Raw genomic sequence first — 72,089 nt, 5'->3', positions numbered from 1 at the left:
AACCAACCCAACATGTTATTCACAAGTCCCTAACTAGACACTAACAAACATTCCACAATTTGTTACAGACCAAATCAAACATAATATATCAGGTATACTACTGCAGAGAGTCTAGAATTTTAAATTATTCAAAATATAAAAGTAGGAATTAATTGCAATAGGCCGGAAGGATAAGGAAGTTGGGCTATCAAATGAAAGACGACAGAGAACCTAACTGTCACCTGAAAAATTTAAAATTGAGATAGTCAGCCTCGAGAGTAAGTTAATCCTATAACAATTACAGTCTCCTCAATAAAATACTTATTAAATCAGAATAACATATCATATTAATTTAAAATACGTGTCATGCTATAATTCAGAAAAATACAATTGAAATACTTACGGGACGAGTGCCTCAGCCGAACCCTAATTCCAATACTAGTAGCCTTTCGGCTCTCTTATTCCAATAGGTCTGGTGCCTACAGAGCGAAGCTTAACTAGGGTCCTTAAATCTAGCTTGGACACTTGATTCTCAAATAAGTCGGTGCCGACAGAGCAACGCTCGACCAGGGACCTTCCTCCGGCAGTCAACTTTCTCACAACCTAGAGAGTTATACTCGACCAGGGCAAAACCTAACAATAAACTTTTACTACATGTCTCTAATTAATACCGGTGCGCATGCGGTGCTGATGCAACCCATCAGGTGGCATATGTTCTACTGTCGCCTAATCCCGATGTCATAGTCATAGCATCAATCATAATTATAAATAGTATAATCATAAACAAAAATAATTTATTCAATAACATATTAAAAATTAAAATTTAATAGTCTCGAGTATAGCAAATGTGAAAATCATATGTAATAATAAAAATAATATTAAAATAACAGTAAATATGATAGCAACAATAATGGTAATAATATTAATAATGGTATCGATAATAAATTTATTTATAATAATAATGCTTGTAATAATCTAAGGCAGTGTGCTATCGATGCAGTCTAGCACTAATGGCGAGTATCAAGGTCGTATTCCTTAGGAAAGTGAAAGCCTAGAGTTACTCATTTGTTCTTTGTTATATTAACCTAAAATTAGCGATAAATAATTTCTAAACTAACTAATAGCTGATAAGTCCTAAGGGAGATCTGAGTAATTGGTAAACAAAATAATCAAGACAAGAAGATAAACCCAAAGGGAATCTAAACTAGTTGGCAATCAAACAAAAGATAAAGGATCTGAGTCTAATTACGCCGCAGTGGTGATCAATTCTTAGAATTAGGTCTAGGTTGTCTAAAATTTGATGTGCTGCCCTTGTTAGCTACAATCTCTGGCGAGTATCAAAGACTAAGCGTATTCCTCGGAAAAGTGAAAGCCCATAGTTACTCCTTTGTTCTTTGTTATATTAACCTAAAATTAGCGATAAATAATTTCTAAACTAACTAATAGCTACAAGCTAAGTCCTAAAGGAGATGCAAGAGTGATTGATAAACGAAATAATCAAGACAAGAAGACAAACCCAAAGGGAATCTAAACTAGTTGGCAATCAAACAAAAGATAAAGGATCGGTGGGTCAAATTATGCTGCGGTGGATAATTCTAGCAGCGATCGCGTTCTCTCTCGATAGCAGATTCTAAACCTAATAACCTAAAGTTGGAATCTCTTCCTAACGATTGATTCTTAAATTAGCATTAAGCTTTAATCCGCCTCTATTAAGCTTTGTTAATTGTTAATCCGGCTAGTTAATTATCCTTATCTCTAGCGATTATTAACCGGTTCTTGCTATTCAAAATTCCAATTGCCAAATGGACTTCTCAATCACACAAAGCAATCTAACCACATAATTCCTGGCGTCTCATGAATAATGCATTATCTTATTAATATCTGAAAGAAGAATACCTGAAAACTAATCCAAACAATCCAACAATATAATACTAAACCAGCATTGTAAAGAAATCCCAGTGGATTTAATCCGCTCAGCTAATCATGTTCATTATCAAAATACACAAGAATTCAATTACAAAAATGAGTAAAGGTAGAAAACCCGATTACATCCTTGGATGAGGATAAACATTTCAATCCTTTCACCTTTGAATTGAATCGATTCTTGTTCCTCTTGCTCGATTTGAAAACCAATCAACGAAGAGCTGCGCCCAATCTTTGAGGAATCCGGTTGAAACACGGATCCAAGTCTCCTTTTCTCTTAGTTTATTTCAATTTCGAGGAAAACCCTTAGGGAAAGAAAAATTAGGGTTTGGGCGTTCTAACCCTAACCGCCTCCTTTCTTTCTCTCTTCGTTCTTTTAATTAATTCCTTATCTCCTCAACACGGCATGGTTGGACCGGGGTAGTGTTCTGTGTTCTGGCCGTATACTCTATGGTCGTGCTCACAAGAACTTCTTTTTTTGATGTGATGCACCCAACACACGCCCGTTTGTTCTTCGGGAAACACGACTGTTGGTTCCGTTGAGAACACCACGGTTGAAATCACACTACGGCCATCACTTCCTCATGCTCGCATTAGCTCGCTTTCAGTGACGTCCAATTATGCTCCAATTCTTCACTTTTTCATTCTTTGACTTCTTTTGGACGTAATGCACATAAACATACGCATAGGGTGAGTGTTGGTACCAATTCACATCCAAATATCCATAAAAACGATCTTAAAAACCCCATTTAGATGTGTGTATTTTACGCACATCAAATAATAATGGTAATAATATTAATAATGGTATCGATAATAAATTTATTTATAATAATAATGCTTGTAATAATAATAATAATAATTATTAATCAATTAACAATGCATTTACTTTAGACATGACACAAAAGCAGTTGATTATATGACTTTAACTCACAGTTCTACTGCACTCTATAGTTTGCTCTTATGCCTGGGGTGGAGTTGGCTGGACGGACAGATTATCTATTCACGAAAATACTCATTTAATAAGATATTCTCAATTTTTTCCTAGACCTAGACTCCTAGATTAGACTACCTAAGAAAATTCAGACTCAGAAATTCTACCGAAAATTCAGCAGAACCTCCTCTAAAATATGAACGCTTATCCCCCATATAACGGGTTCACAACCTGCTAGAAACACTTCAAATATTCTGCACTAATTAACGGGAATCGGGCTACCAAAACTACATCATTTTTTCCGACTCTGTAACACCCCACATAGCATAATTAACTTACAGACGGTCCGACATAATATTTATTTTGACAATCAATCCACACAAAATTTTTTTATATTTAAACTAATCCAACACAACCACAAAACAAAATAATAATTAATCATACCAATTAATTTATAATATTTATATCTAAGTCATAATTAATTAATTCTAATTAAATTATATTATCTATAATTGATAATTAATAGCGACAATATTTTTTAAAATTATAAAATAATTTTTAAGGTCTAAACAAAATTATAACGAGCTGAAAATCTAAAATTTTGCACGTCTGGAAAATACTAGGGTCCAGCAGTCGCATAGCGCCGGAATTGAACCACAGGCGCCCAGAAGTTTGAGTCATGCGGTCAAAAATGCAAAAGCTTTGGTTGGAAACTAGCCGGAAGCCACCAGATCGAGGTCGGATAGGTGTCGCCTATGAGGCTTACCAAGGTCACGGTAGAATGGAAAATGGCGTGGTGGCTTAGCTCGGGGTTTTCGATGGTGAGGAGCTTGTTTCCGGCATCGGCTTTGCGAGGAGAAGAAGGTAGGCTCGGTGGCCCTCTTCCCATTGACACCAGAGTGAACCGGGGAAGGGGAAGAAGGACAATGATTCACCAAAGGGAAGTGGGAAGAATGACTACTGGCGACGCAAGAATCGAAGTAAGCAAGGTGAAAGTGGGAGGGAAGGAAAGAGGAAGGAAGAAAAAGAAGAAGAGGGGGGGAAGAAAAAGAAATTTTTTATCTATTTATTTATTTATTTATTAATATTTATTTATTATTATTATTAGGATATTACAATCGAAAATGTGCTAAGTGGATTCAGCATGAAAGATTGCTCGCCAGTGGATACACTTGTAGCTAAAGGAGATAAGTTCAGTCTCAATTAATGCCCTAAAAATGACTTTGAAATAAAGGAGATGTATTCCCTATACCTCGGCAATTGGAACTCTGATGTATGCTCAAGTTTGTCTTCGTCCCGATATAACATTTATAGTGGGACTATTGGGCAGATACCTAAGTAATCCATGAATAGATCATTAAAAAATAGCTAAACGGGTTATGCGATATTTACAGAGCACAAAAGACTTCCTGCTAACATATAAAAGATTGGACATATTGAAGATCATTGGGTGTTCTAATTCTGATTTTGCTAGGTGACAAGATAATAAACAATCCACTTCGGGCTATGTTTTTATGTTGACTGGAGGAGCTATATCTTGAAAAAGTGTCAAATAGACACTCATAGCTTCTTCAACCATGGCCACAGATTTCATAGCTTGTTTTGAGGCATCTAATCATAGGATATAGCTACAAAACTTTATCATAGGGCTGCGTGTAGTTAATGGCATTGAATGATTATTCAGGTTATTATGCAATAATAAATCTGCAATTTTATATTTCAATAATAATAGAAGCTCTATAAAGTCAAAATATATTGGCATCAAATTTCTGTCTGTTAAAGAGAGAGTTCAGAGTGGTCAAATTTATATAGAACATATAGAGACAAACTTTATGATAATAGATACGTTGACTAAGGGTTTGCCATCTAAGGCCTTTCATGAGCACATCACTTATATTGGTGTAGGCATATTTAGTAATACCCTAATTTAGTAGGAATTTTATTTTTGGATGTTCTATCGATTGATATATATTTACATGGTTATATTTATGCATAATGAAGTTTATGATTCATCTCATTTTTATATCTCTAAATTTGATTGTGATTATAGATTGATCTCTCTAAAGAATAAAGTAGAACTAGTTGGAAATAGGCATATTTTGAGATCAAATTACATGTAATTTTCATGCCATTCATCCATACTTTTATCTATGTCATTGAATATATTAATATGGTGAACATAAAAGGTTTAGTCATGCCTATATACGATAAAAGCCACCATGATCTCATATTGATATAGAAAATGGACCAAATTGTACCTAAGGAGAAGTCTAAAGAAATAGCAAGACAATGTTCACATAAGGAATTTCATTTGATAGAATTGTTTCAGGTTTCATATGTAGCCCAAATGGGATATTGTTAGGTTTTTAATCTCTATTATGTGGGCTTACATATTTAATAACAATTAAATTAATAGCTATTTTATTAGTGGGCTTATTTAAAGTAATTCATTTATATAAAGTCTATAAACTTCTAGATTTTAGTATGGGTTAAATGGGTGGAGACCGTTTTTTAACCTATGTAGGCTTAATAGAATCTTATTAAGTAACTATATAAAGACTCCTAGGTTATGATTCCCAATACGCCAAATCATACAATAATTTTTATTTTCTACTCATTAAAGAGAAAAGGCAAGAAACCTTAAAGAATTCAGGGATTTAATTGAGAAAAATCATACCTATTGATTCAAGGACTCGTTTATCATTCATTCCGTAAAAGATTTGATTGCTATAATAAAGACATATATTTATGGCTAAACTTAATAATTATGGCATGATAGTTTTGGTTATTAGGATTTGATGATCAGTATGGATTTTGATATCTATGATTTGTATGTGTTTTTATGAATTACTCATTGATCATCGTCATAAATAATAAAATCTAATAGATATTTAGAAGATACTATTTACTAGTATACTATTAAGATCATTGAAGTATATTTTTGTTTAGTTTTCTTAAAGCATGATATTTAAAGTATGTTGTTCTTTTTTTTTTCTTTTAGTTTTGTTCTTTTGTATAGAGTATACTAATGATATTTTAAGGGTAAAATTCAAAAAAACAACCTTGTGGTTTGACGCCTTTACCCTTAAGGGACAAATGTATTTTTCGTATCAAAGGGGTAATATGTATTTTATTTTTTACATTTTTTAAGTACATTCAATGTTGTTCTCATTTTTTAGATTGTATATATTAATAGTATATTTAATTAATAAATTATTTTGTTCATAAAAATTATAAATATTTTTAAATCAAATTTAAGAAATAATTTTTTCAAATAAAATTTTAATATATTTATGAATTCTTTGATGCATTTGTTAGATGCCACATTATTTATAAAATCATAATTTAGTAATAGTTCATATTAAATATATGCAAAATTATATAAAAAATAATAAAAATATAAATGTATATCTAAAAATGCTAGAATAAACAGATATTTTTGATCTAATCTGAAAATGTAACACCTGACACAGTCTACTTGGCTGAGAATGTAGGGTAAGTATACGAATGCATTTCACCATTCACTAAGCTGATCAAAGCATAGTTCAGATTATGTCCATTGAAACACTAATTCATAATTAACTTTTAACCACCTAATACCATTAATTCACTGTAGGCGGCGTAAATAAGTCATAATAATTAATATGCCATTACAAAATGATAAGTTTTGAAATTTCTATTGCGGGGAATTTAGAATTTAAAAATCAAACATACCAATAAAATCAGTTACTAAGATGAATTAAACTAAACCCGACTTGAAGCTAGGTTATCACAGAGCTCAGGATTTTTTGAGGCTAAAAGTTAAAATCCAAATATACAAGAATAAAACATTTATTTAACTAAAATAAAATATTAAGTCATGCAAAAGTACATGTCATGCCATGCTTCTATAAAATAAATTTTATACTTATACGGAATGGGCAGTGTCTCTAGAACCTAACTCCCAACTTATAACAACCTTTCGACTCTCTCACTCCAACAAGACTGGTGCCCAGAGAGCAGAACTCGACTAGGGTCCTTAAACCAAGTCTAATCACTTAATTTTCCATAAAGCCGGCGCCTAGAGAGCAACACTCGACTAGGAACCTTTATTTCGGCAAACACACTCTACACAGTCTAGAAAGTTGAAGTCGACTAGGGCAAGTTCCAAATTATCCTTTTACTACCTGTCTCAAATTCATACCCGGTGCAAAGGCCAAAGTGGGCGGTGTGGTGCGCAACCCATCAGTGGCATGTTCGTCTCATCCCGAGTCAATAACATGCAATCACTGATGATAACAATATGTAGAAATGATATATATATATATATATATATATATATATATATATATATATATGAATAGTAATTAAATAAATAATTTAAATCTTAAATCATTTAATCAGAACTGCTATATAAAATTTTAGCATGACACATGTATAGCAGATATATGACTTTAACTCCGCAGCTCTGACTCCTGCTCGCGCTCGCCTGCTAAGCCTCGTGGAGCGAGTTAACCGATGGATTATCTATTCACGGGAACAGTTCAATCAACAAAAGTAAAACATTTAACAAATAACCCTAGGCCTAAACTCCTAGAACTTACTGTCTAAAAATTTCGACTCGGATAATTTCTACCGAAAATTCGGCAGAACCTCCCTTAAATACGGACTTTTACCCCCTATATAACGAGTCTAGGACCTGCCCAAAACACTTTTAATTTTCAAAAATTAATTAACGGGAGTCGGGCCACCAAAACTACATCACTTTTCCCACCTACACGACGTATCACAATTGTTCGAACGGTGTGCTCACACTATTATTTTGATAGTCAATCCATACATTATTTTTCTAGTGTTCAACACAATAATTAATCAAATAATTTTTTATCAAAAAACTCTAAAATCAAGCAGAGAATGCGAACGCTGATCAATCGGCCGACTACATCTCGGTAGTGGGAGTCCGATCGACGATCTGAGCGCACCTACGGACTCGAGACAACACGCAAATGATGATTCCAGCATCTGATCCTTTGATCCGATCCCCAATCATTCGGAGAAAATTACAAACAGTATCGACCGTCGATTTTCAAATGGAGTCCGATCGCTGCAAAACTAGTGTCATTGGAAAGCTTGAGCTGAGAGGAGTTCATCCATGAACTCCGATCGGCCATATACCTCACCGGAACTCGCCAAAAAAAGCCCAAAATCCCGGCTGCCTACATAAAATTTTCTTCGTCGGATAAGCTTTCCTCCAGGCACCAAAGCTGCTGCTGCTGCCCCCAAATGGAAAGCCCACTTTCCGACTAGTCGATCGCCACCACAAGTAGCTGCTGGCACCGCCGGACACGCCATGAACGGCGCCGAACAGCTACTACCTCTTCTCCCTCTTTCTTTTCTTCTTTTTTTTCTTCGCTCACTGACGTCGGACTCGCCGGCAGTCGGCTCTTCCATCAGCCATCGCCACCGGGCCTCGAGCGGCCTTTTTCTCCACCTGCCACGCACGGCAGCTCCTCCCTCTCCCTTTCTTCTTTCCTGATCGCCTTTCCTCCCTTTTTTTCTTTCTTTTTCTTTATCGCCAAAAGGTCCCTCAACTTTTGCTTAAAAATCATTTAGTCCCTCATTCTTTTTAATTACTAACAACTTTTCCCTATAAAATTTATGTTTAACCCTCTAACTTTTTTATGGCATTTCAATTAAGCTCCTAACTACTTAATTTGGGCTAAATTACAATTATTAAAAATAGAGAGTTACTTATTTAGCCTTCCTTTTAAGGGTGAAATTACTAAAATGCCCTTGCCAATATATTTATTATAAATATACCAACCATGAAGATTCTCATTTAAACCCCATATAAAAGCAATTATACTTTTAGCCTTTATTTCATAACTAATTGTCAAATTAATCCTAATACTTAATTAACTTAAATAATCAATTTATTAACTATTTTTTAATTTAAACCAACACCATTTGCTAATTAAAATTTGTCATTTCCCAATAAATTCTTTTATAAAAATATTATCTACTATTTCTTTCATAACTTTCAAATATAATATTTGATTCATATATTCATATTGGGAGAAAATTAAGTGTGGCATATATATATATAATTTATTCCCTAAGAAATTCACTTAATTAATTTTTTAAGAGTCAAACTAATTTAATATAGAAAATAAATCTTTTTATTTTTATCTAGCATTGAAATTCTATTTTAAATCATCCCAATTTCATTACTCAAAATAAAACTAAATTAAATTAAATAGAAACTCATTATTAGTTATTACTAATATTATTATTATTATTATTATTAAAAGGAAATTTCGGGTATTATAAAAAATATCTTCATTCCTCAAGTGAAAAAAATCAAACCATAGGATAGTTTTTTGAACTTTACCCATATTTTAATGATATACTTTATTTTTGGATAAAGCTCAAGAAATCACCATGCGGTTTGATACTTTTACACTTGAGGAATAAAAATATTTTTTTCTTATATCAAATGAGTAACATGCCTTTTAATAATATTCAATACTTTTTATTTTTTTTAGATTATAAATATTAATAGAAACATAATTTTTTATAAAATAAGTATTTTTAAGTAATTTTGCATTCCATTAGATATTTTGTGATCATAACAAATTGTTAAACTATATATTTTATTATTTTAATTAAATTTAAATTTTTTTTAAAAAAAATAAAATTTTAATATATTTATGAATACTATATTGCTTATAAAATCATAATTTAGTAGTGGTTCACATTAAATACATGCAAAACTATATAAAAAATTTAATAAACATAAATGTGTATCTAAAAAAATGCTAAAAAATAAAACACATGATACTCACTTGATATATAAAATTTCTTTGTCCCTCAAGTAAAAAGCATCAAACCACAGGATAATTTTTTGAACTTTATCCTTATTCTTTTGTTTATATTTTTTATATCTTCTTGTTATTATAATTTTAAGTTGTTAGAAGATAAGGTTTTGTTACTTTTATGTGGGATTTGTAGTTTATTGATTTTATGGTTGGTTTCTTTAGTTTTGTCTAAATTTGTTATTGCCTATGAAAAAGATACTTTTGATAATACTCAAATGATATGATAAATCAATATACTGTTAAAGCAATTGAAATTTATTTTGTTTTCATTTTTCTAGAGCAGGATATCTAAATTCTACTGTTTAGATACCGAAAAAAATACGATATATTAGGATAGTATTAAAGTGATTGAAGTTTTTTTATTGCTTTTGTTTTTTTGTATAACATTATACTTAAAGTATACTGTTTATTTTTTATTTTAGTTTTCTTCTTTTGTATATAATATACTAATGATAATCTTGTTGTTTTCTTTTTTCTGTATTTTGTTTATACATTTTCCTTTGTTTGTGTGAAATATACTAATAAGATATTAATGATATAGTTTTTTTTGTTGATTTGTTATAGAAGTGGAATTTCAAAACTAAACCAAAATACCATTTTCATGCGAAAGTGAGAGTTTTCTTTTGAACATCTTTTTAGATATGAAGCCTTTTAAGTTTTAGCCTCAACTTATTCATTATTTGTTGTCGATAGAGATTGAATATGATAGAAATTATGAGTTTGGGGTTTCCATCAATAGAATTAGGTTGAGAAATTTTCTTTCAGAATTTGCTATTGTGAGTGGTTTGAATGTGTAAGTGAGGTTAAAAAGTTGGGGTTTGATGGTTCTTCTAATAGATTGTTTGCAAAAGATGGAAGAATAGTGATGTTGTGTAGTAAAGATTTCAGTTTTATATTTTATTGAAGTATTTTTGTTAGCTGCACCAAATGTCAAAGTTGTTGAAATTTATCATATTAATATTATTAATAGCGTGATATTTTCAATAATTAGTCTTGGGGAATAGAAGCTTTTCATCTTTTAGTTGGAAGAATATTTCTATAAAGGAGAAAGGTGATGGTTTCTATGATGGGATATATGGCTGTCCAAATTTTTTCCAAATGTGGTTTTATAAGTGCTGTAAATATTCTTCTGGAAATCTTGTTGTTGATGATGATGGCATTAAAGTGCCACCTGTGCTAAAATGGAAGGTTTATACATTTTCAACTTACAACTACCTTCAACAATCCTTTTTTCATGTATCTCCTAGGACAATTATTTTTTTCTTTTAGTAAAATATTGATTTTGTTTTTATACTTTTTATTCTTTTGTTGTTTTATATTATTTATTTATTGTTATTTTGTATGTTCTATAATCGTGTTTAAAAACATTGTTGTTTCGAATGAGGAGAAAAAAAAATTAAACTTGAAAGGTCTTTTCAATAAAGGAAAGAATAATTTTGATGAGGCCACTCATGAGTTTAATGCTCCTGATTCTTCTTCATTTGTTGGACTTTCTACCTCAACATACTCTTTCATAGCTAAAGTATTTAGACAGTTGGAGATTCTGTTATCTCATCAAGATAAATTGGGTAAAATTTTTTATTATCACCGAATTACTATGGAAGCAAAGATTTCAGAAATTTGCAACTCGTTATATGATATTAAGTTGAAGTTGCAAGATAGTTGTTATGGAGCTGGTTCTTTAAGCTTTAGTGGTACTTATTTTCAAGTAAATCAATTGTTTAATTAGATATTCTAAATATATTTCTTGTATATCTTTTTTATATTTGTATTTTTTTGAGCTATTTATATATTAAAAGTATATTTATAATATACCTTTTATTTATATTTTTAAATTTATTATATGTGAATTCTATATTTAGTTAGTGAAACTATTTTAAAAATATATCTATAGTATACTTAGTTTAATTATGTTTGGATTTTTTTATACTCTAATTTCAATATATACTTTTAGTATTCTAATAATTTTTGTCTTAATATTTTAGACTGGTGATAGACTGTTTGGAGATAAGAATGTAGGTGATTCAATTGATGTTGATGATGATGGAAAGAATGCAATGTAGAAAGATAATGAGAATACTATTGTACTATTTTTTTTAATAATTTTAGATTTTAATGTTGTTATGTTTTGTTATTGTTCTAATAAGAATTTTTTTTTATATTTTGGTCATAAAGTTTATGAAGTCAGAAATGTTGGAAGTGTTGGTGATGTAACGAAGTTAGATGATGAAAAAGTGGATGAGGTATGGGTAAATTATATCCTGGATTTGGGCGTACTATGCATTATATACTTAGTATCCAAAACATGGCCATTTCATTTAAATGAGGAAGCTGAATTTTAAAATACTACGAGAGAGTTTTAATTCAAATATAATGATCTACCTGTATTAACGATTTAAAACATAATCACGAGTTACTTTCAGTTGTTTGTTTGATTGCCTTCTTCATTTTAAATTCTTTATCATTTAGAGCTTCAAATTAGATTTTACAAGTTGTTGTTCTTCATTCTTTTCTTTCTTTTCTATTCTGATACATAAATTATGCGTTTTTACAGATTTTGAAAAACTTATTTTTGACAAGTTGAAATTTTTCCTTCTTTCACCATTCTTCAGACCTTCAAATTATATTCTAGAAGCTTTAAGATTATAGGTTGATTAACTATAATATTCATTATTATATTAATTAAAAGTATGATAATAATTTTATCGCTGGAAAATAATAGGTTCATTATATAGAACATTGAGATTCATTATGTAGAATATTGACGTTCATTATGTGTAAACTATAGGTTTATCATTTTATTCATAATTTTAGTAATAAATTTATTTTTGAAATTGAATATATTCATTTTATAGCATATTGAGATTCACTATATATGAACTATAAGTTCATCATATTATTCATAATTTTAATAATAGTTTTATTTTTGAAATGGAATAGGTTTATTTTGTTGCACATTGAGATTCACTATATATGAACTACAAGTTCATTTTATTGTTCATAATTTTGATAATAAATTTATTTTTGAAATAGAATAGGTTCATTTTGTAGTAAAATAAATTTTATATCATTAATAGATAAGTATAAAAGTTTTAAGTAATGAACATGACATATGTGCATAAAAATAATCAGTATTCATAGATTATAATGAACATGTTCACTATTTACAAATAACATGTTCATTAAAATATAACTTGAGGTTCATCAAATATATAACACAGTCTTATAGTTCATAGATTCAATATTCATAGGTTATAATCAATAAGTTCATCATTACTAGCAACAAGTTCATCAACGTATCACTTGAGGTTCATCAAATATAACATATTGACCCCAAGATTTCACGTGTACTTTTGATGATGTAAAATATTATTACTAGTAACAAATCTTGTTTAGTATTGTTGCTCTTAGTAGGTAATCTTTAATTATCATTGATGCATATAAATAAAGATGAAGGCAAAAGTGTGAAGTTGGATTCAAGAGTCAAGGACTTGAATACTTGAGTTAATATGAACATCAAGATAAAATCATGAAGTAATAAAGATGGGAAGAGTGACAGAACATATAAACGCAATGCAAAGAGTATGTGGAGTTAAGAAACTCATGTGAACAAGTATGATCTCCATGGAATAAAATCGATTGCTGAAGTTTGAAGAATAGACTATACTACTTAGAAGAGTTTATGAGGAAAATGATGGATAAATTGATCATGTTAGTCATGTTTCTAATCCTTAAAATAAAAAGTACGATAATAGTTTCAACAAGAAACACACCAAGAAGATAATTAATTGAATTCTTAATATTATCCTATAAAGATTCAAGAGAGAATAAATACATAATGAAAGCGTACCTGTTGAATCCATAGAGTTCTTGATTAGTGGATGATGATCTTGACTAAATTATTGAGAGATGAATTTGATGGGTTGTGTTCTTCTAATTGTAGAATTTCTTTAAATTTTCATAAGTGTCTTTTCTGATGAGGATGAATGAAAATTTATAGATTTTCTATAATTGGGGACCATTATCCTTTATAAAGTTATAACTATTGATCATAACTCTTTGTAAAGTTATGACTTTTGATCATAACTAAACCGATCAATGGTCACTAATATCAATATAACTAAATAACATAGATCAATCAAGAAATTTGTAGCATGAAAATCATATGAAAGTGATCTATACATGTCGATTTTCTATTGGTCCTACTTATTTTAGTGAGATCACACAATAATTTGATCGTACAGACTATAAGCAATTGGATACCAAACTTTATTTCTAATCAGAAAAAAATATCCAAATACAAAATTATACATGCACTAAATCAAACATAGAACATATGATACTACATGAAAAACTCCTACTATATAGGAGTTGCATGGTTCCCGAGAGAAACGTTTTACAACACGGCCTATGTCAAAACCGTGTTGATTATAAGGCATTCAAGGACACGACCGTGGGAATGGGCGGTCGACACATGCGCATGCCGAAACGCGTGCGATGGACAAATATATAAAGCGCGAATAACACGGCTCACAGATAGAGTATCCACGAGTTTAAACAATCGGGTATTCTCTACGAATTTTTAATCGTTGTGCAATTTTTCTCGCGTTTTGCCATCAACCAAGTAAGTTTTCTTCTTTATTTTCTAATTTCTTTTCGTTTTAATTTTTAATTTTTAATTTTCATTATTATTATTATTATTATATTTTTTTTAATTTAGTTTTCTGACATTGTACCTGACATTGCTTAGTTATTTTATATTATTCTGCTTAATTCTTTTTAATTTTTTTCTGCTTATTTATTTAATATTATTTTTATTTTATTTTTAATTTTTAATTTTTGTTGCTGTTTGAGGTATAGTTTAGTTATTTAATTCTCATTATGTAATTTTTTCTTTTCTTTGGATCTGCCTTACACTGCTAAATTGTGGAAATTAGTGACTATTGTTTATTAATGTGCTGGAACACTATTGGCCATTACTTCCTTGCAAGAATTTGAGGTTTGAGGCATTTTCGAATGCCTCAAATTTTCTGTTTAGAAATTTTCAGCCGTCGTACTGTCAAAATTTCGGCTATATTTTTATGTTGTTTGAATTATTTAGCTGCTATGTATGCATTATTTTCTATGTCACATCGATCATAATATCTTTCAAGCACAATGTCGAGAACACGACCGACGAGCCCTCCAAGCGCCATCAATCGCAGGCCATGCGGATGCCTCTTCAGTTGGCGGCGGGGTCCAGCACCACCGCGCGCTTGCTAGCCACGGCACCCAGCCGACTAGACCACCTTAGCACTACCGACCCTCGCGCACTTGTCGGTGCTAGATCCACAGGCCACGAGCTAAGCCCTCGGGAAGGCCTAGGACTAGATGGTGTATTGACTACTTGTCAGCGGTCGAGAGCTCTTTGAGACCTTACCATATGCTCGCTTCTTCGACATCATCGAGCCAGCCCACGGTGTAGCTCACTTATAGATAGAGTTAGTTCTGGCACCTTCTTTCTACAATAGTAGATCAGAGTTAGCATCAACCGGATGCTATTTCTTTTTCGCAATTGCCGGAGGCTTGAGCGATGCCTGACCTGGGATTCACCAGGGCTATGGACTCGCACTCGGTGGGAGAATACTAGAGAGGCCTACCAGATATCTTATATACCACCGTCCTTATAGGAGGACGGGACAAGATTGTGACCGGGGATAGAACATTACTATCAAGCCAAGGCATCATCCAGTGATTCCGAGAACGCCCAGATTCTGCTGCATACACTTTTGTGTCTCACTACCATTACAGTGCGGAGTGCACGGGAGAGCTTAGTACGACGTGGCTGCGATGTCTTCATCCTTTAGGCACTACACCAACGCAAAAAGCTAAATATGGGCTACCTCCTAGCCAGTTAGATCAGGACCTTCGTGAGGGAGTCAAGGAAGATACATTTTTGTTTTGGCCCCTATATCACATGGTTGGCTAGGAGGTTGGATGTTTTGGATGGTTGTTTGAGTGAGCTGACTCAGATAGGAGATATGTTACCAGTGGGAGTCCGCCAGATGATTAACATGCAGATGGTGACAGCTTCTCAGGGGCCCCACGGCATCGAGTACATATTAGTCAGCTAGATAGGGAGGCCAGAGCTAGAGCACCATAGGATCCTTGTGTGCACATACTAGAGCTACGACCTCGAGATGTACCTGACCCGGCATGTGCTTTCACCCCCTCTCTTGGTGCTTCATCCTCCCGCGCTGCTTTGACTTCGATGCTCGGAGATAGGTGCTCTTGCGATCGCTTAGGCGAGGCTTTTAGACCTTGGCTAACCACTAAGTGCGAGCGATTTGGAAGGAGACCATAGCACAGCTCTAGGGTTTTAACAACTTAGCATTAGCTCTTGGAGGCCTTGAGGCATGACTTACAATCGGATCGGATGGCGGCTCGACCTCCGTGTGGGGATGATGAAGTGCAGCGATTCTTTAATGACCTAAGTGATATTGAGTTGGACCTCAGCGATTATTTGCGACCCAGCCTCCACCAGTTCCAGCTGCCACTTAGGACCCTCCACCATCTACAAGCACAGCTCCTACCAAGGATGTGTCGATGTCACCCCCGGCCTCCACTCGGGACCCGCTCCTTATGACCTTGAGCAGGGCCCGATATTCACTCTACCAGCATCGGTGGATGATCAGGGTAGTCTTCCTTAGATTTTATTTCATTTTCTATTTTTCTTTAATTTATTTTTCAAACATGTTATGTACTTAGATATTATTGATTTTACTTTCCTTATGTGTACTCCCCATGCGAGATACCCACTTTATTTTACACTGAGGACAGTGTGTTCTTCAAGTGTGGAGTGGGTAAAAGCATATATGTCTCCTTTTCTTTTATTGTGATTTTCTTAGTAGTTTGTGTCTAAATTGCTATCACTGATTATGTATATTGTTAGGATGTTAGGATACTATGTCTTTATGCACTTAAGTATACTATTTTTGAGCTGATTGACAATTTGATTTATAGAATTTCAGTTAATTTTATTTGTTATTCATTGTCCTTGGAAAACAATTAATGGTGTTTAATTTTATTTGTTGTTCATTGTTCAACTTTGCCTGGTTAAACCGGTGTTACTTAATTATTTCTCGAGTTGTTGAATTTTAACTTAGAAGGTTGACTATATCATATGCATGTGTTTCTTAAGTGATGATTCAATTAAGGATGTTGAAAACCAATTGTAACTAATGCCACACTTCAAATGTGAGATTTTGAGCCAGTTGAACATTCATTATACATATGCTGTTTATATTTCTTGTTTAAGTGTGCATTGTACTTGGTTTTGCCTCTAGAACTTGATCTGTAATGCTTGTTGAGGTTACATGAATTTGTGAATACCATGAGATGATTGGGGCAACTTAGGATTCACCATACTGGGACAAAAGCCTACCCTTTGTGTTTCTATTATTAACCATGGTTGAGCCTTTATCCTTTTCTTTATTTTACACCATTTCACACTTTACATCTTAGCCTCTTCATTTTATCTTTTCTTTACCTTTATGCTGGAGTTTTTGTTATTTGCTCTCTCTTATTTGGAATTAAAATGCCATTTGCTATGTTGATGACTTCACTAAATCCTTTTGATATTTTAGATGCTCCCTTCAATCCAAACTGTATTTTTGCTCTTCTCGTTATTCAGTTGTATGTAGCAGTTCTCTTATAAGTTGCTAGACCAGTTTTCGTTTAAAAAAAAAAACAACAACAAATTCTTTATTTCTTATTCTCTTTATTGGATTGATAGTATTTTCGAGCATTATTCTACAAATTGAGAATTTAGTGAATATGTTTTGTATTTTTGGGCATTTAATCCTTTGAGCATACATTGTTATTTATTGCAAGAATTTCCAGCATTTTTACACTTCTTTCCTAAATCTCCATACCTTTACCTTAGCCCCATTACAACCCTGGTAAAGACCCTTTGATTTTAGTATTCATTTGTTCATAGTAGTGGAGATAAGATTTATGAGCAAGCTTATAGTAAGCTGGTTTTGTGCATTTGCTTTGAGGGATTTGTTTCTCACCTTATACACACTTTGAGTGACTTGAGTGATCCTTGTGAGGAATTAGTTTTTGATGTTTGTTATTGAGTTGTTTAAGTTATTCATGCATCGATATTGTCTCCATTCTCTGTTAATAATTTACAACTTGACTTATGATTGAGTTTCTTTTGATATATGTTGAAGGCTATTTATTATGACATAGAAGGCATGAACTTTGAGGATTTGCTGACTGTGGTTTTGTGAGGTTGAGTTGTTAATTGCTTGAGGACAAGCAAAAGCTTAAGTGTGGGATGATCTGATATGTATAGTTTTACACATGTTTGCTTGCGTATTATTATGCATTTTCTTAGCATTTATTTTGTTTTTATTCAAAGATCACCGATGTTTTGTGTCCTTTCGTATTCAAGGAGATTTTATAGGTCCATCATCAGTACTTGAGCAATTTTAGATCAATTTTGCAAAAGCGCAATCAGGCTTAACCTTGGGTTGAATTTTGGAAAGTCAACGACGCCTGGTGGAGAAATTCTGGGTAGCTTAACCCAATAGCACTTAAGCACGAAGCGGCGGCATTTTCGAGGTTACCATAAGTGTTGGCACGCGCAAACACTGCACCTTTGTTCCGAACACGGCGCTCGATCATTCATTCTTTCATTGGAAGCACACGGCCGGACGGCGTACGGCTGTAGACGGACAGGTGGAACATGCCCATATTTCTTAGTATAAAAGGACGAAGAGGCAGGAAAAAGCCAAAGAAGTTCAAATCGGCGATTTTGACTTTTCATCTTCCTTTGTAATGTTCTAGAGCGTGTTTCGTGCATTTGCAATTTCGAGAGCTTCTTGGGACATTTGTGAGCGTGGGGTTTGGATTGAAGATTGAAGAGGAGTTTTGGAGCAATCAGTAGAGATCAACGTGTAGATCAAGACTTTGAGCTGTTCATCCAATTCTAGGAAAAAGGTGTATATGTTTCAATTTCTTTATCCTTTCATTAGAATTGAATTCCTATTTGCTTTAGACATGAACATGTGTAGCTAGATTGGTTGAACCCATTGGGGTTCCTTGCTATGTTGGCTTTGTATTGAATTGTTAAGATTATTTTAGTTTCCTTTCTTGTATTCTTTTTGCAATTAATATTATAAATCTAGTTTTCGTCATATTGATTGTATTAATTACTATTCATAGAATTCTTTTAGCAATTGAGAAATCTAATTGAGTTTGGAAATTTAATTGCAAGAACAAGTTAATTTTCACTTAGAGGTAAGGTTAATTAATTTACCGGATTAAGAATTAACAAAGCTTGATAGAGGTGGATTAAAGCTTAAGGCTAATTTAATAATCAATTGTTAGGAAGAGATTCCAACTTTAGGTTTTTAGGTTTAGGAATTTGGTTGTCTCGAGAGGGAAACCGAATTCAATTTAGAATCCGTCCACGGGTAATATAATCAGACTCAACAATCTGTTATCCTTTGTTTGATTGCCAAGTAGTCTAGGTCCTCTTTGGGTTTGCTTTCTTATCTTGATTATTCTCTTTGCTCATTCATTCTCGCATTACACTTAGAATTTAGTTATTAGTCATTAGTAAATTTAGAAACCTCCATTATTAATTTTAGGCTAAATAACAAGGAACGGAGTCGTAACTCTAGGATTTTACTTTTTTGAGGGATACAATATTTTTAATACTTGTCGTTGTTCTGGTGCATCGATGGTTCCTTGCCTTGGCCTAGCCTGTAGTTGTTGCAATGAAGAAGAGCTAATGAACAAGGCCTCGAGATCCTTAAGAATGTTGTAATTATAGACTTGAGGGGTGTGATTCAAGAGGAACTTTAGCAACTCTTGGCTAGGATAGCTGCAAACTAAGCACTGTGATTCGACTAACTCCTCCACCCGATTCGTGGCCTGACTGCCAACTTTCAATGCTAATGCCGAAGACCCAACTAGAAAGGGAGTGCCCCAAAATTTTTAGGATTTCGATGAGTTCATGCTAGACCAAGGTAAAGGGGTACCCTTTAGCTTGGTCCAGCGAAGTGGCTAGCGCGGAGCAACAAGTTATAAGGCATGTTGGAAATCAATGGTTTGGACCCAACCTATGATTCCGAAGAGCTGGTTTTGACGCGAGAAGACAAGCTACCTGCGAAGTTCAAGATGCCCGAGATGAACAAATTTAACGGCACTGGTGACCATAAAGTTCATTTGAAGCAGTACGTAACCATCATGGTAACTATTGAGTTGAATATGACCCATATCGTCAAGCTATTTGAGCTGTCACTTGAAAGGACCTACTGTCAACTAGTACTACGAATTGGAGAAATCCGCCAAAGCTGAATAACGTGATTTGTGCAATTCCTTTATCAAACAGTATGACTACAACACTCATTTGGAAGTGACAATTAGGGATCTTAAATCTACTAAGCAGAAGCCAAATAAGTCCTTTGATTTTTTAACCAGATGGAAAAATAAGGCTGGTCTGACGAAGAACAAGTCCTCTAAAAAGGACCAAGTTCGTATGGTGGTCTGAAATGTTATTGCTGGATGGGTTGAAAGGTTGCAGATGATGAACCTAAAAACCGTCATGGATTTGTACGATGCAATGCTGTAGGTCAAGGAAATAGAGAAGGACAAAAGAAAGACGGTGAGAATTAGGGAAAAGCCAAACTACCAGGCTAGAGGGAATTGGACCTTGGATGTGAATGTTATGCAGCAACCGAGGAAGTTCTCTAACTTCAAGCAATCTCTCTCTAAAATCTTTAGAGATTGATTTAGAATGGCATGCTCCAACCTCCCACCTTAAAGAACCCACTAAACCCAAACAGGCCGGATGCAAGCCTAACACTTAATGTAAATTCCACCAAGCACTTGGCCACCATGTTGATAATGCATCCGGTTGAAGCATGAAATCCAGGACCTTATCAACGCCAAAAAGCTTACTGAAGAAACCCCTTAATAAGCTACTACAATACACTACCTCCAAACCAAGTGTCCATGATCAACCCAGACTTCAGCGAAGAGGAAATCATGAGCTCCTTCGTAGACCTACCCTAAACTGAGCCAGCAGCCGAGCCAAATAGCCTATAAAAAACCTTCACTAAGTTGGGGCATCACACTCTGTTCGACACTATATACAGAAGCTTAAGCGATGGTAGAAGACAATCCTAAGCCTCACAATGGTCAATATTATGAGTATCAGCAGGCTTTCAAGCATGTGACGGACTAGTGCAACCGTCTCAAGCATGAGGTTCAGGACTTAATCGACTTTAGAAATAGGAGGTTGAACAACTTCCTCGGTATGAGTGTGAAAACTTGTTTGGCCAGCCCTATGGCAAATACAACTTCAAGGTCCAATATTCGAGGCCACCCTTGGTTCATATTTGATCAAGGATAATATGCCAAGTGGTTTGGGATCGGATGATGATTAAGCCGCTGATGAGCCTTGTCTCCTAAAGATCTGGAAAGAAGGGGGAAAAAAGTAGGTAATAGCTATTGATATTTGGTATAGTTCTGGGGATGAGAGTGAAGTTCAAGACGCAGAGGGCAGGGCAATTTCGAGGATGATGCGAGATAATATCGAGCGACCAAGAGAGTAGGTAAGAGCGGTAGCGGTAAGCAGTAAGCAAGCTAAGAAGAGCACACCTAAAGATAGGGATGTCGTGTTACTAGAATAGTGGAAAAAGAAGAAGAAGAAGACAACTAATGTCTATGAGCTGAGCACTTTGATTGATTAGTCATTGATGGAGCACATATAAAGACTATGATATGGCCTTGATAAGTGTTAGCCTGACATGACAACTACCTCACGAGGAGATTATCAAGCAGTGGCCGACAAGACCCACCGGGATGATCACCTTCTCGAATGAAGACTTACCACTTGATGGAAAAGATGTTTTTATCCTTTTTTTTCTTACAGTTAATCAAGGGTCTTTCAGAGCTTATAGTTGAAGAGATTAATCTCACAGTCTGGCGGAGTCTGGCGGGGGACTACAAGTGGCCTTAGCATAGAAGCTGGAAAAAAGAAACCTCGTGATAGTTGATGGGGGTATCACTGTGTCCTTCTCATACTCAAGCTGGACATGATTGCGAATTAACCTAAAACCATCAGACATGGTCATAAGGGCATATGACGAGACTAAAAGAGATGTAGAAGGGACATTTTCAGCACTGGTGAAGATGGGTCCTATTGAATCCTAGGTGGAGATCACGCCTGACATCCGAATAACTGTGCATTCATATTCGAAGGCCATCAGTTCCCCACAAGAGGTCTCTTCACCCATAGTACATCAAGGTAAAATTCTCCCCACATGAAGGCGAGATCGTCACTTTATCCGCTTAGGGGTGGTAAGGTTATCTCATCAATCTAGGGAGGCTGTAAGAGCGTGCCTATGAAGTGGATGTTCTCTATGAGGGACTAGGATCTAATTCAAAGATGAAAAATGACGGGCGGGCAAAAATAAATAGGTGTTGCCAAACTTTAAAGGTCAGAAGACTCGGTGAGGTTTGGGGTATTCTAAGAAAGTAGACGAGGGCAAACCAAAGTAGATGACCGAGGGCCGGGTTTGATTTTCAAGAGGATGGTTGGGAGGAAGTTTGTGAGAAGGTCACCAAGATGAAAGAGCTAAAGCTATAAGAGCCTGCCACTCAATTGGAAAGGATAAGCCAAAAGGAGCTAGCCGCTCTTATTAAAAATAATATCATTGATGTATTCTATAACGATGATGTAATAACATCTGATATTTATGAGGACGATGTCTCTTTTCTTTTTAAGATTAATGATATAAATGATTTTGCTTACTTATGTGATATTTTTCCTGATGGTAGTGTGCATTTTGATAATCATGACATGTGCATGTTTGACATCAATTCTATACAATTGATTCATTTAATTTAAGCACAAATAAAAATCCACATAATATTTTGATAGCTCACGATATAACTCCTGAGAAAAGAAGAAAATTTGAAGAAATAATAGAAATAAAGAGGTATTTGCTTTATCCTACGATGACATGCCAAGTCTAGATAGGAAAATAGTAGAGCACCATATCCCAACTCATTCACACATCTAGCTAGTCAAGCAAAAGATGAGAAGACTGAGGCTGGAATAGGCCAAAAAAGATATGAAAGGAGGTTGCTAAGCAGGTTAAGGCCAATTTCCTCGACGTAGTTAACTACCCTGAATGGTTGGCAAAATATTGTTCCAATTTCGAAGAAGGATGGTGATGGGTGCTACTCGTGTTAGCTACAATCTAAAGGCGAGGTACCTACCACCTATCGTAGCACTAATAAGCGAGTATCTCGAGTTGTATTCCTCGGAAAAGTGAAAGCCCAGAGTTACTCCTTTGTTCTTTGTTATATTAACCTAAAATTAGCGATAAATAATTTCTAAACTAACTAATAGCTGCAAACTAAGTTCTAAGGAAGATGCAAGAGTAATTGATGAATGAAATAATCAACACAAGAAGACAAACCCAAAGGGAATCTAAACTAATTGGCAATCAAACAAAAGATAAAGGATCGGTGAGTCTAATTATGCTACCCGGATCGATTGAATATATTTTAACAATCGAATCGACTTTCTCTCGAGATAACCAAATTCCTAAACCTAATAACCTAAAGTTGGAATCTCTTCCTTACGATTGATTCTTAAATTAGCATTAAGCTTTAATTCGTCTCTATTAAGCTTTGTTAATTGTTAATCCGGCTAGTTAATTATCCTTATCTCCAAGCGATTATTAACCAGTTCTTGCTATTCAAAATTCCAATTGCCAAATGGACTTCTCAATCACATAAAGCAATCTAACCACACAATTCACGTCTCATGAATAATGCATTATCTTATTAATACTGAAGGCAAGAAGAATACAAAACCAACTCAAACAATCCAACAATATAATATCAAGCCAACATAGTAAAGAAATCCCAATGGATTTAATCAATCTAGCTAATCATGTTCATTCTCAAAATACACAAGAATTCAATTACAACAATAAGTAAAGGTAGAGAAAACCCGATTACACCCTTGGATGAGAGTAAACAGCCCCAAATCCTTTTGCTCCAATTGAAACAATTCTTGTTCCTCTTGCTCGATTTGAAAATCAATCGACGAACCTCGCCTAATCTTCAATCTTTGAAGGGAATCTGATTGAAACCTTGATCCAAGTCTCCTTTTCTCTTAGTTTCAACTCAGAAAACCCTTAGGGAAAGAAAAATTAGGGTTTGGGACGTTCTAACCCTAGCCTTTCCCTCTTTTTCTCTCTTCGTTCTTTTAATTAAAACCTCATGTCGCCCGCGCAACAGCCGTGTTGGGGACACTGAGATAGTGTTCTAGCCATGTTACTCTTGGCCGTGCTCCAAAATCTACTTCTTCTTTGATATCCAACACGGTAGTGTGTTGGTTCTCGTGTTAGTACCGGACCGGCCTCAGAAAGAGAACACGGCTGGGATTTAGACCAACACGCCATGTTCAGACTTCCTCATGCTCGTACTTAGCTTGTTTGACTTTGACGTCCAATTATGCTCCAATTCTTTCCTTTTTCATTCTTTGACTTCTTTTGGACCTAATGCACACAAACATACGCATAGGGTAAGTGTTGGTACCAATTCATATCCAAATATCCATAAAATCGATTTTAAAAACCCCATTTAGATGTGTGTATTTTACGCACATCAGATGGTAAGGTTCGAATATGTGTGGATTATCAAGACTTGAACAAGGCATGCCTAAAGGATGACTTTCCTCTTTCTCACATAGATATAATAGTCGATAGCGCTACTTCGAATGTAATGTACTCCTTTACGAACCGGTTCTCGGCATACAATCAGATTATGATGGCAGTAGTGGACAAGCTGACAATTCGTTCATCACTAAATGAGGGACATACTGCTACAAGGTTATGCCTTTTGGACTAAAGAATACGAGGGCAACTTATCAGAGAGCAGTCACTACCTTATTTCATGACATGATGCACAAGGAGGTGGATGTGTATGTTGACGATATAATGGTAAAATCTGAAACAAGAGAATGGCACTTTCAGGCTCTTGATAAGTTCTTAAGACGAGTGGAAAGGTATAACTTGAGACTGAACCTAAAGAAGAGTGTGTTCAGAGTTACATCAGGGAAGCTATTAGGGCATATAATAGAGATTGATCTAGACTAAGTTAAAACCATTCAAGAGATCCAACATCGAAGATTATGAAAGAAGTTAGAGGTTTCTTAAGACATCTGCAATACATTAGCAAGTTCATTTCCAAGCTCATGATAGTTTGTGATCCCATCTTCAAACTTTTAAGGAAACATCAGCTCGTTGTATGGGATGAACACTGTTAGAAAGCCTTCGACAAAATTTAGGAATACATGATGAAGCCACTAGTACTCAAGCTGCCGAAGGATGGCAAGCTGATGCTGGCTAAACATGACTAACAATCTATAGGCAAGTGTACCTATCGAATGTAATCTGCAGAGATTACATGCTGGTAATCCAATAAGCCCTCGAGGAATGGAAAGTAAAAGAAGATAGGTTGAAGCCGTATGTCAACTATCTCAGGACTTTAGTTGGAATTTCTCCAAGTGTTCCTTTATACACTTGCCTTGGGACGAGAATCAGATAGCGGATGCATTAGCTACTTTATTTTCTATGTGGATTAATCCCTCGCAACTTTCAATGAAGCCTTTGGTGATCGTGAAATCAGGTGCGCCTCGTTATTAAGGGGATCGGATAATGCAAGTTCAGATGGGACTGGAAGAGATGCCATGGTTCTACAATATGAAGAAGTTCATAAAAAATAGGGAGTACTTAAAAGAAGCGAAAACCAAGGAAAGGTATGCATTACGGATCCAAGCTAAGAATTACATCAGTCACGAGAGAGTCCTGTATAGAAGAATCAAGTCGGGGGTACAGCTCCAGTGTGTGACTAAAGTAGAAGCTCAGGTAGTGATAGAGGAAATACACAAAGGAGTATGCGGGCCTCATACGAGCGAAATTGTGTTAACTAGGAAGATTATACGGCAAGATTATTACTGGTTGACTATGAAAAAGGATTGTATAGCGTTAGTAAGGAAATGCCGAGAGTGCCAGCTATATAGTGACTTGAGTCACGTGCCTCTAACCGAGTTCCACAACTTGAAGTCTCCTTGGCCTTTTGCAGCTTAGGGAATCAACATTATCAGAGAAATAAAGCCTCATTAGAATGGTCACAGCTTCATAGTCGTAGCCATTGGCTACTTCTCGAAATGGGTTGAAGCCGAGTCATTCACCGTCATGGGGGCAAGGAAGATGGCCAGATTTATAGAAAGCAACCTAATCTGTAGATTCGGGGTCCTATATCATTTCGTGATAAATAATGGAGTGTAGTTCATAGGTGAGACAACAGACCTACTAACAGAATATAAGATCGAGCATTACAGGTTTTCTCCTTATAGACCTCAAGCGAATGGAGCGGTAGAGGTAGCCAATAAGAATTTGAAGAAGATACTTCCGAAGATGGTGTGGAATCACAAGAACTGGTCGTTTCGATTACTCTTTATGCTTTGGGGATATCAGACAATTGAGTGAACGTTAACTAGGAAAATGCCACACTCTATGGTTTACGAAACTGAGGCGGTTCTACAAGTTGAGCTACAATTGAAGTCTTTGAGAGTTAATTGGAGGCTGAAATACTAAAATATCAGTGGGTTGAGCAAAGATACCAGCAATTGGCCTTAGTTGACAATAAAAGGATAAAAACCCTATACCACATGCAGTTGTATTAGAAAAAGGATAGCTAGGGTGTTTAATAAGAAGGTAAAGCCAGGAAAGACCAGAGCTGGTGATTTGGTATTGAAGCATATAAGGCCTATTGCATTTGATATAAGAGGGAAGTTTAGGCCGAACTGGGAAGGCCCATATTTGGTTAAAAAGATTTTGTCTAGAGGTGCTGATAAGATCTCAGACTTTGAGGAACGATTCACTGAGCCAATCAATATAGATTATCTCAAGAAATACCATGTGTAAAGAAAAAATAAAATAAAGAATAATAGAAAAAATAGCTTGCTGATCGGAAAACTTCAAAAGGCTAGTCAGGCAAAAGTTAGGACAAAAGAGAGAAAATAATCAGCTAGAAAATCTAAAAAGACTGGCTGATGATAGAAGTTATATCGTGAGAAATCAAAATATACCCATCTAGGTTTTTACTAAATAAATAAAATTATTTAGGATTATTATCAAATATATGTATCTCTGTTTATCATTTTATGCACTAATTGAAAGAAAAGCAAAATTAAAAATTCTAAGCAAAATGAATGATATTTGAAAAATAATTTCTCTTTGCATAAATAAATTGTTTAATTATTTACTTTTTGGGTTGAAGCTACTATGTTATTCCTAATAGCTGTATAGTAATAGGCTTCCACACACAGGTCTGCTCGCTAGATCGCACGATCCATTTACTAGTATGAAAATTTTAAATTGTTTTAAAATTTAGAGACTCGCAAAGAGGTCTATCTATCATGTTTGAGTGAGAGATGTTGGAATTCGGATTAGATCGCCCATAACGGGTTAACCCAAACCCATTTACATATATTGACCTATATTAATTATAATTAATTTTATTAATATAATTAATAATGATTAATTGTTTGTGTGAGTTACCAACACAACACAAATTAGAGGAAGTTAACTAAAAGTAACTTCCTCTACTAAAAACGTTCAATACTTGAAATAAATAAAAAAAAGTACTCTCTCTCTAGTTTAAGACAAACAATTAAGAACTTAAAATATTTGAGCTTTGAACATTAAAATACAATTTCTTAGTAAACACAATACAATTTCCTAGTAAATTGTGTTGGTGATTTAGTATAAAGCAATATATTTGTAAAATCATCAAGAGGTAAATATTTTTCTTTCAATTTCCATATAAACTACAAAATGCTTTTCCTGTAAAAAGTTTATACCTATTTCTTCTCTAATTAAAGGAAATTAATTGCATTACATCAAATCAATTTATGCTGCTAATTATGATCTTAATAATTTATAGGATACATTATCAATTTGCCCCTGAATTTGTAGGCAGAGAAGGTTGATTGAATATCTTATTACCTATACAGGTTATAAAATAAAATATTTGTTTCATTATTTTAATTCTAAATTTTTTTTTTTATATTGAATCCAATTCGAAATATTGAGGTTTCCCCTCTCTCTCCTATTTCCGAAATTGAGAATCCATGAATGACAATTACAAATTTACTAATATCTACTTGAAAATTCTTCAAGTATAGAATCTGAAATATAATATTACAGAAGGGCATTCAAGTGTGAAGTATGAATGCATAAAACCAATAATCATGGAAATAATTAGATGAAGATTACATGAATTACTGAAGAATGAGTGAATCAATGGCACAGTTTTCCATATCATACTGAAAGTTTCAGACTCCCCATAAATCTACAATTCATAATGACTTACTTGCATGAGCTCTTGATCTAGTAAATTCTCTCCGCCGTAGACACAGGGCGTAAGAAGACAACAATGACTGTGATGTTATCTTTGCTGCCTCTCTCTGCAGCTTCTGTTGCCAATCTCTTGGAGCACATTCCAGGTTCTTTCACAGTGTCCCTGATTATGTCTACTACCTCTTCATTGCTCACAACATCCCACAGTCCATCGCTAGCCATCACCTGATAATTAATCACATATTACTTTCATCTCCACCCATCCAGCTGATAATAATATTATGCTTTTGTTACAGCGACAAGAAACAGAAGCTATGTTGTGCATTGTAATCCGCATTAAATGCATTAGATGCCATCCGAATAGTTGGAACTAGGGGCTTCAATTTAGGAGTATTCAGGTTCAACCCCATCGAGATCGGAGTTTGGATCAGAATGCTGTGAGGATGAAACCTAGAAAGATAGGTTAATGTAACATCCTCACAAAACTGTAGTCTATGTTGTTGTCTAAGGCTAAATTCGGGTGTTGTTAGTGGATGTGTATCAAACTGGCTGATCTGCCAAATGCCAAGATCTACTTATTATGCATGTAAGAGTGGCTTTCTCTTAAGTAAGGTCACTAGAAAGAAGTGTAATCTATATGCAATCAAAAGTTAGGTCTTTGATAATATCACCACCATCTGTGGAATTCCTGGATACAACTCCTGCCAGCATCTACCAAATTAAAAGAGGAAAAAAAGAGAGAAAAGAATAGTACTGTCTCCAATTTAATCTCATTCCTCACAAGTAGAATCCTTAAATTTATTCTTTAGAGATAGTCTGCTGCTTTCTTGCAGTTGCACTTCACACACAAACAACATCCAACCTGCATCAGTCTCTTGCAAGATAGCCTGCTTTGGCATCTAATATATCTATAATCTATGCCCTAACTCTTTCAACTTTCTCATGACCTACAATCAATCCCACCCATCCCGGAGACTATTTCATTAAAACAAGAACAGGAACAGTGAAAAGGCCACATATCTTTAAAACCAAAGAGAGTTTTAGGGGACCTGTATATCAATGTATGCAAAATATGATATCTAAATCTTAACTCTGTACAATTATTATCAGCAATATACCAACATTGATTAAAAAGATGACCCTTACCAAAAATTCATCCTCTGATGACAGAGTAGTTTCAGTTATCTCAGGTTCTGCAGTAACAGCAGGCTTCAGATCATCATCACCAATGGAGCGAGTGACCTTTTTAAACAAACAAATTTATCAAACTCTTGGAGGGGAGGAGAGAAGGAAGCAGATGATGAAGAAGAAAGTACAACATTAAATTTATACCATTAAACAAACTCTTAGACCATGTTTAGTTCATAGAATGAAATAGGTACAAAATACAATAGCGATTTCTAAAGAGTAGAATGATTAAAGGCTTGGATCAAGTATTTCTAAACAAAATTATAATAAATAGGTTAAATTACAAATCAAATCATGAGCTTTACACTTTTTTACAATTTTATCCCGTTGTTTCAAAATTTTAAAACAAATACCCATACTTTTATTTTTTTTCGAAAATGCTTTCTGATGACAATTTTTACAATTTCAAGGTAAGAAAAATGATGTAGGAAGTCGATTGTGTTTACTAAAAAAATAATAATTATGAATCAATAAAAATAATTTGTCCTAAATTTAACATATAATCATTAAAAGTCTCACATATATACATCCTTTAAAACATTTTACATCTAAATGCAACAAATTTTTGGTGACTCACTAATTTTTATGTTAGAAAGCAGAATTGACTTGCCACGTTATTTTTCTCATTATAAAATTCTAAAATTTGTTGTTGAAAAGTGTTTTTGAAAATAAATTGAAAGCATAGGAATTTCTTTTTAATTTTAAAACAATTGGACAAAATTATTAAAAGAGTATAAAGTTCAAGATTTAATTAGTAATTTAGCCAAAAAATCATAAGTATTAATATGCATGTGGTGGGTGGATAGTGGCCGTGGCGGCAGATAATAGAAAATGATGTCAAATGGATCTAAGGTAGGCAACTAGGTAACTATTTTATTCCTTAAGGTGTGGAAAGTCATTCTTCAATTTACAATAAAATAGGTATTTTGCAAAATCGAAGAATGATAATTTCATAAAATAGCTATTATTTTCCTTAGCTATTCCATGAACTAAACATGGCTGTGGAGTATGAAAAGTCAAACTTAAATTTGTATTTTCTGAATTGAAACATACATCCAGCACTGAAGGGAACCTTCTAGTTATAAAACTGCCAAAGCTTTTCTTCTAGAATTTCTCTCATTTCCTTAATTTCTAAAAACCTCTCTGTTGGTAGAGCATCAAAACTCAATTTAAGGACATTTCTTTAATAAAATGGAGATTCTTGGGTAATATCATTTATTTATACTTATATGATTTCTATCTGACTTATTCAATTACAACTTTCCCATATTGTTAAAAGTTGTATTTATCCCACATCATCTAATTATTAGGCTATTATGCTTTATATATATGAATTGGCCACTTTTTTCTTTAAATCTAACTTTTGGAAATGAGTTCTACCCAAAACAATTTCTCATGGTATCAATGAGGAAGGGTGTCATAAATTGTATTTATCTCATATCGCCTGGTTACTAAACTGTTATGGTATATATATGTGGATTGGACACCCTCTTCCCTTGAGCTAACTTTTGGAAATAAATTCTACTCAAGGCCATTTGTCACGTACAACAGCATCTGAGCCTCTTGCCTAAGATGGAATATTTGGCCCCAAAAACAGTTGGGAAGCTCACAAAAATTATACATACCATTATTGTTTGAAAAATTTCATGGAGCATTATTTTTTCTAAGAAAATTTTATTTTTACAGTGAATTTTCTTTTTCTTTTTGTACGGTTTTTTTCTCAAAATCTTTTATTTGTACGGTATCTTTTGCAGCATTTCGTCAGAAAAGAGATATCAACTATATGCCTAAAAGATACCGAAAGGATATTATTTTAATTTGTATTATTATGAAGTCAGTTTTTATTTTATATTTTTTTTTATTTTTTTAGAATTTCATTAGAAAAAAGATATGAAAAGTATACCTAAAAGATCCAAAGTTTATTTATTTTAAGTAGTATTATTATGAATTTTCTTTTTAGAACTTCGTTCAAAAGAATATACTAAAAATATATCTAAAAGATATTGAAATAATATTATTTTTAATTTGTATAATTGTAAATTCAGTTTTTACTTTATATTTTTTTATTTTTTGAGAATTTCATCAAAAAAAAAAGATACTGAAAATTTATTATTTTAACTTGTATTATTACGAAGTTTTCTTTTTAGAATTTTATCCAAAAAAATATTAAAAGTATATCTATAAGATACTTAAAAGATATTATTTTAACTTGTATTACCGTAAAATCAGCCAAATGAGGTAGATTTATCATTTTTATTTTATATCTTTTATGTTTGGTATTCATGAATTAAATGATTTTATATGTTTTTAGACCATGAAAAAAAAAAAATTGCCACTGCTTTCCCATAAAAGCCTTATTTTTTTCTCATGGAATTTTACATTTACTTTCTGAAAATAATCCACAACTTTAAAGTAGTAAATTTCTTAAAAAATAAATTTTGACATCCAAAAGGAAATGGTAATCAACGACCAACTATTACTAGCCTACAGGTGACCATACCCATAGGAATTACTGGTGTTCAATAAGAGGTAGCATATTATTAATCCTTTTGGCAGTTGAAACCTAGTAAAATAATCAAATTTCAGTCAGCAGTTCCGAATAGCAAGGTTCCTCTATTGCAGTACTGCTGTTACTTTTCTCTCCCTTCTTTAAGCATTCATATCATACCATGAAAAAGGTTGTGCCCTTTTTAATAATAAAAGAGCTTCAGTATATATTTTCGTCATCTCACAATTTTTACTTCTAGTTTGAGACGAGGCTCTCCAGAAGCCCTCAATTAAAAATGTATATGAATTAAAACAGTGAGAAACAAAGAATACTTCCAGAATGATAACATTGTCCATTATATCATGAAAGGTAAAGAGGAAAACCTGGAGTGCAGCAGGACCAACCCTCCAAGTATCGACTTGCCATTTCACTAGTCCCCCTGCGCTAACAACACGCTCCCTCTCCTCAAGACAGCTTGCAATGTGATCCTAATATGGCAAAGTCAATTATTTTCAAACTGTAAGGAATAAGAAGTCATAAGCATGAACCCAAATTTGTCAAAACCAGTTGAACACACCTTACTCAGAGAAAAGGCACGGCCAGATCTACATAAAATTGACCTGCAATCGCCAGCATTGGCAATAAAAAGTTTGTCTCGAACTATTAATGCAGCAATAGCAGTGCAACCAGGATGCCAGTCTTTCTGAATAACCCTTGATTTACGATGAGAATCCAGTTCATTTCGAAATGCAAGATCTGTACTAATGAATACTTCAAATAATGCACTCTTGGGACTGCATTCATACAATGAATTTAGTCAAGAGTATGTATCATAGGTAGAATTTGAAAGCACAAAGATTCTAAAAGATGAACAAACCTTGTTACAAAAGCTAAACTTCGCAGAAATCCTGGCATAGCTTGAGCTGAAAACTCAGCAGCTGCTGCACCTGCATGTGAATTCACATCTATTCATCACTATACAGTGAAAACATTAGAATTAACTAAATTTGGAAACAGAATGTGGAAGAATGACTTAACCCTAGTAGGATTAAGCAATGAGGAAGAATGACTGTAACCCTAGTAGGATTAAGTAATATGTAAGACACTTATTAACTCCAGAAATTTTATCCTTTTCCATTTCCTAACTCTAACTAAAAGGTCTCTATGATCTAATCACATGGAAAATCTGCATCTTTCAACTAGAAGATACAAGCAAGTTACTGTCTCACATCATGCTATTGAATGCTGAACAGCAATATTGAACTAAAATAAACTTTGGTAAAAAGAAATCATATTATCAATAACTTATCCCACGAGATCTGGTTAAGGAAATAGAAAAATAAGATGGTCGGAAGCAACTATCTAGGGAAAGATCATCTTGTAAATCTAAATGATCCCAAAAGTCTCAGCTCTTCTATAAAATTTTCTCCACTAAGGAATCACTCACAAAAGTCCACAGATGCATAAGTCAGTCTCAAAGCCCCTACTTTAATTACTAAGATTTAGTGGCCATTTAAAAAATTATTCCTCAAATCCAGTTTTAGTGGACCATTAGGATTGAAAATATCACCCTTAGCACACCTCTATGACCATCAAAGATGCCAAAAACATGGATATCCTTTTCATCACACATGTGGGGCATAAGGAAGTGCCTATCCTCCATAGTTTCCCTTTTCCCGCATGTAGCAAAGGATCCCCAAGAAAGTACTGGATGATAAGCCAGGGGATCATTTGACGAATCAAGCCAATTTCTCAAACCCAGATTAACTGCTAAAGAAACTTTCTTTGATAGTTCTTCTCCCTGCGTGGACCAGTTAATGCTCTCACGGAATATTTGAACCTTATTGGCACCATCACTGAGCTGATCTTGTAAGATTGTAGATTCACCTCCAGCCTGATTTTCTCCCATTGTTTTCAGTTTGTGTTCCAAGACTGTACTGAGTTCCAAAACGATATTATCAAAAGAAGGTCTGATTTGAGGATTTTCATCCCAACACCTCTGTATTAATGAGAGCATGCTTGCTGATGCCCCTGATTCAGGACCAGCGAGAGCAGGTCGCAAGTTACCAGACACCACTGCTGCAGTAAGTTGCTGCTCTGTATAGTTCATCTCCAGTACAGTATGTGCCTGCCAACAGATGAATTGTCAAGCCAAATATTGCACTTTTTGTTGTCAGGGTAGATAATGAAATAGGCAAGACATGCAATAATATTTGGCTTTAAATGCCAACGTCTTAGCTCTAATAAAACTACACATTCTTAACATCTAGATATCTATCATTACCTAGTCATAGCAAAGGATATAGATTTGCTTCGAGTCTGTCTTTTTATCACTAAATAGACCATCTCTGGAAATAGGTAAGATGTTTGACAAATGAAACTAAAGAATAACTTCCTCATACTCGACTTGGTTGTAACAAATTGGCAAGTAAGAAGAAAACTTCTGTTATCAAGATATACAAAGTTCAGTGCTGTTTTATAAAATAAACTCATCCTTACTATTTGGAATTGCTTGGAAAACATGTATTGCAATTCTCCCCACTTTGTCACAGCACCCTTTCAATTGCAGGATAAAATGGGAAAATTGAAAAAAGATGTTCAAATCCACCTTTCCACAATACAGTTTAAAATTCTTTAAAACAAAATATTTCCTCAAATAAACAACAATTATATGTAAACAAATTTACGATCTCCTTTTAAAAGGGAAAGGCATAATAAAAAGGGGAAAATACAAAAAAATATGCTTTTGGTCGCGCTTTTTCAATCTTAAATATCTTAAGTTCATGATTAACTCCGTTAGTAATTTCCAATATATGCATATAACTTTGTAAATGATGATGCCGCTGTAGTGCTTATGTGGAAAGTAGACAACAACGCAACTATGACATGGCCATTTTGTCAATTAAGAGTTATTGTGCAACAATTAATGAAGAAAGAAAAGAAATAAGAAAAAGAACCAAAATATAAACATTGCCCCCAAATTCAAATGGATTAAGATCCTCACATTATTGTTAATATGATAGGTCATGTTTAGATAATCTTAACTATTGGACTTAGAATCAATAGTTGAGATTTATTATCTAAAAAATAACTACCCATTTTTAAGATTTAAATTCAAATTTTTAATAAAATCTCAACCATTCAATTTAAAATAAAAGGTGGAGATTTGTTGGAAATAGTGACTCACTGGAACTCGAGTTTTATTCTAAGGTTGGAAATCTAATCTAAATTTTAGGGATTTGCTAGCTGTAAATTAGCTTAAATTATGGAATTAGTCAATATATATAGAAAGGAAAATAGTTGTAATTATGCCTTAGTTTGTATATTTGATTTATTTCCTTTACTGAACCTTGTATTACCTATTTATATAGGTGTTATATATCAATAATATTTAGTAGTGAGAAAACATAGGTTTTCAATATTCTCTCTAGTTTTTTTACACAAAAAACTGAAAGCAATTACCCAAAATCTCATAGAAACTCAATAGAAAACCCTAATTCTAGAATTTCAAAACTCAAAAGTATCTTTCCTCAAAGCAAAACTCAAAATTATTTCAAACCATCCAATTTAAGTTTCAATTTGAAGTCCCATTAATCAAAGTTATAGGGTTTTAAGTTATTCAAGGCTATGAGATGTAGAGTGTGAAGAATACATGGAGTACAAGCTATGCACCACGTGCTTCACATGGCTTTGTTATTTTGCATTAAAAGATTGCTTTGTTCTCATATGAGTAAGATCTAGAGTACGGGTATTGCAAATGTATTAAGGTCTTGGGCACTAAAAATAGGTTTACAGGCATATGGGTTAATTCGAAACGGGTAGAACTATGAGGACAGTTTGGAGACTAGTGTTATTTCAGTTGACAAAATTATTTTAGAGAGAATCCTTAATGGGAAGTGGAAGCAATGAGCAAGAAATATTCAAGGATACTTCGATGTAGTGTTCCAATTCCCAAATGTGATAGAGTGAAAAGGCTTACCAAGAAAATTATAGAAGGAGATGTTAAAAAGCAATATAAAAGGTTGTATGATTATGTTGAAACCATCAAAAAAAGTATGAGCAACAGTTTAGTGAAATTATCTACCGAATTCTAATTAAGTTTCAATTTGAAGTCCCATTAATCAAAGTTATAGGATTTTAAGTTATTCAAGGCTATAAGGTGTAGAGTGTGAAGAATACATAAGAGTACAAGCTATGCACCACATGCTTCACATGGTTTTGTTATTTTTCATTAAAAGATTGCTTTATTCTCATATGAGTAAGATTTAGTGTTCGAGTATTGCAAATAGATTGAGGTCTTAGGCACTAAAAATGGGTTTATGAGTGGGTTTACAGGCGTATGGGTTAAGTCAAAACGAGTAGAACCACGAGAACAGTTTGGTTACTAGTATTATTTCAGTTGAAAAAATTATTTTAGAGAGAATCCTCAATGAGCAAGAAATATTCAAGAATACTTCGATGTAGTGTTCCAATTCCCAAATGTGATAGAGCAAAAAAGGCTTACCAAGAAAATTATAGAATGACATGTTAAAAAGCAATATGAAAGCTTGTGTAATCATGTTGAAACCATTGAAAAAAGGATGAGAGATGGTTTAGTGAAAATATCTACCAAGTTCTAATTAAGTTTCAATTTGAAGTCCTATTAATTAAAGTGAACGCATCAGCAACACCAGACTGGGTTGTTAGAACTAGACATTCAAATGGAAGGTCAGGAAATTAAGAAACCTAACCAAATTTGCTCTGATACAATCTAAACTTGAAAGGAAGAAGAAAAAATATAGATACCATCTTTCTTGGGTACTCTCGTGTGCAAAAAGGTTATAGATGTTATTGTCCTAGTCTTAATAAAGACTTTGTGTCAATTGATGATACCTTTCTAGAACAAACACCATTTGTTTCATCTTCAGGTTCTGTTCGTCAAGGGGAGATGATAATTTACTAATCTATACTGTTACTCTCCAGTTAAGCCTCTAATAACACAAGTTTATTCTCGTCGTCAACAACCTCCTACTCATGTTCCTACTCCCGTCCCTAGTCCTCTTGCTCCATGTCTTGCGCTAGTTCCTTCATCATCAGATTCGGCTCCCAGTTCCATTAATGATCTTCTTATCGTCTTTTGCAAAGGTAAACATCAATGCACTTATCCAATGTCGTATTTTATGTCATATAACCATTTATCATCATCTTATTCTTTGTTTGCTTCTCTTGATTCTGTTTCCATTCCTAAAATTGTTCATGAAGCTTTATCTTATCCTAGATTGGCGTAATGCTATGATTGAAGAGATGAATGCTTTAGATGATAATGGTACTTGGACCCTGGTAAACTTACTTGTAGGTTAAAAGGCTATAGGATATAAATGGGTATTAACAGTCATAGTCAATCCTGGTGGGACTGTTGTTAGATTAAAAGCTTGACTTGTTGATAAGGGATATACTTAGACAAATAGAGTTGATTGTTCTGACACTTTTTCTTCTGTTGCTAAACTTGCTTTTATCAAGTTATTCATTTCTCTAGCAGTCATATATAACCGGCCTCTTCATTAGTTAGACATTAAGAATGCATTTTTTCACGGTGACCTTCAGGAGGAAGGTTATATAGAGCAACCACTGGCTCTGTTACTCATGGAGATATGGGAAAGTTTGTCATCTTCGTAAATCCTTGTATGGACTAAAACAAAGTCCTCAAGCCTGGTTTAGAAACTTTAGCCAAGCTATTGAGAAGTTTGAAATGAAAAAAAGTAAGTCAGATCATTTTGTTTTCTGCAAGCAGTCTGTAGCTAGTATCATCTTCTTAGCTGTTTATGTTGATGACATTATCATCATAAGGAGTGATACCAATGGGATTTCATCACTAAAATCTTTTCTTTAAAGTCAATTTCATACAAAGGATTTAGGAGCTCTAGATTACTTTTTAGATTAAAAGATTAGTTGGAAAGTTAAACTATCTTACTATGAATCGTCCTGATACTGTCTATTCTGTCAACATGGTAAGCTGTATATGTCTTCTCCAACTATCAATCACTGGAAAATTGGATCAAATTTTGAGCTATTTGAAAGGAGCACCTGGGCGAGGAGTCTTGTATAGCAACCATGGTCATACTAGAATCGAATGTAATTCAGATGTTGATTGGGCAGAGTGGAAGAAAGATCAAAGATCTACTTCAGGCTATTGTGTGTTTGTTTAAGGAAATTTGGTTTCATAGAAAAGCAAGAAGCAAAACGTTGTTTCACGTTCGAGTGCAAAATCAAAATATAGGGCCATAGCCAAGTCTGTGTATGAGATAATGTGGATTTATTAGCTCCTCATTGAAGTGGGTCTTAAGATCTCAGTTTCGAATAAGTTATAGTGTGACAACCAAGTTGCACTTCATATTACATCTAATCTAGTCTTTTATGAACGAACTAAGCGTATTGAAATTGATTATCATTTCGTTTGTGAAATAATTCAGCAAGGATTTGTTTCTACAGAATATATGAAAACAAGTGAACAGTTGAAATATATCTACAAAAGCCCTTAATGGGGTTAGGGTTGATTATCTTTGTAACAAGCTGGGCATGATCAATATCTATGCTCCAACTTGAAGAGGAATATTATAGCTCTTTTATATTAATTAGAAATGTATAGCTATACAAAATAAAAGAATAATTAGGAGTTTAATTAGGAATCATTATTTGATTTGAATTCCTATATTAGAGATATAGCTTGTGTATATATAGATGTAATAATCATTAATGAATACATATAAAATTCTTATCACTCTTAATATCAGAGTTTATTAAGTTTTCAGTCATAAATCCACCTTTTAGTTATCCTAGTTTGTATGATGAGCCTAAGATACATTCATAACCCAATAGATAATGAAGGCGAATCTCAAGATTCTCAATATCCCAATCTGGAGAATATTTTGAAAGTGAAATCCTTTTTCAACACATATTTATAAACAATGACCATAACGAGACAATGATATCTGTAATGGGTTGAACATATAGAAATCAAGACAATTGTAGAAATCAGCAAAACCACCAAGATGCTCCATTTACACTCCTTTTTTGCTAGATATCATCAAAGCTTTCATGTAAGTCACGATTCAATACTCAAATCAATTCAATCATACCTTAAGCTAGAGGTGACAATTCCACCCTTACCTTTTTATCCATCCTAATCCATCCTTGTTATACGGGTATGGTTAATAAATGGATAATATATAAGAACTAAATGGGTTGTAAAAGGGTAATAAGGAAATGATCTTATTTATGTGAGTTGGACTAAATTGGATATGGATACTCATAAATAAACAATCTAATCAATTTTTTAGAATATTTACAAAAAAAGATCCTTTTTCTAAGGTCTCAGTAATAGTTTTACCTTCAATTTACAAAGTTACATTTTTCTTTAAAACACCAATAAATTTGTAAAAGATAAACCGGTATTTTTTCAAAAAAATGACATGATATGACATAATCGTTCACTAAAAAGTAAAGAATGCAAAAAGATTACATTTTTTTCTTATACTCTTTTTCTCTTTACTCATTTTTTAATTTTAAAATTTTAGCCTGTATTATTAATGTATTACATTCTTTTCAGTTAGCCTATATATATTTTTTTAATTTCCTTTCAAAGCTATATTCATTTATAAATTTATATACATCAATGTAATCACATTTATAAATTTATGTCTTTTTTATTTTTGTTCAATTTTCCATTTTTATCTTTTTTCTCTTTTCTTGCTTTTATTCTTACTAAAATTTCAAGCTGTTATTGGTCATCTTTTAAATCAATGATTCTTTTAGTGCATCCCAACAAGCTATTAAATCATGCTCTTTCATTATTATAGGAAGTATATGTAAAAATTAGGCTTCTAAGAGACTCATTAATTCATTCTCCTTCCCGAACTCGATGTGGGTAGTAAAATCAAATCCCAAATTTCTTCTTAAATTCGTTTATTATTACCTAAATCCATCCCATTAGATTCGGTCGGGTCGAGTACCTGAAAATATTCGCCTAATTGCCATCCATAGCTGGAGATGCTCTTGTTACATAATTTTTGAAGAAAAGTTTCTAGTTATAGTAGCTTTTGAGAAAAGCCTATCCCATATTCAAGGGTGAGGAAAAAAATCGAAAAAATCAAACCGATTCGAAAATCAATAGCTTCGATCAATTATAAAAATATGAAATTAAAAAAATATATAAAATTTAAATTTCAATGCATATGAAACTTAAGAAGTTTCAGTTTGACATTAAGTCCCTAAATAAGTCTCCTTACAAGGATTAAGAAATTGTTTTAATTATAATAAAAAAATTTATATGAGCAAAATATCAATTTATTAAAATACATAAAATTTCTATAAAATTCTTTTTTACTTCATGGAATTTCTTTTTTTCTACTTTATTAATATTTTCTCTCACAAAATAAAGATAAAATTAGAAAAAAAGTAATTAATACTCCTTTAGTTGCTTAAAACAACACTTAATTTAAAATAAGGTAAAATTTCTTTAAAAGACACTTATTTCAGAATGAAAAAAGTAATATGCTATAATTTATGGAGGGCATGATTAGTTTAGTAGTTTTAGTTCAATAATAAATAGAAAAGAGAAATGTGAAAATAAGAGATTTATTATATTTTTTATAACCCTCCTGCCTGTATCAATTCCAAAAAAAGACTAGCTTTTTCTATATATTCTTTTCTTTTTCTGGATTTTGTATGTTTCTTTTAGATAAATTTAATGCAATAATAGAAAAAAAAAACAAAGCATTGAATTGATAATACATCAAGAAACTACAAAAAAAAATTCATCAGAGATAAAGTAATACCAATAAAATCGTAGAAACAAAACTCAAAGAAATAAAGAAAAAAAGAATTGTGTTGGTTAAATTTATATATAAGAATAACAATGATGAAATTAAAGTAATTCACCAAATTTGAGTACTATAACATGTAATAATAATAATAAATAAGGTCTATAATAATAATAATAATTTAAAACAATTTTTTAATTAAAAATAATTAAATTAACACTAATCGGATAAATGAACGGGTAAGTGTTTATATGGGTTATATAAGTTTGGGTACTCATATAAACTTTAAATGGGTCATATACGGATAAATGGGTTATTTAAAACCCACCATCTTAATATTCAACCCACACCCACCCATACCCATCCATTTGCCACCTCTACCTTAAGCCCAAGCTAGTTGAGGTAGGCTATATGAATAGGATACCACTATTTCACCTGGTTTAGGGCTTTATATTTTCATAAATAAATCAAATATTAAACAAAAGGATAAAATTTTAACAGTAGAGTATTTATTTCTCAAAAACTTCAAAGGGAAGAAATGTTGTTAGGCATAATTGCAAAATCACTGTAAGTTATAAGACTTTTAATGTAGTTCCGTCAAATATTAAGCAAATGAAACGTCTAGAAGTTATAAGGCTAAAGATAGTAGTAATTACACAATCATTCAGTTTTTCACAATACAACTAATTGGAACACAACATTCATACCATCTAGATTTGATTGCCAACGTGTAAAATCACCTTACCATCCAGTAAATGATAACTTACAGTAGAAACTCGATGTAGATGATTGAGGTGCAAAAGACAAAATAATGATAATAAATAATTACTAGCCAAATATAAGAAAGGCTGACCTGAGCTTCTGCACGAAGATCCGTATATGGGACAACACCGGTAAGAAGCTCACTGCAATAGCATGAAAATTAAATTTTCTTGTTCATAAACAAATATTTTCACGTGCAAGTCCAAAAAAAAACAAAAATGAATACTAGGAAAATGAACAAAGAAAGAATTGAAGAGGAATAAGGTTCAATTTGGCCCTCGAACTTTGCAGTCATATTAAATTTGGCCCTTTTTAACTTTTGCAGCCAATCTAACACCTAAATTTCTCGAATAGGTTCAATTTAGCCATTTTCTAAGCGAGTTCATTGCACGCGCTATAACAAGAGCGTGAAAAAAGCACCAAATTGAGCCTGAATGCAAAGTTTGAAAGCCAAATTGAACTTGAGCGACAAGTTGAAAGGCAAATTGAACTTTATTCTTTTTCTAAATTAAAATTTAAAAAAATAAATATAAATCTTTCTAAAATTACCACAAATCAATGAAACATCAAACCAACTCATCAATGCCCCCATTACTTTTCCACAAATCAATAAAAAGTTAACAATATGATCACTAGAAAATAAAAGCATATATGAGATTTTACAATCCAACACCATCATTGTCACCACTTTATCAGCCTCCACATGACTACCACCAACTAATTCAAAATCTAAAATATATAAAAAAAAAATTAATATATAAATTTAATTATATAATTAAATCAATTATAATTCAGATTATTTTCTAGGATCAAATTGAGCCGCACAAAAAGTTGAGTGGCCAAATTGAGCCTATACTAAAATTTAAGTGGCCAAACTGGACTCTATAGCGCGTGCATATCACTCTCTTAAAGAAGGAGCTACATTGAACCTATTCAAAAAATTTAGGAGTTAAATTGGCCGTCAAATTTAAAAATGGTCAAATTAAACCTAACTGCAAAGTTCGAATGCCAAATTGAACCTTATTCTAATTGAAGATACAATGGATAAGTAGGAGTGTAAATCTAAGCATGCATTTTCACATATATAATGTAGCAGTATATGAAGCAATATCTCCAATAATAACTACAAGAGTCAATAACGTACATAATGTATTGTTCTTGTGCCAACTACAAGTAGATTTCCAATCAATGAATTCTTCAAGCAACTTGGAGCAGTATAAGAGAGGATAGTGAGAAATTCTTATATGAAGACCAACCTCTCCCTCTCCCTCTCCTTCTCCCTCTGGTTAATGTGTAACATATTCAACTTTAAAGAAACTTGCGTACAAAAGATCAATGATGGTGATTAGCAAAGCCTTATCAAAATTATTTAGGGATTATAGAATGGCCACAACTTAGAATCATTTGGTACACGGATTTTATGTTACACAAGTCGTGGTAATTCTTAACCTCATTTCATTAGGTAAGGATTTGATCCCCTACCACTTCAACATCTTTTACTACTTTTGTTATAAGCATCACTTCATTTTCTTTCTTGATAGTATACAAATATAACTAATAACAGACAGTTTTTAGATATATATTTTAGGCCACAAAGATATTGCATAAATATATTGATAGTAGTACCACTAAAATTGATACTTGGGCAATAACAACTCAGCACAACAATAAACTGATAAAAAATAAAAACAATAGCAAGAATTAAACCAATAATATATGTATTCAAATTTTCAGAAAAAGTAATTTTGTGCCTATTTGAATCAAGTTCGGAAACTCAATTCTTATATTGCATGGAAATTATCCATTCGATATTGAGCACAAAAATCTAATTAAATCCAGCTAAAAACAAATGAAAAAAGCAAACAAGAAGAAAAGGAAAGAATTATATTTTCAAATCAACAAATGAAGAATCAAAACTTTCCCACATCTTTTTCTTTCGTAAAAAAAAAAAAAAAAATCTATTTATTGAATTGATAAAGTTAAAGGCTGTCAGTTTTAAAATTGAAGGTTTTTGCTGCAACAAGAGGTGAGTGGAAAAGAAAAGTTCCGCTTAGCTTTAGAAAGTAAAAAACAGAAAAGAAGAAACAAAATAATAGCTATCTAGGATACCAAGTGGCTTCTACATTAATGACATGCTACAGATTCCATTCCATGTGAGCACTTGTATCAGTTTCAAAATATTTCCTTGCCAAAATAAAACTAACTGGTGTTACAAAGTATCAGAGCGTGATTAAAAGCACTAGGATTTGCTTCAGCCCCAATAATTATAGGGACTTTGTATGCAGTTATCCCTATAATGTTTCCTAGATATTTTTATAGGTTTTTGACAATTGTTTCAAAAACTGAACCATTACCTGAACTGGTCAAGGTGCTAATGACCAGTTCAACCGTCAGATATTAACTTTTCTTTATTTCTTCTACAATTTTTCCAATATTTTATAACTAAAACTGGTTCAACCGGCTAAACAGGATCAAACAAGCCAATCAAATTGGTCAAACCCCAGTCTGATCAGATTTCCTGTTTTAGACCTCATTGGACCAGACTGGCCACTGATTCCTGGTTGGACTGGCTGGTCCAGTCCGAATTTTTAAAACATAGCTTCTAACAATGATATTAAATGTACTTTGATTAGATGTTATAAAAAGCATGTGCAGTGAATTTCTCCCTCCTGTATCATTGCAAAATTATTCTCCTTTTTAATACTCTGCAAGATTTTTGGAACTGCTGATTGTTCTTCTTATCATCTACCCAGCCATTCTTTATTATCTTCTATATCCCAAAATCTCATTCATGGCGTCCTAAATATTATTTCCCTTGTATCCTCCCAAACCAGCATTCTACATTCAAAACACTAGTTTTTCTCACAGTGCTTCTTCTCCAATCTGCCCAACAAAAGAGCAATACTTTGCCATAAACATTAATTTATTCAATTCTAAGTTGAATTTGTTCACCCTTATCATCCAAAGTCAAACCTTAAATCCCCAATTCCACCAAGCATTTTCTCACTAGAAACACAAATGCACAAGTGAATCAAATTACAGACAGAATCTACTATAGAAGTTATTATGTGAATAGCAGTGAGGACATTAGCATACTCCATTTATTTGTCTATTAATATAATTCTTTATCATAGTATACTTTTCTATTTTTCTGGTGGAAGGAATTATCCTACTACATGGTACAGCTTTGGATTTCAACCAAAGCGCAACACAAGGACCACTGCCCGTTTAGACTACAATTCAGATCAAAAAGAGCTAATCCACCTAGAGCTATTACTATGGTATCTTGACATTCCAACCATAATTTCTGTAAGATGTCATCAATATTCTACAATGATAAATCAAATTCAGTCCTTTGATACATGTGATACTTAAGTTAATGTTGAACAAAGAAAGGTTCTATTTTTACACCCAAATATATAACTAGAAGTAATAATAATCAGTCATGATTCTGACTTTAGTTAAAAATTCAAAGTTAAAACAAAAAGCTAAAAACACAGTTTAACTGCAATAACAAGGAGGATAAGTCAATAAATACTAGTCAAAGGTATATATTGAAGCATCTGTAATGGTTAACAGCATAACCATGAGGAAAATCAGAACATGCATAAAATTTTGACTGAAAAGTATGCATTAATATATTTTAGCATATTTCTTCCGCTAAGAAGTTTAAATTGTCTAATTACTCTGTTAATATGATAAAATTAATTAAAATAATTCACGCACAAAAGCTTGGCAGTCACAATTAAGTTTGACACAACTATGAGCCAGCTAAAATTGCTTCATGAAATCATATTTGATGAAGATGCGTTGATTTCATCCAAAAAGGTAGGTTTCAAGATGATTCTTAATCCAACTAACCTATAGCAACTTGAGCCAGTAAGATGATATTGATAACATAATACTTCGTAACATTTCTCTTGTTAAGTGTAAAAGAAGCCTCACGAGTTAGCACAAATACGAGAAATGTGTCTCATACTCTTACTTGATGGATATCCCAAAACTGTAGACATCTGATTTCTCAGTATGTATCTCCTTTTTCAAAATTTCAGGTGCCATATAAATGAGTGTGCCAACCATATTCTTTTTGTGGAAACCACCAGTAGGCTTGCCTGATGATCTCCAATTCTCCATGGAAACTCCTTTAAGATTCTTCCTGTATTCCGCTAAACCAAAGTCTGCTAGATGTGCACAGAGGTTTCTGTCAAGCTGCAAGCATGCACAAATATAGTTATCGTTAGACATTTCTAGAAATAATTCATTATAAAATTTCTAATACCAAATAAAATCTACTGATCAACTAAGAGATTATGAAGAAATTACAAGAACATTTGCTGGTTTCACATCCCTATGCACAATTCCTTGGTTATGCAGATACTGCAAAGCCTTTGCTGGAAGAAAATAGCAGAAGAAACGGGGAATGAGAAACTATGTTATATCATTCAACACCATCCTCAAATAGTTTCTAGCTGAGAGAAATGGGTTAATATAAAAATTTTACTGAAATAGGCTATAAGAAGGTTCCAAATGCAGAAACACGGCCAAATGAACTAACAGAAACTCAGAACAGTAAGGCAACAACCTAGAATATCAATATATTAGCTCATAAAAAATAAGGAAACTAAAGTTGAATTCTATGATAATCAAGATATCCTCATTTCAGTTAATTCCTGAATTCTCGTTCGTCCACTAATTTTTTTAGAACATCTTCGCTCTATACAGAAACAGGTAAAATGCGTAAAAGGAATTTCAGTGTTACCTGTAGCCAATAAAAGAAAAAATACATAAAGAACCATATACTGTAATGATTTCTTTTGAGCCCTCTATGTTAATAGTGTGACTGGAAGTTTGAAGAGAAGGTGTCTAGATGGGATTAACTGTAGGGGAGGGAAAGAAAAAGCAGGGGAATTATTGAGGTTATCCTTCTATTAAAGGGAAAGAGAGACTAAGCAAGAGGAATTATGACATGTAAATAGGAAGCAAACCAATTCCTAAATAAAAATGTCAATATAAAAGAAAGTAGAAATAATAGAGGCCCTACATATACTTAACAGGAAGGCAAAAACAGTCATAAAGAATACAAGTATGAAGTAAGTAATGAATGCAGACAGAGAGAAAGCAAGGGCATCTGAGTTAATTAAAGTTATACCCAGTTGAATAGAGATCCTGAGCACCTGATCAATACTTGGACTCCATTCTTCCACATGTAATTTCCCTGCAAGATTGCCAGATTCATAGAGTTCGAAGAAGAACATGTAATTCGGAGGCTTTGCATGAGCCGCAGCCAGCCTAGCTATTCCTGGATGGTCTAGTGTGCTTCATTGTTACATCAGAAAAAGAAAAAGAAAAGAGAAATAATGCTATCATTATCCTCACTAACATTTGTGTTCAGTTGAAATGAATATCATAGGTTTATGTGTTTGATTGAAACAAAAGTTAATTTAGAATTCCATATTATAAAATTTATGGAAATAAACTAAACTAAATTCTAAGACAATTGATAGAATTTCCAAATAAATACCAAACTAGTAAGTCAACACATTTCATAAGACCAAAATACCCTTTTAACATTAACATTTCATTTTAATTTCACTCTCATGTCTTCTCTCTATAATTATCTTTACTGTCATTATTTCAAACACAATATTTATTTCATTTGAAATGAATTCTATAGTTATAATTTAACATACCAAACATGAAAATTCATTTGCAATCGAAATAAATTTCTTAAAATGTAGCATAAGTTTACAATACATATATATATACACATAATGTCCAATGTGTGCATACACATTAAATATTAGTTGAAAGATGATATATGTGCTCTGTTAAGTTCAAAACAACAAATGCATTTGTACGGAAGCTTACATAAATTCAGGTCAAAGAAGTAAGGAAAAAAAAAAAAGATTTCAGCATCTCCAAACTTGAATAAAGTAAACTGGAAAAAAAAAATAACAAAACATGCTTAAAGTAACCTCAATTATACAATTTCTTTAGAGAGAGAGAAGAAAGAAAGAAACCATAAGAGTTGGAGCTCCTTATGGAACTTATCAATATCCTCAGAAGTAGACAAGATTGGTTTCTTTACAGCAACTCTTCTCCCATCAAGAATTCCTTCATATACAACACTCTCTCCCCCTGCATCCAACAAAATTTGGAAATAAAAACGATGGAAAACTGGAAATTGGAGGAAGAATTGAAGAGTCACCTCTGGCAATTGGGGAGAGGAGAGTGTAACAAGAAGGAGGGAGGTGAAGAGGGATTGAATTGCTGCTGCAGCATCCCCTTATGCATGTGTTTGGCTCCATGATCTCCACTCCCATTTTCTTTTCCTTCTCTCTCACTGCGCACGATTCAAAAAGTGGAATTAGAATCGCTTATTTGATAATATTTATAAAGAATTAAAGAAGAGACAGCATGCAAGTTTATTTTAATTTCTTACATATTTCTCAACTGTATTGTTTCTTTTAGAAGCAAGGTAATCTGTTTATTTTGTTTTTTCCTTTTTTCCTGTGGAGGAAGTTTCCTTTCTCTTCTTCATTTCGAGATGTTATTTCCTAGCTAACCTTAGGAATAAACACTTATGTGAAGTTAAAAAGAAAACAAAAAAAAAAGGAAAAAATTATAGGTTGGCGTTCTTAGATCCGGCATTCTTATGGGTAATTACAAATGCTCATGAGGTTCACCGTAATCTGCATTTAAAAATATGCGGTTTCATTTTTTCATTTATATGTAATTCATCTTAATAGTGATTTTGTTAATAGTATGTGAATTTAATAAATTTTGAATTGTCAAAGTACTATATCATATTTTATTAACTTAAAATGAAAGTTTTATTTTTATTTGAGTATATTAAACTGAAATTTATTTTAGAATAAAGATATATCTTTTACTTAAATTATAGTAAAAAATGCAGCACTTTATTTTTTTATTTTAAAAAATAAATTTTATATTAAAAATAATTAAAATATAAAAAAATAATTTTATTATCCTTTTTAATAATTTCACACAATACTAACACTTAATAAATTATAATTAATACGAGAGATGAAAGTGAATATTATTAAAAAAATAAGAGATGTAAATGCTCCTAGAGAGATACTTTTCTATTATGTCAGTGAGTCAATTACTCTTATGTTGCTGATTTTCTATTGCAATAAGAAGGAGAAAGGAATTCATGTATGGGTTAAGATGGTAAGTTTTTATCTCTATGCTTAATTTTCAGTGATTTTTCCTCAAAAAGGGAGAAATATCTGAATTGCTCGTATTATTAATCAAGTAGACCATAGTGTTAATCCAGTTCCAGTGATTTTGGTTGAAACTATTATTGGGTTGGACATGTACAAAATTCATTAAAATTTTACTAGCAGCATTATTCTTCTACAGGTATGCAACCAATTTTTCTTGTTCCTTTTTCTTTTGCATGCTCTAGGAGGAGTCCCTTCTATAATGCATCAAAAGGTAAAATTCCCTCATGAAAGTGAGATCGTCATTGTTCATACTGAAGATGGTAAGGTCGTTTTGATAATATAGAAAGTTGTCAAAGAGGTGGATGCCCCTACTAGATTCCAAGTGGCTATTCTCTATAAGGACTATATGGATCCTAAAGTAGCCAAAATATTTAAGAAATTGAACTTCATGTTTGAAATAGGGCTGGAAAAGAATATCAGGGTGTTGCGTAACTGTCAGACTTCAAAGGCTAGAAGACTCGGCGAGGTTTAGGGTACTTTGAGGAGGAAGACGAGGGAAAAGCAAAGGGCATGACTTTAAAAGACATGTTCATTTAGGAGTTCAAGCCCTACTTTAGATAGCTCGAACTTATTCGTGTAGCTAGGACCCAAGTACCAGGGTTTAAGACTTTCAAGAACCTAATCGTTGACAAGATTATGAAACTAAGTATCAAGGAAGTCCGTGAGAAAGTTGCCACCATGATGGAAGAGTCAAGTCGGAAGAGCCGCGCTCTAATTGAAAATAATATCATTGATGTATTCTATAACAATGATGTAATAACATCCAAAATTTATGAGGATGATGTTTCTTTTCTTTTCAAGATCAATGATATGAATGACTTTGCTTACTTGTGTAATGTTTTTCCTGATGGTAGTGTACATTTTGGTAATCATGACATGTGCATGTTTGACATCAATTCTACATAAATTGATTCATTTAATTTAGGCATATATGCATATCCATAGAATATTCTGATAGCTCAAGATATAAATCTTGAGGAAAGGAGAGAGTTTAAGAAAATAATAGAGAAAACAGAAGAGGTATTTGCTTGGTCCTGCGATGACATGCTAGGTCTAGATAAATAGCAGAGCGCCATATCTCAACTTATTCACACACCAAGTCGATCAAGCAGAAGATGAGAAGACTAAGGACGAAATGGGCAGAAAAGATACGAGAGGAGGTTACTAAGCAAGTCAAGACCAATTTTCTTGATGTGGTTGACTACCCTAAGTGGTTGGCGAACATTGTTATAGTCTTGAAGAAGGATGGTAAGGTTCAGATGTGTGTGGACTAATGGAACTTGAACAAAGCATGCCCGAAGGATGACTTTCCTCTTCCTAACATAGACGTGATAGTCGATACCGCCGCTTCAAACATAATTGCCTTTATGAATGGGTTCTCCAGATACAATCAAATTATAATGGCAGAAGTGGACAAGCTGAAGACGTCATTCATCATCGAGTGGGGACATACTGCTACAAGGTTATGCCTTTTGAACTAAAGAATGCGGGGGCAACTTATCAAAGAGCAACCACTACCTTGTTTCACGATATGATGCACAAGGAGGTGGAGGTGTATGTTGATGACATGATGGTAAAGTCTGAAACAAGGAAAGGACACTTTCAAGCTCTTGATAAGTTCTTAGGACGAGTAGAAAGGTATAACTTGAGACTCAGCCTGAAGAAAAGTGTGTTCGGAGTTATATCATGGAAGTTGCTGGGGCACATAGTGAGTTAGAGGAGTATTGAGATCGACTTGGATAAGGTCAAGGCCATTCAAGTAATGCCAACGCCGAAGACAGAGAAGAAAGTCAGAGGTTTCTTGGGATGTCTGCAATATATTAGCAGGTTCATTTCCAAGCTCACGATGGTCTGTGATCCCATCTTCAAACTTTTGAGGAAACATCGGCCCATTGTGTGGGATGAACACTGTCAAAAGGCCTTTGATAGAATCAAGGAATACCTGAGGAAGCCATTAGTACTCAAGCCGTCGAAAGATGGTAAGCCATTAATCCTATACTTAGCTTTAAAGGAAGAAGCTATGGGGGCGTGGTAGTGCAATGTGAGCTAATGATTACCTTAGCAAGAAGTTGCTGCCTTAGGAAGTCAAAGTACAACCTCATAGAAAAGACATGCTTAGCTATGATATGGGCTACAAGGAAATTAAGGCACTATTTCCAATCTTATAAAGTGCAAGCAATTTCAAAAATAGACCCTTTGAAGTACTTATTTGAGACTCAATCTCTTAAAGAAAAGTTGGCTAGATGGTTCGTCCTCCTAACAGAATTTGACATTGAATACATCACTAAGAAAGTAGTCAAGTGTAGGGTTGTGGATAAGTTTCTAGCATAGAACACGATTAAGGGGATGACCCTTGGGATTTAGAATTCCTTGATGTGAATCTGGTGGCAATCAAGATCCAAGAATGGAAGATGTACTTTGATAAAGCCATGAACACGAGAGGTGCAGGCTTATGAGTACTTTTGATCAGGCCAAAAGGAGAGATGTTGCCGATGGCCAAGAGGTTGGACTTTAAAGTGATTAATAACATAGCAAGTATGAAGCATGTTTATTTGGATTAGAAGCGGTCGTGGTAGCAAGAGCTAAACATCTAATGGTTTATGGGGATTCAATGCTAGTAACTTAATAAGCCCTCGAGGAATGGGAAGTAAAAGAAGAGAGGTTGAAGCCGTATGTCAATTATCTTAGGATTTCAGTATGGAACTGCTCTAAGGTATTCCTCTGTACACTTGCCTCGGGATGAGAATCAAATGCCGAATGCACTAGCTACTCTATCATCTATGTGGATTAATTCCTCACAATTATCAATGAAAACTTTAGTGATCGTGAAGTCAAGTACACCTTGTTATCAAAGGAATTGAACTTTGCAAGTACAAATGGGTGATGTGCGTAAAATACACACATCTAAATGGGGTTTTTAAGATTGATTTTATGGACAATTGGATGTGAATTGGTCTCAACACTCACCCTATACGTATGTTTATATGCATTAGGTCCAAAAAAGGTCAAAGGATGATAAAGGAAAAAATTGGAGCATAATTGGATGTCAAAGCTGCCGAAACGAGCTAAGTATGCCCATGCGGAAGGTTAACACCGCTAGCCTCTTCACCGCTCAACACCATTGCTTTCTTTTACAATATCATTTGTTTAAGCATTTGAATCCATCCAGGATTGCTCTCTCTCAACTTTTGTTGTGATATTAGCTTGGTTAGGTTCAAACCGTACCCTCAACTACCTCATACTTGAGTTATTACTAGAAATTATACCCGTCTGCAAAAAAAAAAAATTGTCCAAATTTATCAGAGAGAAAGGCTAAAAAGGTATTTTGTTTTACCCAAAAATATTTGATTTTTGTGTGTCTATTTGTTAGATAATTATGCATAATTATATTTAAATTGCTAGAAAAATTTTTAGGACGTAGCCTAATATGTATGAAAAAAATTAGGATTCAACTTTTTTTTTAGATTGGATCTCAAGTGCCCAATTTACTTGGGGATCTCGAACTGAATTTTTTTTATATTATTATTTGGATCTCCAAAAATATTTCCAATTTGAGGCTCATGAATTATAATATTATCAGTTAATTTGGGGATCCCGATAGACAAAATTAAAGCACCAAGAACTAGTTTTACTTGGGGATCTCATATTAAAATATTATCGGTTAATTTAGAAAACTCAATAGACAAAATCAGAGCGCTAAGAACTAGTTTTATTTAGGGATCTCATATTAAAATACTATGAGTTTTCTAATAACATTTTTAACTTGGGGAACTACTTGCCCAGCAAGGATCCCAATGCACATATCTCCAACTTTTTAGAGATTTGTGACACATTCAAGATAAATGGAACAACCGATGATGCCATTAGGCTGAGATTGTTTCCATTTTCCTTGAGGGACAGAGCAAAGAGATGGCTGCAATCTCTTCCACAATGACGATCACTACACCGGAAGGCGTTGGTAGAAAATTTTTATATAAGTATTTTCCTCCCGCTAAAACTGCTAAACTTAGAAATGACATATCTTCTTTTGTGCGGTTTGATGATGAAAGCATGTACGATGCATGGGAGAGATTTAAAGATCTTTTGAGATCTGCCCACATCACGGATTGCCGGTGTGGATGCAGTTCGGACCTTCTACAATGGTTGAACCTTGCAACGAGGCGATGGTGGATGCTTCGCAGCAGTGGGGCGCTAAATAGTAAGGCGCCCGAGCGGGGCTCGAACTTGATAGAGGAAATGGCCATGAACAACTATCGCTGGCAATCCTCTGTGAGCCGACCAGAAGGCAGTGGTCAACCAAGTGGACTCTACAGCCTTGGTAGCTCAAGTGGAGCTTCTAGCCAAGAAGATCGACCAACTCCGGATACTCTTGGAGGTATGTTTGCTTCATCTTTTACTAGTTTTCTATCTAATTCGCTATGTCTTCCCGATGTTGAACAGTTGATTATATGGGAATGCCCCGTGAGAATAACCCTTACAAAGAATACATACAACCCTGGATGGCGCAATCATCCCAATTTCGATTGGAGGAACAATAATGCCCGTGGTCCGCCAGTTTTCAAAGATTCATCAATGTACCAAAGAATAAACTGGGCTGCACAAGCTCCTCCTCCACAAGAAAAGAAGTCAAATTTAGAGGAGCTTATGATGAAGTTTGTGACGTCTATGGAAACGAGATTCCAACAGACTGATAGTGCACTTAGGAATCAGCAGGCCTCGATTCAGAACTTGGAGACTCAAATTGGCCAAATTTCTAAGATGCTTTCAGAGAGACCTCCAGGATCGCTCCCTAGCACTACAGAGTCAAACCCGAGGGAGCATTGCAAGGCTATCACCTTACGTTCAGGTAAGAAATTGACTGGTTCTTCGCCTTTAGCTGATAAGGATAATATAATCGTGCAGGTCGAGCCAGCTAAGGAAGGACCAGACCTTGAGATGGTAGAGAATGAGAGAATTAAAGAATACAGGCAAAAGAGCCCTGTGCGGGAGCATCATCCCCCGGTTCCATATCCTGCAAGGTTGAGGCAGGATAAGGTGGACAAGCAATACAGTAAGTTTCTTGACTTATTTAAGCAGCTGAAAATTAACTTACCTTTTGTTGAGGCAATTTCACGGGATGCCGGCACGCCAAGTTTTTAAAGGAGATTTTGAGCAACAAGAGGAAGTTGGAGGATCTTGGTTAGGTGGTGCTTAATGAGGAGTGTTCAGCTATTCTCCAGAATAAATTGCCACTCAAGCGACGAGATCCAGGGAGTTTTACTATCCCTTGTATGATTGGTGATTTATCAATTAGTGGTGCGCGATTTAGGAGCTAGCATTAACTTAATGCCCACTAGTTTATTTGCCAAATTAGGGTTGCATGAACCTAAGCCTACTAGGATGAGTGTTCAGTTAGCAGATAGGACTGTTAAAATTCATAGAGGTATTGTTGAAGATGTACTTGTAAAGGTAGATAAATTTATCTTTCCGTGGATTTTGTGGTAATGGATATGGAGGGTGAGAGCACTGCCTCTTATCCTGGTAGGCCTTTCCTAGCTACATCGAGGGTCAAGTATCGATGTAAGCGATGGAAAGCTTAAGCTTAGAGTTGATGATGAGACTATTACCTTTGACCTAGCCACTTCCACGGACTATGATAATCATATTCTATTGATGTGATTGATGATGTGGTTGAGTCCCATTTGCAAGAAATTTTATGTTCGACCCTTTCGCAAGTAGCAATAGGCCGAGGATGAGGAGGAGTTGTCCAACGAGCAAGTGTTGGAGCAACTCATTGTTTAATACGAGCCAAGCTTGTCAACTGATCCCTATCTTTTTCTTGACAGTCCGGGTTGCGGAAAGTAAAGACTTCATTCGAGGACCCACTAGTCTTAGAATCCCGGAAGGAGTTACCGAGCCACTTGGTTTATGCCTTCCTGGATGAAGAGAAGCGCTTACCAAGTAATCATAGCAGCCGATCTAACTCCTCAAGAACAAGCCATTGGAAGTTCTAAGGAAGTACAAAAGGCCTTTGCTTTCAATATAGCCGATATCCCGGGCATAAATCCAAGTTTCTACTCTCATAAGATTTCATTGGAGGCCACGGTTGTTCAGCCTCAAAGACGACTCAATCCGAACATGAAAGAAGTGGTAAAGAAGGAGGTAATTAAACTTCTTGATGCAGTTTAATATATCCCATTTCGCCCCGTGGGTTAGTCTTGTGCAGGTTGTACCCAAGAAGGGAGGCATCACCGTGGTAAGGAATGAGAAGGATGAGCTGATCCCGACTCGACGCAGAATAAAGCCCGAGTTTGCATTGATTACCGTAGGCTTAATGATGCAACCCGGAAGGACCATTTCCCTTTTCCTTTTATTGATCAGATGATTGAACGTTTAGCAGGTCACATGTTTTATTGTTTTCTTGATGGCTTTTCAGGTTACTTTCAGATTCCTATTGCACCTGAGGACCAAGAGAAGACTACCTTTACCTGCCATTATGGGATGTTTGCTTATAGACGGATGCCATTCGGACTGTGCAATGCACCGGCTACATTTCAGCTATGCATGATGGTTATTTTTTAGGACATGATTGAGGAGTCTATGGAGGTATTTATGGATGACTTCTCTGTTTTTGGTAATTCTTTCTCTCTTTGTTTAGCAAACCTTGAGCGCATGTTAGCTAGGTGTATTGAGGCTAACTTGGTACTAAACTGGGAAAAATGCCAGTTCATGGTGAGAGAGGGGATTGTTTTGGGGCATAAGATCTCTCAGGCTGGGATGGAGGTGGATAGAGCTAAGGTAGAAGTAATATCTAAGCTACCTCCTCCTAGTTCATACGTTAGGAGTTTTCTGGGCCATGCAGGGTTTTATAGGAGATTTATTAGAGATTTTTCTAAGATTGCTAGGCCTCTCACTCAATTGTTAGTTAAAGATATACCTTTTATTTTTTATGATGCATACTTGGCAGCTTATGAGTTACTTAAGAAACTTAACCGTGGTTTCTCCCGATCGGGGGTCGCCTTTGAACCGATGTGCGATGCTAGTGATTATGCGATTGGAGCTGCTTGGACAGAGGATTGGAAAGAAGTTCCAACCCATTTACTACGCTAGCAAGACTTTGACAGGAGCCTAGGAACACTACACCACCACAGAGAAGGAGTTATTGGCTGTTGTTTAGATCATACCTCGTCCTCTCCAAAACCATTGTCTTCACGGACCACTCGGCGTTGAGGTACTTATTCTTGAAAAATGATATGAAACCGAGATTGATTCGGTGGATTCTTTTGTTACAGGAATTTGATGTCGAGATCAAGGATAAGAAGGGCGCGGAGAATCTGGCAGCGGACCATTTGTCGAGGTTGGAAAATCCTCACTTGGATGCACTTGTGAGACGGCCATAGACGATCGATTTCCAGAAGAAAATTTATATGTCATTCAGGTATATACTGATACTCCCTGGTTTTCAGATTATGCTAACTATTTAGTTGCTAGGGTTCTACCAAAGGGTATGACTTATCAGCAAAAGAAGAAATTCTTCGCTGATTTGAAATACTATATTTGGGAAGATCCCTTTTGTTTAAAGTATGTGCAGATCGGTGATTCGCTGGTTGTGTATATGGCAAGAGACTCTCCAAATATTGAAGCATTGCCATGAGGGACCCATCGGAGGTCATCACGAAACCATACAAATGAGGAAGGTGCTAGAGGCGGGATTCTATTGGCCTACGCTCTTCCAAGATACACGGAAATTTGTTCAGTTTGTGACCATGACGCAGGTAATATCTCTTTTCGTGATGAGATGCCCCAAACTAGTGTGCAAGTCGTTGATATTTTTGATGTTTGGGGCATCGACTTCATGGGACCCTTTCCCTCTTCATATGGTAATAAGTACATTCTGGTTGCTGTTGAATATTTCTCTAAGTGGCTCAAGCTCAGCCACCGATGATGCCAGTTGTCTGCAGATTCCTTAAGCGATTGTTTGCTAGGTTTGGCATACCTAGGGCGCTTATTAGTGATAGAGGAACACATTTCTGCAACGCCCAATTAGAGAAAGTACTTAAGCGGTATGGAGTTACTCATCGATTCTCTACTCCCTATCACCCCCAGACTAGTGGGCAGGTTGAGGTAACTAATAGGGGTATTAAACGTATTTTAGAGAGAACCATTAGTACCAGTAGGAAGGATTGGACCCTTAAGTTAGATGATGCATTATGGGCGTTTAGGACTGCTTTTAGGACATCTATAGGTTTTACGCCCTATCGCCTTGTTTATGGAAAGTCATGTCATTTGCCTGTTGAGTTAGAGCATAGGGCACTTTGGGCCCTTAGAACTTGTAACTTTGATATTGATTCTACAGGTAAGGAGCGACAATGGCAGCTGAGTGAGCTAGATGAGTGGCGCCAGCAAGCGTATGAAAACTCCTCAACTTACAAAGCAAGGACTAAGAAATGGCATGATCAAAGGATTCGTGAGCCTAAGGAGTTTCAGGTTGGGGATCGAGTGTTGCTTTACAACTCTCGCCGTCTGCTTCCGGAAAGCGAGACTCGTTGGTCCGGACCATTTCGGATCGGACAAGTCTTTCCATATGGAGTGGTAGAGTTGCATCATCCGGAAGGGAGACTTCAAAGTGAACGACCATCGGCTAAAGCGATACTATTGTAACTCGTTGATTAGTGAGCAACGAGTTGGCTTTGTATGCATGCGGAAGGGTGATCCGAATGAGTCAAGCTTAAAACTCTGCTAAATAAATAAATAAATAAATAAGCACTTCTATACATTCGACTTGGATTATACTTTCATGTTTTTAATTAGTTGTGATTGTTTCATTATTTTCCTTTGACTTTATTATAGTTATGCAATGAATTAGGGTTTTAATTTTTCGGACTTATCGGAGAGGACAGACTCTTCCATTTGACCATATCTACTTGTTCTATGATCTAATTACGTGCGTATATGTGTTAAATACAGGTATGGAGCAAGGCGACTCGAGATGGCAAAGGAAAGCCCAAACACCCCGTTTCATCACGGTTTACAGGCCGTCACAGAAGCACGTCAGAGTCAAGCCCGTGTTGAAGGATAGAGAATAAATGGTCACGGCCCGAATGCATCACGGGATACAACCCCGCAAGGTGCATCACGAAGGCTAAAGGCTCGCCTTACCCTCACCCGTGCCGACCACGTGCCTATAAGAAGGGGAGGCCTCCGAAAATTTTGCTTCCCTTTTATTTTTCTTAGCTAAAAGGTGTTGTTCTTATACCCTTATCTCACCCTTCTCACTTTCCCTCAAATGAACTCGTAAGTCTCTTCATTTGTTGCTTTATTTTTTTTTTAATTTAATTATGATTTGACTTCTATTTTATACATATAATTTTGTTAGGACATGCTAGGATATCTTGGTGGCTTTATATTGTAACCATATGACCTTGGTTAGGTTAATTTATATTAGTTGTTGTGTTTGTGGTGTAGTCGGTTATGAAAATGATAAGTGTGGGGTTTTGGTGGAAATAAAATGTGCCTACAGCATGCAAAGCATGAACAATGTTTAGACTTAAATTGCAATTGCTGGTTCACGATAAATTAGATTGGTATGTATCAGCTTATTAGTTTATACAAGTTTTTGGTTAGTCGAATTATAATCATTATGCTGTTGATTCGGTAGATTATTTCTTTCATTAACTTGAATTCTTACAAAAAAAAACTAATAATTCGTTGCATTAGGTGATATGACGGACCGCGCTAAATCTCGTAGAAAGCAACTGAAACACGTCGCTACCAGCAAGGTCACGGGTCCATAGATCGGGTTGTGACAAAGTTGTCCTGCTGGGCGTGCCAAAAATATGTCTGGTGGAAATTTGCTGAGCATGCCATATGTGTAAGTACATGAACCATCGCGCCTTTGAATTAACTTCTTAGTCAGATTCTTTGTAAATTCCTAAGCTTCCTTGACAGTTTTCTTAGATCCTTAAGAGACACCACAAGATTTAAATAAATTGCAATAGATGTTTGTAAATGAATAAGCTGAAAAGACTTGTATTCAGATTGATAGAATGAATAACCGAGTGTTTGAAATAAGCATAAATACAAGACAATAATTGAAAGAAACAGTTTGCTTTGCTGGAAACTAAAATATTTGTAGAGAATCTATGCTTAAGTATTTGAATATTGCAGTGTAATTGTTGTGTTTGATTGTTGATTGCTCCTTTCCATTGCTTGATGTTTATTTTTTAAGGATCCCCAAGTTTCATTTTACTTGGGGATATGCTTCCATGTTTGGTGCATGTAGAGCCTTATTATCTTATTTATTTGGGGAGTTGAAGTACAAAAGTGATGGAGACTGAACATAACCACTACTGCATTGGACTTCTTAAAACATTTATGGCTTAAATAAACCAAATGATCTGTTACATGTATGATGAAACTTAGCAAGAGTTTGATTTTGAGCTTGATGTCTGCTAAGCTTCATAAGCTGATTGTAAGATACCTACAATAGTAAGCCAGTTATTTCAATATATATCTTAACTACTTCAACTTATAAATTAAGTTTCTTTGAACAAGTAAGAAAGATGAGATGCAAATGTTCTTGAAAACAGTTAGATGTCTAAATGAACAATTATTAATGTTAATAGCAGTCAGACGACTAATTAGGTTTTGGAGATAGATGTCTTATATATTAAATAAATATTACCATAATTATTTATCATGGTTCAGTACAAAGACTGATATTCAGTCCTTAAGGATCATACCCCAAGATTATCTCTACTATTTTGACTTTATTAATGGCTATAGATCGAGCTTTACAATGTCTAGCATTAAGCCACCAGATACAGCTCGAGATATCCCCTCTCTAACTATCCCACATAAATAAATGGGCTTTTGTCAACCTCTTACTTACTTCAACAGGTGCAAATGGACCTCTCACAGATTTTGACAAAAGAGGTTGTGTCAACCTACAAATTATAAGCTTTTACCACATGGTGCTTGAGAACCTTAACAAGAGAATTTTTCTTTGGAAAGAAAAATAAAGATATACAGAGTTCTTATATAGGTCAAATGTAAGATGAATGTAAGGAAAACTAGTTTTGGAAAGCAATAAATGTAAATACTCAATAATAAAAGAATAAGTAGATGAAAAATGATAAATGCAATTTTTTCTTTTTGAGGATTTTGGAGAGTTTCTTATTGATCTTGGTAAGTGAATATTGTATTTATAGAGCAATCAAAAACTAGCTATTAGACTTGAGATTTAAATATGTATAAGAAAATCATTTGAATTTTTGCTCAAAAAACTCTTTACAGCTGTTGATTTAGACATTTGGTAGTTTTTATACCTTTCTATCAGCAGACAACAAAAAGCTGTCAAAAAGTCTATCACTAGGATAGACAACTAAAGTTGACAGATTGAGATTGCTTTTACTTCATCTAATGTGAACTAGCCGTTTGGATGCATGTGGGGAAGTACGTAAGTGTGTGAAACTAATGTTAGTTTAGATAGCAGGTAGATAACTTCAAGAGTCTATCTGTTTGATATTGATCCAAACTAGATAACTTAAAAGCGTGATTTAAAAAGAAATAAGATTTTATGCTTTCAGAATCACTTAGAAAATCAAATTATATTTTTTCATGATTTAGAATCAGAAGAAGATTTGATATTTTACGGTGTGCCAAAATTTATTTTTAGTTTGAAAAGCAACTTGATCTATTTAATAAGATATCTAAGACACATACTTTCCTTAATGGAGATTGCTTATCATTTAGACTTCTTTTTTATACACATTACTGATTTCCCTTAGTTGAAATAGATGCCTGATGTAGCTCTTCTATTTTAATAGCAATTTAATCTGATTCAACATACACTATTAGTCATTTGTATGTATAGTATATAGTTTTCTTATCATTAAAATTCAGTTCATTAGCTTCTTGGGCTAACATATTCGTCATGGCCAATGAAGGTATCTACCATCTTAGACCTTACTTAGATAGATCTGATTACACCTATTGGAAGTACAAGATGGAAATTTACTTAGATAACGACACAGTTGATGTGTGGGATAAGAAAGGAATGGAGACCTCTAACAAAGTAAGAGTATGGTATAGACGTTCCACCTGATAGGATTGAATGGTGGATGCTCATAGGATATGGCAAAAATAAAAGAGCAATGATCATCTTCTTCAGTTTGCTCTCTAGAGAGGAATGTGAGAGAGTTCAATATCTCCCAACCGCCTATAAGATTTGGAAGACAGTGAAAAATTACTATGAGGGTACAAAGCAAGTAAAATCCAAGAAGATCCAACTTCTTCTGATGGGCACAGTCATGCTTTTGATCCTTAATACTCAAGTAGTTACTGCCTTAGAATTATTGATTTTCACGGTCATGCTTCTTAGGTAGACTGACTTTTGAGAGAATTTGATTAATCTCCTATAGAAGAACAACACTTAATAGATCTTTAGTATTAGACTCAATTTAAGAGTCAATATCAAAATTAAAGTTTTAGCCTAAGATCAAAACAATAGGAGTGCTTTTTTTATACCTTAAATTTGTTTATTCTTTATCCTATTACATTATATTCACTCAATTTTATTCTTCTAATCAACTTGGTTATCAAAATCAGAAAGGAGAGATTGTTGACCTAAGTGTCAATTTACCTCTATTTTGATCTTAACACCCAGATTGAGTATTATTAATTATCTTTTTAAATTATATGACTTAGTATTATAAAAGTCCAAGCATTGGATGAAAGGTCCTCGAGCTTTTTAAGTTGAATTATTGAAAACCTCAAAAATGCGAGGGCGCTTTTCATGTGGTCAAGTTGACCATCCACGTGTAAAGAATACCTAGAAGAATCCCAATCTCATTAATATACTTAGCAGTGAAATAATACTCTTTAAGAAGCGAGAGGGCAATTTTGGAGCATGAGGGTGCCTTTAATTCAAGGAAGGAGCAACTTTTGGCAGAGAATAGCGCGACTTCAAGTGTGATCGTGCTTCTGTGTGCAGACAGGCCAAGCGCGAGGGCAGTATTCGCATTTAATGCAGAGTAAGTGACTATTGAGCTGCCATCCTATGAAGTTGTGCCACATTTCAAGAGCCGTTGGAGATCCAATGACTAGAATCAGAAAGCATGAGAGCACTTTACACGCAGAAATGTACTTTTTATCAAGTCATCCAAATATAAATTTAATGAGTTAAAGGCTATTTGTAACAACTTTAAGGAGTTAGTATGGGTATAGATACTCCTTATAAAGTATTAATACAAGGAGATTTAATTTTTTAGTGCCTGAACTCTTGTAAATTTATTTCTTAACTTTCTACACTATTCTTTCTTTGTATAAAAGTATATAGAGTTGAATTCTTTTATTTAATTAAACTTATAAAAGGTTATTATCTGAGCTCAAGAATAAAATACAAGCTAAAGGGTTGTTATGTGAGCCTATGATAAAAAACACAAGGATTATGTTGTTTAGCTTTTCCATTCTTTTTTTCTTATTGAGAATTTTATTTTGATATTTTTTATTGAATTAAATAGATAAACTTTAATCTTATTTTCTTTAAATTTATAATTTATATTTTTAGCAAATGGAAAAATGTATATGTACAAAACTAGGTAATATCACATTGATGATTGTAGAATTTTTTTGTATACATATATATATATATATATCTAGAGTTGATATAAAGTATGCCAGATAGGATTTTTACGGATGGGAAAGTACTACCTCGAGTTTTAATGAAACTGCATATCCAAAACTCGAACTCGAAATCTTAGTTAAGTTAGAAGAAACCCTTATTATTTCATCCACACGCTCTTGAATTAATGGTTGCAGATTAAAGTAATCCTATTCTAACAATATTATCAATTTGAATTTAATTAAATTGTCTTAAGAGATTTAAAATTGAATCTAGATACAAGGAAAAAAAAAGTAATAAAATGTTTAATCAACTTTTTCCAAAGAGTTGAAATTATTTTAATACATTTTGCCTTTTTCTTATTTTTTTTTATTTTGTTTAACATTTATTCTTAGTTGAAAGACCAAATAAAAAATGCCAAATGGATTTTTATGCATCTAATTTTCTATTATTTAATCAGTTTAACATTCTAATTTTTAATAAAATCTTAATAAAGATTTAAATTTATTTTTTATAATATATTACACGTAAATATTTAAGTATTATTAAAAAATAAAATTCAAGTATTTATTAAATAAATTAAAAAGGTAAAAGTAAATAAATAATATAAATTTTTTAAATATTTATCGTATTAAATCAAAAGTTAAATTATTAAATTGATTAATTGATATAAATTGAAGTAGTCAAATATGGATCTAGCCAAATAAAAAACTCAAGCATAAGAAATACATATTTTTGTCTTATAACGTGAAAATCTCAACTGGAAGACTACAAAAGGAGGGAAATGAGTATCGGCTTATCTTCAACTCAAACGCACACTCAAACTCTTATCTCTTCCTCTCTGTTTAAAACCTTTTAATTCAAATGCCACTCGCATCCATGAGCACCTCCTTTGAAACTGACTTTCAAATAGGAAATACAAAATATCCAGAGAAGATAATCGGAACACATGGTCTTCGCAAAAGGATTCTCAAAAGAGGAATTTCGTGGCAAACTCCATTTCCTGGAGACGAAGTGGAAGGTACTTGATGAAACCCGCCAATTCTTTTACATGATTCTTTCCTTGGTTTTTCAGTGTCCAACTCTTGTCTATCCATAATTCTATGTTTCAATGTTCACTACTATCGTTTGACATAAGGGAAGAAGTTTTGGACCATGACAAGGTTAATCTGAACTTGCAAATATCTACCTTATAGCTTAGCGTATTATACATGTTAATAAATAGAGAATAAGATTTAACTATGCTATTGAAATAGCTATCGCAGCAAAGTAAATTAGAAAAGTCACTGCCTTATGACACTATACTTATGCAACATCATACTTTTAAATAAATTAAGTCTTTTTTATTTTCTTATTAAGAGCATCTCTAATAGTATTATTTATTTAAAAAGTATAATTTTTATGATAACAAGTATTTTAAAGTATATTTAGATATAAGAATTAAAATAATTTATTTAAATTTAATAAATTTTTATATTTTATTTTTATTTTTATAAGTATTAATAGTTTTAATTTTTTTATATTATTAAATAAAAAATAAAAATTATAAATATCAATTAATTAAATATACAGAAGTAGTTTCTCTCTATATATATACATAATAAAATTAATTCTTTATTTTATATTTAAAAAAAAAATATATTAAAATATTATTTTATTATTTTATTTTTGAAATAAAAAATTTAATATATATATAACAATGCATTAAAAATACTTTAATAACATGAATTATAAAATATTTCTTTATTTGTGAAAATATTATAGGTCCTTATATGAATGCATCAAACTCCAACCATATATTGTATGTTGCCCAGGTTTTCTTGGGGCGCAAATAAAAGATGATTGCTGTTTGAATTGTGACGTATGTCTTAATTACTTTCAGTTCATTTCAATGGCCACGTCGAGGGGGGAGCATGTCTTGATTCAACTCGTGATAAAGGGGCTCCCTTCGTCTTCAAATTAGACCAGGGTAAGGACTAAACCAAATTAAAAGGATAAGCCTCTGTAAAAGCCCTCCCAAGAAAAATAGAAGGTTCAAATTTACAAATCAACCCAATATGTGTTTCATGTCCTTGAATCAGAATCAATTTTGTGGTATTTGGATTTTTAGGTGAAGTTATCAAAGGACTGGATGAAGGGATTGCCACAATGAAGAAAGGTGAAAGAGCAATTTTTAAGGTACCCCCGAACTTGGGGTACGGGGAAGCTGGTTCTCCACCGTTGGTTCCATCCAATGCAAGTCTTGTTTTTGATGTTGAGATGATATCTTGGAGCAGCATCATGGATTTAACAGGTGATGGAGGAATTCTAAAGAAGATAACAAAGGATGGTGAAGGGTGGGCAACACCAAGAGATGGAGATGAAGTGTTAGGTAATTCTACTATTTAATGACTTCGGCTGAATCTTTTGAAGTTTCGTAATCTGCAAATAAACAGATATTTAATAATGCATGGTTTGATGATAAGACGCAGAGGTTAATTAAGTTCTAACTGTTTGAGCTTAATTGGGCATGCAAGGTCCTAAGTTTAGGTTAAATTTTTATTAGTTCCTGTAGTAAATTTGATTGGCTAATCATCAAAATCGTAACGCCTTCTGGTACTCTTGTAGTAAAGTATGAAGTAAGGCTTGAGAATGGACTAGTTCTCTCCAGATCTGAAGAAATTGTAGAGTTTCATATAGGCGATGGTGAGTTCTTACTCGGACTCGCAATTTATAATTGTGTTAAATTACATGCAAGAAATGCAGAACCATGATATCCAGTGAAACTTAAATCTTGTAGCTGCTTTTCGGTACAGGTTATCTATGTCCCGCCTTAGGGAAAGCAGTGAAGACAATGAGAAGGGGTGAACAAGCAGAGGTAGCAGTAAAGTCTTCTTGTAAGTTGGTCGTATAAGAAAGTGTTGCATAGTTTATTTTGTGATCTCCTTAAAGTTATTTTCTTGTATCTAAACCATTAATCAATCTAAAGTCATGCCTTCTCAGATGGGTTCAATCCAAATGGAAATGAAGTTCCAACTGTATCCAATTTCACCATTCAACTTGAACTTGTAACATGGAGAAGTATAATAGATATCACAGGAGATAGAAAAGTTCTAAAGAAAATCACAAAAGCTGGGGATGGCTTTGAACATCCTAACGAAGGATCCAAGGTGAAAGGTGATGCGAAGCATGAACGGTTATTTCCTTTTGGTTTATCTTCCAATATCTCCCACAGTATGGCTGAGTTTAAAGGTATGAAATATTATCACAGTGGTATATACTGGAAAACTTGAAGATGGAACAGTTCTTGAAAAGAGGGGAACTAATGAAGAACCTTTTGAATACATAACCCTGGAAGGTACTTCTACCAGTCATGTTTACTTCCTGTTAAAACTTCTTGTATGAATTAGCTGAGTTTTCCTTTTTCTTAAACTTCTCATAATCTTTATCTTCCCCAGAACAAATAAATGAAGGTCTAGACAGAGCAATTATGACTATGAAGAGAGGAGAACATTGTTTAGTGACTGTCACTGCAGAATATCTGTCTGACCATGACAGTTCAGATGTGCTTCCTGCAAATTCTGTGCTTCATTATGAAGTTCAGCTAATAGACTTTATCAAGGTTAATTCTCATATTTCTCTTAGTTCACTTCTCCATTGGGAAAATCTTTTGCATGTTTTCTTTTTTCAAACTGAAGATTATTACAGCAGAAATGAAAACAGTATTGCCATATATATGCTTTATAGTATTCATTCTTTTTGTACCTAACCGGGCTAGTCAAGTTTGGCAAGAGAAAGTAATTCTATTCTTTATTAATACGGACCGGTTCTCCCAAGAAGAACTCTTGAAAATTTATTCTTGAATGCATTGGGTCAATAAAAGAGAGTGCACCCTTAAGATCGACTGGGAAGAGAATAATCAGATGCCAATATGTTAAAAGAAAGATAATAGAGTATTAAATTCTGAATACCTTTACCGAATAGAAAAAAAAGAGGATATTATCATTTCCTAAACCATGGCTAAACTACTAAATATTGTATTCTCACTTTAGGATAAACCATTTTGGAAGATGGATGCAAGTGAGAAATTAGAAGCATGTGAAATAAAGAAGCTTGATGGCAATGTACTGTTCAAGGCTGGAAAATTCTGGCGTGCCTCAAAGAAGTATGAGAAGGCAAGTAATTCGGAAAATGATTACATTACACTGATACTTAAATTACTGCAACTTATGCTTAACTATGAACTGCTAATTCAGGCAGCAAACATTGTGGAGTATGACCATCCCTTCACTGATGATCAGAAGTGCCTAGCCAAAGGCTTGCGGTTATCATGTTACTTAAACAATGCAGCTTGCAAGCTTAAATTAGGGGAGTACTGCGAAGCTTCAAGATTATGCACAAAGGTCGTTCCCTTTCCTTTTCCTCATCTCTGTCACATGCACTAATGCCCATGTACATGCACATTAACGTTGCATACAAAGATTGAATTATAAGAAACAGCCCCTTCCCCCTCTGAAATTGTATATGGTACAACAGACACAGAAAGTGACTCTTTCCTTAGGCTGCTAAGTATGACTATACCAGTCTGTGTAGTAAAACAAGCACAGAAGTAACAACTCGATATTAACCAGTATTGCTGAGAGCCGGTTCAATGCATAGGCTTACTAAGGGCCCAAAAAATAGCCGCCTCAAATAATTAGGAGTCTCAATTTTGTGATACAAATATAGTATATAATCTATTAATTTTGTAAATTCTAATTTTATTAAAATTCTTAAATAATTTTAACTTATAGAGTAATAATTAGAATTACTAATCTATTTGGTGAAAATTCATGTTAGTTATTTTACGTATCTAAGTTAAACTTTTTTGATGATGATAATTTGAAAAGATTATTTAAAATTGATAAGTTTTCTAAAACAAGATATGATTTTTTAATATTGATGGTTTATATTTACTTTTAAAATTAAGAATTTGTGAAAGAAATTTTAAATTAGAAAATATAAACGCCGATTGAAATGTTAAATTTTATAAAAAAATAATTTTTTTTTCAAATATATAGATAATTTATAGAATAATATTAACTATTTTCGTACGGTAGCTTTAATGGAAAAAAGTTTCTAAGATTAAAATTAATAAAATCTTATTTGTATTCAATCATATTATAAGAAAGACAGTAATTTGACTATATTATCAATAGAAAATTTTATTTTCTAAACTTAAATATAAAAATTAAATTGATAATTTCATATCTCAAAAGTAAAAAAGTTAATTTTAAATAATTTCTATAAATACTTATATTATAGAGTCTCACAAATTAAATCTTACCTAGAGCTACGGCCATAAAAAAACTGTTGAGCCAGCCATGGCTTCAATGGAAATATATTGGAAAATTTACACAAATGCTTAAAATATTGACATTATTAATATTTATTCCTCAAGTTTTAAAGACTTACAGAAACACGCCCCATGTATAACAAATTACTTTTATATCAAGCTCCAAACACACATTCAAGCTAAAAGGAGAAAAAGAAAAAAATAAATCGCAGCATCAAATTAAGAACAAATTGTAAGACATCAAATAGCAGTCTCATCAAATACACAACAACAAATAAAAGACCTAAAGATAAGAAATTTCTTCAAGATTCATTAATTTTTGAAGTTTATAAAAGATAACCCAATTTCAAATATTTATCTATTTGATTTTGTATTACTTTGAATTTCATTATAACAAAATGATTAAAAAATGACTATACTATATGATTTTTAAACTTACAGAAGTTGAATATCTTATTTGAAAACTCAGATCTACAAAAGACTAACTAATTAAATCTATTTTGCAGAAAATCTAGAAAATTAGTATATATCAAGTATCTATAGGTATATCATAAGTATATAATTATTTTAAAATTTAGTAAATTTGTGTTTATATTATGTGTTTGATATATACAATATAGATTTTTTGTATATTAACTATTATATGAATATAGGTATATAAAAGAAATAAATTAATTATACATTATATAGAAAAAATTATCATCTAAGAAATATAAAACAGTTTTAAAAATATATAGTGAACAGTATATACAAAATATACATCGGGTATATATAGGTATGTTATAAGAATATATTTTGTTTTAATTTAGTAATAATTATATTTATTTTGAGTTTGTTTGATATGTCTTATAAAATTTTTGTATATTGACTATTATATGAATATAATTATACAAAGGAATATGTCAATTATATATTAAAACATTTATTTTCTATAAGGATAAAAATATAAACATTTTTAAGATAAAATAGTTGACAATATATATTAAGTATATAATGAGTTTATTTCATATATATGATACTTTGGTTCTTATTAAATTTTTTCCATTCAGATTTTAAGTCATTTCTTATATTATTCTATATATCGATATAGACACAATACTTATTATTCTTATTGAAAAGAATGAGGTAGGTAACTTTTAATATAGCGAGCGTTTTCATACCAAAGGATAAAAACTTTTCAAACCTCATGAAAATAATGTCAAATCAAATTAAAATTAAAATGGATAGAATAAGAATGGAGATTCAGTATCAATTTTATTTCAAATACACAAAGAGCATCATCGAATTATATTATAAGTATATTCAGTTTAAATTCAAATAAATTTATAAATTTAACAATATATAGTATATTCTTATTTATTATGAGTATATAATGAATATTTACTACCAATTTTGAGTTTATTAAAACCTATATATTTACTACAAAATATTATAGGTTCTAATAAATAATTCTAATCACTCATAACTAATTATAGAAACTATTTAGTTATATAAGTTTTAATTTATAAAACCAAGTCATGCAATTGAATCTAAAAGCTATTGCTATTAAATATCAATTGCATCAAAGTTTATGCATCTTGTGTTTTCTTTCTAATATCCATTGTGGTGAAGAAAAATAGATATTATGTTCCCCCCACACACACATACATATATATATATACACACACCTAAATAAGATAGGTTATGTATTTAATATATACTTTTTGTATACATTAAAAATTATTTTATATTTAAAAAAAATATATTTTTATCCATATAATATATAATTGATGTATTACTTTTATATATCTATATCATCTAATAGTCAATATACAAAAATTATAAGTTACATATTAATACACACAATAGAAATATAAATTTACTAAATTTTAAAATATATACTTATGATATATACCTATATATATATTCAATATGTACTATTTTCTGGATTTTCTGAAATCCAATATTCATCTTTTATAACTTTTGAATACTTAAAAGATCACATAATGTGGTTGTTTTTGAAATATTTTAATATATTAAAATGTATTAATACAAAATCAACTAAATAAAAGTTTGAAATTTAATTTAACTCTTTTACAATTAAACAACTAATGAGATAGTTATTCCATTTAACTCTTAGTTCGATTGTGCAAAATTCTCCTAAACAACCTCGAAACAAAGTAGAATAAATGTCTTTGAGGAAACGCTCTAAATCTCGCTTCAGAATCTATTCAAAATTCAGATGAGAAAGTTTTTGCCCAAATCAATCTCTAGTAAATAAAATAATTTGAGAAAAACAAGTAAATAACATCTGACTTAGGACTAGAAAATAAATCCTTAGTCTTATATCAAACAAATTTCAATACCACCACTCTTTAGAAGTAGAACTCAAATAATAAAATTAAACAACTCAAAAAGTAAGAAGAAAATAATAAAATACACATGATCCTTTAACAAAAACACTTGAAGAAGAGGGAGGACAGAAAGAAGAAGAAGAAGAAATGTTGAAAATATACGAAAGCTATCGGAAGCTTTTCGCTATTTCTTAAAGCAAGTGATATCTAGAAAATATCTCATTAGGATAATACTTATTTTTTATACTTTATTTGATACATATACAACCTGTATGAGAGAAAATAATTATACCAAATAAATATCTAGAAAAAATAAATAAATAACTCTCGGCGGCAAACAATTATAAAATATCATAAAAAATAAGACAGAAGCTTTCTTAATGAATAAAAAATATAGAATAAACACGAATTTTGTCATTGTTTCAAACACATCTCATAATATAATTCTAGGGACATCTTTCCTTAATTTGATAACTTCGTATTTTGCTATTTATGACCAACTATGATGGGATCTCTTTGAAAACAAAAAAAGAAAAGAACAAAAAAAAAAATTCTTTTTTCATAAACATCATATCAGAAATCATAAAAACATGCTCTATTTATATGATAATGAAATTAAACTTTTCATAAAAGAAAGAGAAGCTGAACTACTATATTTAAATAAGATGTACTTTTACAAAAATTGAGCAGTTACAAAATGACTACATATAAAAGAAAATCTTTAACTTCTAGAATAGACTAGGAAAAAAAAATTTATACTAAATTACCAAATAAATTCTAGAATAAAAAATAATATATGATAAATTTACCATATGAAAATAATTTTGATGAAAAAGATATCCCTCTAAAAGCATAGCTCATTTAAATGAATATCGAATGGAACAACATTGTAAAAAAGAAATTTAAGATTTTCAAGATCTAGATCACCTTGCATGGTGATGTGCAGCTTGCTATGTTAATAAAATTTAGAAATTGAAGGAAGCATTCCAAGGTTGGCAATTAATTACAAACCATTAAATAATTCTCTAACATGGATCAGATATTCCATTCCAAATAAAAGATACTTATTACAAAAAATCCATATAGCATTTATATTTTATTAAATTTGATATGAAACTAGATTTTTGGCAAATACGGTTAAAACTGAAAGATAAATACAAAACTACATTTACCATTCTGTTCGAACAATATGATCAGAATGTAATGCGTTTGAATTAAAAAAATATGCCTTGAAAGTTTTATTAAATAATGAATGATGTTTTTCAACTTTATCTAAAAAAAATTGTCCTATAGGCACAGATGATGTTATAGTATTTTTAAATTCAATAGATCAAAATTTTAAACATCTAGAAACATTGTTGTATGTTATAAAAAAGATGGCCTAGTTATGTTTAAATAAGAAATGTCTTTATTCTTCACAGAAGTTGGGTTTTAGGTCATCATATAACTCAGGAAACAATCACAACTATTGACATATCATTGAAATTTACTAATAAATTCCTTGAGAAATTTTTGGACAAAAACAATTATAAAGATTCTTAGGGAGCCTTAAAGACATCTTCAATTTATGTCCCAATATTCATCCCCTTGCACAATCATTACATGACAGATTAAAAAAGAAAAGAACCTAATCTCATTGATTGATGAACATGTAAAAATTTTCCAACAAATTAAAGAAAGCATGTTAGAAAAACTCCTTGCCTAAAATTAACAAATCTTATAGCCCCAAAGATTGAAAATGCGGAATAAACATTCAAGAGGTAGTAATTTTTCTAGCTAGATATCTTACTTGTTCGTTAGTTGTTTATGGAACAGTTTTGCAAGAGTTCTATTAGATGCCTGATGCAAACTGCACATATATCTAACTAAGTTTAGAAAGCTCTTTGTTAAATACCTACAGCAGTAAGCTAACTTTTTTAATAGATATCTCAACTGCTGTAACTTGCTCACTGTTCTATAAATTCTTCTAGATTATGAGGATGTAAGGTGATAAATGTCTTATCCACATTTGAAAACAGTTAGATGTCTAATTAGATAACTCTTATTTATAATATGCAATAGACAATTAACAAAGTAGATAGCAGTATCAGATGTCTAATAAATGCACAAGTTAAAGATTTTAAATCAAAAATTTATTTTGGTTCAATACTAAGACCTACATCCAGTCTTTTAGAATTACACATTAAGAGTTTCTCCACTAGTTGACTCTATTAACAG

The 72,089-nt window shown here is 33.1% G+C and overlaps 2 protein-coding genes and 1 non-coding gene across 3 annotated transcripts in view; 1 reads left to right on the top strand and 2 right to left on the bottom strand.

Moving 5' to 3' along the window:
• Nucleotides 1–27,908: 27,908 nt before the first annotated feature.
• LOC8277883 (protein kinase and PP2C-like domain-containing protein) lies at nt 27,909–48,032 on the bottom strand. Its single transcript, XM_015723589.3, has 13 exons — nt 47,815–48,032; nt 47,581–47,715; nt 47,393–47,510; nt 46,522–46,688; nt 45,696–45,763; nt 45,358–45,581; nt 41,464–41,515; nt 33,394–33,940; nt 32,690–32,759; nt 32,390–32,606; nt 32,196–32,300; nt 29,283–29,378; nt 27,909–28,361 (listed from the first exon to the last, which is right to left on the bottom strand). The coding sequence occupies exons 2-13, from the start codon at nt 47,693–47,695 to the stop codon at nt 28,167–28,169; spliced, it is 1,974 nt and encodes a 657-aa protein (XP_015579075.1). The 5' UTR covers nt 47,696–47,715; nt 47,815–48,032; the 3' UTR covers nt 27,909–28,166.
• Nucleotides 48,033–52,624: 4,592 nt separating this feature from the next.
• Nucleotides 52,625–52,730, bottom strand: LOC112535871. Its single transcript, XR_003079959.2, has one exon. It is a non-coding gene; the product is annotated as a small nucleolar RNA R71 (small nucleolar RNA).
• A 10,259-nt stretch (nt 52,731–62,989) lies between these two features.
• LOC8277882 (70 kDa peptidyl-prolyl isomerase) overlaps nt 62,990–72,089 on the top strand; it is an 11,356-nt gene continuing 2,256 nt past the window's right edge. Inside the window, exons 1-10 of the mRNA XM_015723590.3 lie at nt 62,990–63,246; nt 64,108–64,194; nt 64,336–64,596; nt 64,833–64,910; nt 65,021–65,101; nt 65,208–65,381; nt 65,476–65,562; nt 65,663–65,826; nt 66,257–66,379; nt 66,461–66,607. Of these exons, the coding sequence (XP_015579076.2) occupies nt 63,090–63,246; nt 64,108–64,194; nt 64,336–64,596; nt 64,833–64,910; nt 65,021–65,101; nt 65,208–65,381; nt 65,476–65,562; nt 65,663–65,826; nt 66,257–66,379; nt 66,461–66,607 (1,359 nt within the window). The 5' untranslated portion in view covers nt 62,990–63,089. The remainder of the gene's footprint in view (nt 63,247–64,107; nt 64,195–64,335; nt 64,597–64,832; nt 64,911–65,020; nt 65,102–65,207; nt 65,382–65,475; nt 65,563–65,662; nt 65,827–66,256; nt 66,380–66,460; nt 66,608–72,089) is intronic.

The sequence above is a fragment of the Ricinus communis genome, chromosome 10 (assembly GCF_019578655.1).
Source record: "Ricinus communis isolate WT05 ecotype wild-type chromosome 10, ASM1957865v1, whole genome shotgun sequence".
NCBI classification, from domain to species: Eukaryota; Viridiplantae; Streptophyta; class Magnoliopsida; order Malpighiales; family Euphorbiaceae; genus Ricinus; species Ricinus communis.
This window is presented reverse-complemented; position numbering and strand designations above follow the sequence as displayed.

Coding starts and splice junctions, on each gene's coding strand:
- LOC8277883 (XM_015723589.3), bottom strand. CDS start 47,695: ATGGGAGTGGAGATCATGGAGCCAAACACATGCATAAGGGGATGCTGC. Junction 46,689..47,392: donor AAGGAGCTCCAACTCTTATG/GTTTCTTTCTTT, acceptor GTAACAATGAAG/CACACTAGACCATCCAGGAA. Junction 45,582..45,695: donor TGAAACCAGCAAATGTTCTT/GTAATTTCTTCA, acceptor GCATGCTTGCAG/CTTGACAGAAACCTCTGTGC.